The following is a 72,089-nucleotide window of genomic DNA, read 5'->3' as shown; positions in this document are numbered from 1 at the left end:
CTTAAGAGGTGCAAGAAAGCAATAGGATGGCAAATATCTAACTTGAAAGGAATCAGTCCTTTGGTTTGTTCACATCACATATATATGGAGGAAGAAGCTAAACCAATTCGTCAACCTCAAAGAAGATTGAATCCTCATTTACAAGAAGTGGTGCGAACTGAGGTACTGAAGCTACTCTAAGCGGGTATTATTTATCCCATATCTGACAGCCCTTGGGTGAGTCCTACTCAAGTGGTGCCAAAGAAGTCAGGGATTACTGTGGTTCAGAATGAAAAAGGAGAAGAAATTGCAACACGCCTCACTTTAGGTTGGAGGGTGTGTATTGACTACAGGAAACTGAATGTTGTGACAAGGAAAGAACATTTTCCACTCCCATTTATTGATCAGGTGTTGGAGAGAGTCTCTGGCCATCCTTTTATTGTTTCTTGGACAGGTACTCAGGGTATTTCCAAATTGAAATTGATGTTGAAGATTAGGAGAAGACCACTTTCACATGTCCATTTGGAACATACGCCTACAGAAGAATGCCTTTTGGTTTATGCAATGCACCTGCAACATTCCAAAGATGTATGCTTAGTATCTTCAGTGATATGGTGGAGCAAATTATGGAGGTTTTCATGGATGATATCACCATATATGGAGGTACATTTGAAGAATGCTTAGTAAAATTGGAAGCGGTTCTTAAAAGATGCATTGAAAAAGACTTGGTACTCAACTGGGAGAAATGTCATTTTATGGTACGTCAAGGAATTGTCCTTGGCCATATTATCTCCAAGAAAGGCATTGAAGTTGATAAATCAAAGGTGAACCTTATTTCCAAATTGCCATCCCCAACCACTATAAAAGGAGTAAGGCAATTCCTTGGCCATGCAAGGTCCTACAGGAGGTTTATACAAGATTTCTCTAAGCTGTCAAGGCCTCTTTGTGAACTTCTAGCTAAGGATGCTAAGTTTGTCTGGGATGAGAGATGTCAAAAGAGTGTTGATCAATTGAAGCAATTTTTGACAACCGCTCCAATAGTAAGGGCTCCTAATTGGCAATTACCCTTTGAAGTAATGTGTGATGCCAGTGACTTTGCTATAGGAGCTGTACTTGACCAAAGAGAAGATGGGAAGCCCCACGTGATCTACTATGCAAGTAAAACATTGAACGAGACTCAAAGAAACTACACAACTACAGAGAAAGAATTGTTAGCTGTGGTGTTTGCTTTAGACAAGTTTCGTGCTTATTTGGTAGGGTCTTTCATCATTGTTTTCACTGACCATTCGGCCTTGAAGTATTTATTGACGAAGCAAGATGCAAAAGCAAGGTTGATTAGATGGATTCTTTTGTTGCAAGAGTTTGTTCTTCAAATCAGAGACAAGAAAGGGGTGGAGAATGTGGTAGCTGACCACCTTTCAAGGTTGGCTATAGCACATAATTCCCATGTATTACCTATTAATGATGACTTTCCTGAGGAATCACTTATGTTGCTAGAGAAAGCTCCTTGGTATGCTCATATTGCTAACTATTTTGTTACTATTGAAGTTCCAAGTTAGTGGAAAGCGCAAGACAGGAAGCACTTCTTTGCAAAGATTCATGCTTATTATTGGGAAGAGCCCTTCCTTTTCAAGTATTGTGCAGATCAGATCATAAATAAGTGTGTTCCTGAAGAAGAGCAACAAGGGATCCTCAGCCACTGCCATGAGAATGCCTGTGGAGGCCACTTTGCCTCTCAGAAAACAGCCATGAAGGTCTTGCAATCAGGGTTTACTTGGTCATCGCTTTTCAAAGATTCCCACATCATGTGTAGGAGTTGTGATAGATGCCAAAGACTCGGGAAGCTTACAAAAAGAAACAAAATGCCCATGAACCCCATCCTTATAGTTGATCTTTTTGATGTTTGAGGTATTGACTTCATGGGACCTTTCCCAATGTCTTTTGGTAACTCCTATGTATTGGTGGGGGTGGACTATGTTTCCAAATGGGTGGAGGCAATCCCCTGTAAACATAATGATCACAGGGTGGTTCTCAAATTTCTTAAGGAGAACATCTTCTCAAGATTTGGGGTGCCCAAAGCCATAATTAGTGATGGAGGTACTCATTTTTGCAACAAACCTTTTGAAGCCTTATTAGCCAAGTATGGAGTGAAGCATAAGGTAAGCTACACCTTATCATCCTCAAACTTTCGGGCAGGTGGAGCTAGCAAATAGGGAAATCAAAAACATACTGATGAAAGTGGTGATTACAAGCAAAAAAGATTGGTCTATTAAGCTGCATGATTCATTATGGGCATATAGAACAGCTTATAAGACTATTCTTGGCATGTCTTCCTATCATCTCGTTTATGGCAAAGCATGCCACCTCCCTGTGGAAGTAGAATATAAGGCTTGGTGGGCAATCAAGAGGTTGAACATGGACTTGATCAGAGCTGGGGCAAAGAGATGCTTAGACCTAAATGAGATAGAGGAATTAAGAAATGATGCTTACATCAATTCCAAAGTTGCAAAGCAGAGGATGAAGAAGTGACATGATCAACTAATCTCCAACAAAGAATTGAGGAGAGGACAAAGAGTCTTACTCTACGACTCAAGGCTCCATATTTTCCAGGGAAACTCAAGTCAAGGTGGATAGGTCCTTTCATTATTCACCAAGTACATCTCAATGGAGTGGTGGAATTACTTAATTCCAATGGCATAGACACCTTCAGAGTCAATGGTCATCACCTCAAGCCATTCATTGAACCATTCAAGCCAGAAAATGAGGAAATCAACCTCCTTGAGCCACAAAAATCCTGATCAGAGAAGGGTTAGATGGACTTGGTTTCACCAAAGTCCATAATTTTGTTAAATATGTTAATTTTTAAGTTTTGTAAATTATTTTATTGTATTTTTGGTCTTGAAATTATGTAAATTGTAACTAACTTAATCTTTTTGAATGATTAAAATCAGCAGGAGCAGATTCTTGCCACCCAGGCCCAGCACACTACCATTCTGAGGCAGATTCAGCATCATCTTGGTAGTACATCAGCTCTGAGCATGCCACTCCCACCTCATCCGGAGCCTCCTACAGGAAAGACAGCTGAACCATTATTTCCACAACATCACTTCATGTCTCTAAGGAGGTACCACTTCCTCCCTATTTTTCAATCGCTTTTGTCACATTGAGGACAATGTTCAGCTTGGTTGGGGGAAGAGTTGAGAAAGGAAGTTTTTTGTTATTAATGCTAAGTTATTTTGGTAATTTAGTTGCTTTTTGCTTAATTTTTTAATAAATTTTTTTAAGTTTTTATTCTACTCTCCATGGTTATTAAGGAACAAAATTTTAAATGAAATGAGAGAAATTGAATTTTTGTCTTTTTACTTGACTTAGATTTTGTATTATGCTTACTAGAGTTGATGAATTGTTGAAACTTCTATTGAATTCAACCTTAATTCTTCCACTTTAAGCTATTCACACACTATGCACAATAGGTTTCGATTAAAAGATGAAGAACTATTTCCCTCTTGACTTAGGAAAATTTTAGACTTGGTACTTTTGACCTCATTTTAATAGTGTTGGGACACCTTATAAAAGGCCAATGAGTCTTTGAAAAAAAAAATGTTTGCTTTCCTTAAAACCCGAGCAAGGTCTGAGGGGTATATGGTGAAAATCTTTAAAACCTGGTGCCCTAAGCCTTCATTGGTTGGGAGTCACCAACCTCAATGCTCGTTACAAGGGTGGATAGGTGGAGTTTAACATATTGTAGGTGCTTGGGTATTAAAATTCATTCTCAAAAGTCCGGGGTAAAATCCGAGGAGTTAGTGGTTGAAAAATCCTTAAAACTTGATGCCCTAAACCTTAATTGGTTAGGAGTCATCGATGGAACCCCGTTACATGGACAATTTAGAAAAGAATACCTTTAAGCTTTGTACTCCTACAAGAAAAAAAATTGTGAAAAAAGAGGTGCGTTCTTAGCCTATTGGAGGTTGATCAGTTTGCTAAGCAGTGAAAAAGAACTAGGTTGGGGGGAGAGATTAGTTCAACATACTATATTCGGAAGCTAATAAATAACACTTAGATTTTTGTGGAAGAGTAAGGTTTGACCATTTGGGAGTGGAAACTCTTTTCAAGCTTAAATTTGCATAATGTCTTCTCTTTAAGAATTATGATTAGACAAGTTATTTGATAACTCTTGTTAAAGTTTGAGTTTTATTTCTTTAATGTTCCATGTGAGAGTTAGATCATCATGCCACTTGAAAATTGTTTTTTGATCAGCATGATGTTGTAAATTATAGTATTGTTTATTTTTATTTTTCTCTCCTTCATTGCTAAGGGACTAGCAATATGTCGATTGGGGAGAGTGATTACTACTCAAAAAGTGCTATTTCATAGCTTGTAATAAACTCTTTTAAAACACTTTTGAGTAGTAGTTATCACATTTTAACCCAATTAACATATTAAGGACCCTTGCAATCAATTCTAATCAAATTGTGTTAAGTTTTGGTGTTTTGATAGCTTTTTGATCACCAAAGCAATCCGTAGATTGAGGAGAGTTCTTTGGAATCCATGGCAAAGATGTCCGGATAGGGCATCCGGAAACACCATCGGAGGGCGGCGGAACGTGGGCTGTAGCAAGGCTCGCTCACTCACTTTAGTCAATGTTTTTCATCCGAATAGTATATGCTATCGTCCGGATGGAGCTGCGCCGGATAGCATTGTGCCGTATTTTCCTCTTAGGGAGTCCGGATAGCATTGCGGCACATGTCCTCTTGGGGAATCCGGATGGAGTTGATCCGGATAGCCTTGCGCGCTCCATGTCATCCTGGAGAGGGTTCCCTACACCTTGCATACGCAGACGGTCCCCCTTGCACAGCATAGCTCATTCCACCCGGGGAAGAATTCTATCCGGCCGACTTTCCACCTTCGCCGACATTTCACATCCAGAATTCCGTGCGCCAACATTTTTACACTGAGTCGTGCACCAACATTTCACAGCCGGATGGGAGAGGAGGACGTTTCAACTTCTCCGATTAGACATATTCGGATCCTCTGATAGCACTTACCCGCAGAGTTTTTCTCTCAGTATACAGTGCAGCGGTGTTCTCCTAAAGCTTCCTGATATTTCCAACCGACATTTTGAGATATTTTGGGATATTTTTCTTTAGATATTTGATGTCTAAATCCCAAAAGTCTCCTTGCAATCCACCTATCATAGGATTCCTTAGTCTTCAAGTAAGTACAAAGGCTGAATAACCTCATATATATAGTTTGTAATTTTCTTTACAAAGATATCTATCATGTACTCAGTAGAAGAAAGAAATATATTTCACAGAGCACTTGCTCTGTTTCTCCTTCATATAATTGTTTTCTCGTTAGTTTTCTTACTAGCCAAACAAGCTCTGAGGAAGTTTCCTCAAAGAATGAGTGGCTAGACTTTTAGTTCCTTGGAGTTAAGGTCACTGGGAAAGGTTCCAAGTGCATGAATTAGTAGCTTTGTGGTTTCAATCATTAATGAAGAGAAAGTGTGATCCTTTAATGATTTCTATGTTTTTAGTTAACTTAAAACACCTTCAAGTCACTTGAGCCAACACTTGGTAAGGCACGCGATCTCCGTCCATGGAGATGCACTTGTTTATCTCTTGCGAGCTTTTGGAAAGTGACTTGAAGGTAGGATTTTCTAGAATTGCCAACACTTGGTAAGCTTTTGGACTCCAAGGAGACATCCATTACTTATCTCTTGCGAGCTAGAGAAGGGAAGTCCAAAGTTAAAGATCACCTTGAATGGAAAATGCTAGGTGAGAGGCACGAGCCATTGCAAGTTGCATCAGTGAGAGGGAATTAGAGCCGAAATCCATTTAAAGGATACATCTGTACAGCACCAGTTAGAGAATTGACTATATGTTAATTCTCTAAAGCGAGGAAATGAACCAAATGACCAGAGCTCTGTTTTTGCATAAGGATCCTCCCCTGTGAACCTAAACCTCCAAGGGATGTTTTTCTTCATAAGTAATTTCCATTACTTTCTTTTTAGTTAGCTCTAAACAAAACTTCATTTAAACAAAGTTTGTATTTTATTTCTTAAGCTAACCTTGAAATGAAAAGGCACCAATTTACTTTGAATTGGTATCAGTTGTGAGTTGAAAACCCTTCCCAATGAACGATCCTAGAGCCACTATGCTATATTAGTTAAGCTATCCTAATGCATGGTGATATAGGTTATAAATTTTTTTGATTACTCTCTCAATCAAAGAGCACCAGCTGGACATGAATCAGCTGAGACACCAATTGGGAATGAATCACCATCCTTTCTATTGTTTCTTGGACGGGTACTTAGGGTATTTCCAAATTGAAATTGATGTTGAAGATCAGGAGAAGACCACTTTCAGATGTCCGTTTGGAACATACGCCTACAGAAGAATGTCGTTTGGTTTATGCAATGCACCCGCAACATTCCAAAGATGTATGCTTAGTATCTTCAGTGATATGGTGGATCGAATTATGGAGGTCTTCATGGATGATATCACTGTATATGGAGGTACATTTGAAGAATGCTTAGTAAATTTGGAAGCGGTTCTTAAAAGATGCATTGAAAAAGACTTGGTGCTCAACTGGGAGAAATGTCATTTTATGGTACGTCAAGGAATTGTCTTTGGCCATATTATCTCCGAGAAAAGCATTGAAGTTGATAAAGCAAAGGTGGAACTTATTGCCAAATTGCCATCCCCAACCACTATAAAAGGAGTAAGGCAATTTCTTGGCCATACAGGGTTCTACAGGAGGTTTATACAAGATTTCTCTAAGCTGTCAAGGCCTCTTTGTGAACTTCTAGCTAAGGATGCTAAGTTTGTTTGGGATGAGAGATGTCAAAAGAGTTTTGATCAATTGAAGCAATTTTTGACAACCGCTCCAATAGTAAGGGCTATTAACTGGCAATTACCCTTTGAAGTAATGTGTGATGCCAGTGACTTTGCTATAGGAGTTGTACTTGGCCAAAGAGAAGATGGGAAGCCCTATGTGATCTACTATGCAAGCAAAACATTGAACGAGACTCAAAGAAACTACACAACTACAGAGAAAGAATTGTTAGTTGTGGTGTTTGCTTTAGACAAGTTTCGTGCTTATTTGGTAGGGTCTTTCATCATTGTTTTCACTGACCATTCGGCCTTGAAGTATTTATTGACGAAACAAGATGCAAAAGCAAGGTTTATTAGATGGATTCTTTTGTTGTAAGAGTTTGATCTCCAAATTAGAGACAAGAAAGGGGTGGAGAATGTGGTAGCTGACCACCTTTCAAGGTTGGCTATAGCACATAATTCCCATGTATTACCTATTAATGATGACTTTCCCGAGGAATCACTTATGTTGCTAGAGAAAGCTCCTTGGTATGCTCATATTGCTAACTATTTGGTTCTGGTGAAGTTCCAAGTGAGTGGAAAACGCAAGACAGGAAGCACTTCTTTGCAAAGATTCATGCTTATTATTGGGAAGAGCCCTTCCTTTTCAAGTATTGTGCATATCAGATCATAAGGAAGTGTGTCCCTGAAGAAGAGCAACAAGGGATCCTCAGCCACTGCCATGAGAATGCCTGTGGAGGCCACTTTGCCTCTCAGAAAACAGCCATGAAGGTTTTGCAATCAGGGTTTACTTGGCCATCGCTTTTCAAAGATTCCCACATCATGTGTAGGAGCTGTGATAGATGCCAAAGACTCGGGAAGCTTACAAAAAGAAACGAAATGCCCATGAACCCCATCCTTATAGTTGATCTTTTTTATGTTTGGGGTATTGACTTCATGGGACCTTTCCCAATGTCTTTTGGTAACTCTTATATATTGGTGGGGGTGGACTATGTTTCCAAATGGCTGGAGGCAATCCCCTGTAAACATAATGATCACAGAGTGGTTCTCAAATTTCTTAAGGAGAACATCTTCTCAAGATTTGGGGTGCCCAAGGCCATAAACAGTGATGGAGGTACTCATTTTTGCAACAAACCTTTTGAAGCCTTATTAGCCAAGTATGGAGTGAAGCATAAGGTAGCTACACCTTATCATCCTCAAACTTCCGGGCAAGTAGAGCTAGCAAACAGAGAAATAAAAAACATACTAATGAAAGTGGTGATTACAAGCAGAAAAGATTGGTCTATTAAGCTACATGATTCATTATGGGCATATAGAACAGCTTATAAGACTATTCTTGGCATGTCTCCCTATCGTCTCGTCTATGGCAAAGCATGCCACCTCCCTGTGGAAGTTGAATATAAGGCTTGGTGGGCAATCAAGAGGTTGAACATGGACTTGATCAGAGCTGGGGCAAAGAGATGCTTAGACCTTAATGAGATGGAGGAATTAAGAAATGATGCTTACATCAATTCCAAAGTTGCAAAACAGAGGATGAAGAAGTGGCATGATCAACTAATCTCCAACAAAGAATTGAGGAGAGGACAAAGAGTCCTACTCTATGACTCAAGGCTCCACATCTTTCCAAGGAAGCTCAAGTCAAGGTGGATAGGTCCTTTCATTATTCACCAAGTACATCTCAATGGAGTGGTGGAATTACTAAATTCCAATGGCATAGACACCTTCAGAGTCAATGGTCATCGCCTCAAGCCATTCATTGAACCGTTCAAGCCAGAAAATGAGGAAATCAACCTCCTTGAGCCACAAAAATCCTGATCAGAGAAGGGTTAGATGGACTTGGTTTCACCAAAGTCCATAATTTTGTTAAATATGTTAATTTTTAAGTTTTGTAAATTATTTGATTGTAATTTTGGTCTTAAATTTTGTAAATTGTAACTAACTTAATCTTTTTGAATGATTAAAATCAGCAGGAGCAGATTCTTGCCACCCAGGCCCAACACACTGCCATCCTGAGGCAGATTCAGCATCATCTTGGCAGTACATCAGCTCCTGAGCATGCCATTCCCACCTCATCAGGAGCCTCCTATAGGAGAGACAGTTGAGCCATTATTTCCACAGCATCACTTCATGTCTCTAAGGAGGTACCACTTCCTCCCTATTTTTCAATCACTTTTGTCACATTGAGGACAATGTTCAGCTTGGTTGGGGAGAGAGTTGAGGAAGGAAGTTTTTGTTATTAATGCTAAGTTATTTTGGTAATTTAGTTGCTTTTTGCTTCATTTTAAATTTTTTTTAAGTTTTTATTCTACTCTCCATGGTTATTAAGGAAAAATTTTCAAAATGAAAAGGGAGAAATTGAATTTTTGTCTTTTTACTTGACTTAGATTTTGGATTATGCTTACTAAAGTTGATGAATTGTTGAAACTTCTATTGAATTCAAGCTTAGTTCTTCCACTTAAAGCTATTCACACACTGTGCACACTAGGTTCCGATTATAAGATGAAAAACTATTTCCCTCTTGACTTAGGAAAATTTTAGACTTGGTACCTTTGACCTCATTTAATAGTGTTGGGACACCTTATAAAAGGTCAATGAGCCTTTGAGAAAAAAGAAAGAAAGAAAAAAATGTTTGCTTGCCTTGAAACCCGAGCAAGGTCTAAGGGGTATATGGTGAAAATCTTTAAAACCTGGTGCCCTAAGCCTTAATTGGTTGGGGGTCATCGACCTCAATGCTCGTTACAAGGGTGTATAGGTGGAGTTTAACATACTGTAGGTGCTTGGGTTATAAAATTCATTCTCAAAAGTCCGGGGCAAAATCCGAGGAGTTAGTGGTTGAAAGATCCTTAAAGCTTGATGCCCTAAACCTTAATTGGTTGGGAGTCATCGATGGACCCCCGTTACATGGACAATTTAGAAAAGAATACCTTTAAGTCTTGTATTCCTACAAAGAAAAAAAATTGTGAAAAAAAAAAGGGTGCGTTCTTAGCCTATTGGAGGTTGATCAGTTTGCTAAGCTTTGAAAAATAACTAGGTTGGGGAGGGGGAGATTAGTTCAACATACTATATTTGGAAACTAATAAATAACACTTAGATTTTTGTGGAAGAGTAAGGTTTGACCCTTTGGGAGTGGAAACTCTTTTAAAGCTTAAATTTGCATAATGCCTTCACTTTAAGAATTGTGATTAGACAAGTTATTTGATAACTCTTGTTGAAGTTTGAGTTTTATTTCTTTAATGTTCCATGTGAGAGAGTTAGATCATCATGCCACTTGAAAATTGTTTTTTGATCAGCATGATGTTGTAAATTATAATACTTTTTATTTTTATTTTTCTCTCCTTCATTGCTAAAGGACTAGCAATATGTCGGTTGGGGGGAGTTATTACTACTCAAAAAGTGTTATTTCATAGCTTGTAATTAACTCTTATAAACACTTTTGAGTAGTAGTTATCACTTTTTAACCCAATTAACATATTAAGGACCCTTGCAATCTATTCTAATCAAATTGTGTTAAGTTTTGGTGTTTTGATAGCTTTTTGATCACCAAAGCAATCCGAGATTGAGGAGAGTTCTTTGGAATCCATGGCAAAGATGTCCGGACAGGGCGTCCGGACACACCATCGGAGGGCGGCGGAACGTGGGTTGTAGTAAGGCTCACTCACTCACTTTAGTCAATGTTTTCCATCCGGACAACATATCCGGATAGTATATGCTATCGTCCGGATGGAGCTGTGTCAGATAGCATTGCGCCGTCTTTCTTCTTAGGGATTCGGGATAGCATTGCGGCGCATGTCCTCTTGGGAAATCCGGATGGAGTTGATCCGGATAGCCTTGCGCACTCCGTGTCATCCGGGAGAGGGATCCCTACACCTTGCACACACAGACGGTCCCCCTTGCGCAACATAGCTCAGTCCACCCGGGGAAGAATTCTATCCGGCCGACTTTCCACCTTCGCCGACATTTCATATTCGGAATTCCGTGCACCGACATTTTACATCCGGATGTGAGTCGTGCGCCGACATTTTACATCCGGATATTTCACAGCCGGATGGGAGAGGAGGACGTTTCAACTTCTCCGGATAGACATATCCGGACCTTCTAATAACGCATACCCGCAGAGTTTTTCTCTCGGTATACAGTGCAACGGTGTTCTCCTGAAGCTTCCTGATATTTCCGACCGACATTTCGAGATATTTTGGGATATTTTGCTTTAGATATTTGTTGTCTAAATCCCCAAAGTCTCCTTGTAATCCACCTATCATAGGATTCCTTAGTATTTAATCAAGGAAAGGGGTGAATAACCTCATATATATAGTTTGTAATTTTCTTTACAAAGATATCTATTATGTAATCGGTGGAAGGAAGAAATATATTACACAGAGCACTTGCTCTGTTTTTCCTTCATATATTTGTTTTCTCGTTAGTTTTCTTACTAGCCAAACAAGCTCTAAGGAAGTTTCCTTAGAGAATGAGTGGCTAGACTTTTAGTTCCTTGGAGTTAAGGTTGCCGGGAAAGGTTCCAAGTGCATGAATTAGTAGCTTTGTGGTTTCAATCATTAATGAAGAGAAAGTGTGATCCTTTAATGATTTCTATGTTTTTAGTTAACTTAAAACACTTTCAAGTCACTTGAGCCAACACTTGGTAAGGCACGTGATCTCCGTCCATGGAGATGCACTTGTTTATCTCTTGCGAGCTTTTGGGAAGTGACTTGGAGGTAGGATTTTCTAGAATTGCCAACACTTGGTAAACTTTTAGACTCTAAGGAGACATCCATTAGTTATCTCTTGCGAGCTTGAGAAGGGAAATCCAAGGTTAAAGATCACCTTGAATGGTAAATGCTAGGTGAGAGGTACGAGCCATTGCAAGTTGCATTAGTGAGAGGGATTTAGTGTTTGAACCCATTAAAGGGAAGCATCTGTACAACACCGGTTAAAGAATTGACTATATGTTAATTCTCTAATGCGAGGAAATGAACCAAATGACCGGAGCTCTATTTTTGCATAAGGAACCTCCCCTATGAACCTAAACCTCCAAGGAATGTTTTTCTTCATAAGTAATTTCCATTACTTTCTTTTTAGTTAGCTTTAAACAAAACCTCATTTAAACAAAGTTTGTGTTTATTTCTTAAGCTAACCTTGAAATGAAAAAGCACCAATTTACTTTGAATTGGTATCAGTTGTGAGTTGAAAACCCTTCCCAGTGAACGATCCTAGGGTCACTATGCTATATTAGCTAAGCTATCCTAATGCATAGTGATATAGGTTATAAATTTTGTTGATTACTCTCTTAATCAAAGAGCACCAGCTAGACATGAATCAATTGAGACACAAATTGGGAACGAATCATTATGTGTTAAAAATATTGGAAATTATATGAGAAAATTATTTTTCCTAATAAATCATTATTATGATGCAATTTTCCTTTTATATGGATCTTGTTTATAAAATTATGGACATAAGTATTATATTTATATGGAGAGACTTTAAAATCTTGTCATCTTTTAAATACATATTACTATATTTATTTTTCCTTATTTGAATTTAGAAGATATTTATTTAAAATTAAAAGATTTCATTTTGAATATTATAATATTAAGAATATGCATTACTCTAGTATATCTTAGAAAATATATGTAACATTTCATAAGATTTTGTACATAAATATCTATGTTAACATATTTTATAATTCTTGAAAATTTGATGTTAATACAATAATATTATTTTGATTTTATGACATGAATGTAAAGAAATATTTTAAATCTGGTATGCATATTTTAATATCATGCTTGATGAAGAATAAAAATTTTGTTTTGATATATTTGTAATATATGGAAACTTGTACAAATATGTATGAATTATATATTTGATTTATGATTTAATTTTTAAAGACATTTTTGAAAATTTTGATTACATAATTTGTTTTGGATACATGTGAAATATATGACTCATTCATATGATTAATAATTCGATTTTATGTGTCAATTTTCTTTAAAACATTTTTTTTTATGATTGGAAACTTTTGATGTTATATAAAATAATATATTATTACATATTGCCATATATGGTATTTTTACTAATGCAATAATTTCGTTATCCAAAAATAATTTTGAAATTACAATATTTTCAACTATTGTTTTTAAAATATTTTGTTATACCTTTGGTTAAATATTTAGATAGATTTGTTATGTTTTAATTAAAGTTTTAAGACATGGAAAAATTGCAAGATGCTTTAAATCATGATATGTTCTCTTCAAAATTTGATCTATGAATTAATTTTTTGAAATTGATTTAGATCATAATAACATTTAAATAAAAATCATCTATCTATCATTACAATTAGTTCAATTATTGAAATACTTCTTAATTATTTCATGCATAAATTGCTCCACACTTATGAAATCAAATATGTGAGATATTTAAGAAATATATAACTCTAAATTATATTTTTCATATTTGTTTGGTTGTGTTATATATGTTTTCATTGCTTTTATACAACTTATTAAGCCGACTTCTCATTGTTAAGACATTGAATCTTGTTTGTATGTTGGCAATTTTGTTCATTTTATTGTTTGACCCTAGAAGTCCTTTAGATAATAACTTGCTCTCCATTGAAGACCAAGGGTTGTTGTTTGTCCAACCGGGAAATCACAGGTACATCTAAAAAGATGTCTCTTGTGGCAAGTTAAGTACCTATGAAGTATAAAAAAGAATGATATTTTTTATATAAACAAAAATTGATTTTTTGTAAAAGTTTAATGAAACAGGGGATGCTCGAGCAAGCAATAACACTCAGGCATTGGGATTACTCAAGCAGTGGTTAAGTGCGCTCGAGTGCTCATATATTTCTTACCAAAAATTAGAGAACATTTTTTAGAATTTGACACAAATTGGATTTGGAAACCTATTCATATCAAACCTCTTCGAGTTATTTGCTTATAAATACCTCATTATAACCCTTTTAGGGTAAAAGATTAGAGAGATTTCAAAAAATTCTCCTAAAAAGAAAGTCTAACGAGCCACACAATTCTCAATCTCTCATCAAAGGATTCAAACTTTGAATCTTAGGTTGAAAACTGTCATCCCTTCAATGAGGCTGAAGTGTATTCACTAGAGCAATCAAAGGTTATCACGTCATCGATATGGATCAAGTTGTAGGTATTGAAGAGTAAGTCTTTAAGGTAAAGTAGTCAAGTTAATCTATGTAACTTGATCTCATATAGTGGGTTTAGATTACCGATCTTAGACATCATGGTATTTATTCATTAATTATTATTTTATCATTTTTTGGTTTATTTATTTAATTTAATAATTTGAAGTTTTTAGAAAAAAATCTACCAATTAAAAAGTTTTTGGAAAAGTAAGAGGACTCTTTAGACGCATGATTCATTTTTTGAATTTAAAAAGAATTTTTTGGTGGATGAGACATAAAATTCGGAGAAAGGAGGAGTCGTCCATTGGACGGCTGCCAATTGCTATAAAAAAGCACAGGCCGGTGGATTTGAAGTTTTTTTCTCAGATTGTCTTCATAGGGAGAGGAAGGAAGCACGACAAAGCAGAGTAAGAGATCTGAGACGATATACCAGCGGGGATTTTCTTACCAAGGGGGAGTGTTTCCAGGTACGTTTTCTATAGACCGTTCCTTCATTCCCATCATCTTCTCGTTATGTATTGATCTTCGTAGGATTTTGGGTCTTGTCTGGATGCTAGGGGGTAGAATGACAGAGGTTATATGTTTGTTTGCATTGCTACTTGATTGCTTCTATAGATGTTGTTGATTTCTCCCTTTGAAGTTCTCTAATTTTGATTTAGGGCTGAAAGGTTCTATTTTTTTTTTCCTGTGCATTACATGAGAACGATGGCTGTACTTGTTTGCTGGAATCTGCTCGTACTTCTCTCACCATTCCAAGCCCATTGAATAAGCATGAAATGTGGCATTATTGTGTTCCTGTTTTACTTATTCTTTTTTTTCTCCTCTCTGTTTCATTCCTTTCCTGTTTCTGCACCTTCCCCTGTTTTTTCTTTCTGGCGGTCCACCGCGGTTATTCCTTATGGACAAGTTTGATATTGCGGGTGCTGGGGCATGTTTGAATAGCTACACTGATCCATCATTCTTTAAAGCAGAATCAACATCCTCTGGGGTTGTGAAGTTACAGGTTCAGAGGGAAAAGAAAATCCGCGAAGGAAAGAAGAAAAGATATCGCTGGAGGAATGGATCGAGAAACCCCAGAGGTTTTACTAGCGACACATGCCAAATTGCATCAGTTGTTTTATGGAAGATCGTGTTGAGAATGGTACTGATGGTCCTGCAAGGCTTGTGAAATTGAAGAAAAGGCAACTGAATGAATCCCTCTTTGATTCAAAAAACTGGGAGAAGTTACATGGAGAAGTTTTTGGAAACTCATTTGCCAGGGTATGAAGTGGTTCATGAAATTTGTGCTAGTCCACCCTCATTGAAATTGGCATCCAACAGTGGTCATGAGCTAGGGCTTGAAATACTTGAAATCAGTACAGTCAATCCTTCCAAGGAGTCATTGCAGAGGAAGAGTTCATCTCCTCGTGGACAGGAAAAGGTCCAAAGACCTTTCATGGATGAGGTGGTTGAAGAAGCCAGTGATGGAGCAATTTTGAAAGTGCCTGAGTCAAACCCTGAAGGTGAAACTGACAAAATTTCCTCTATTTATAAGGTGTCGGACGAAAGGGAGGTACAAGTTGATGGGGAAAGCAAAATAGAAGGCAATGTAAATGGGCACCATTCTGATGATGTCACAAGTGACAATTACATGGATGTCCTTAATACTATGGAATCGGAAATGGAAACAGACATTGAGAATAAGCCTAAGAACAAGATGGGTTTCCTCAATGTTTTTTTTTTTATAAAATGGGACTCATTCTGATGCAAATGAAGAAAACCAGGAACTTGGAGCTCAGTTTTCAGATTCTCAATCAAATGGAGCACCATCAAGGGATGGGAGCAGTTTGTGCAAGAAAGGAAGATCTAGTATTTTCAACTCTGATATAAGTAATTTAGCTAAGAACTCACCATCCAATGGTGATGGAGTAGTTGAAGTGTTCCCTTGTACTGATATCTGTGTGGATGAGATTGTTGATGTGCCACCTAACCATCTTTCCATAAATGAGGAGTCCAAACCCAAATCTCATGAGCATGTAATGCCCAATGATACATGCATTGATATAACTGGTGTCCATGGTTACAGGTCTGAATTTGTGGAGGCATCTTGTACTTCGTCTCCTAAAGATTTGAATGTTATGCTTCCGCCTGTGAATTGTGGAAAAAGTTTGAAAGAAGTTTCGGGGGTGGAACCAGAATCGGATGGAATATCCTGTGACCATATTAAACCTAGTACTGAATTTTCAAATGCTGTTGACAATGAGACTGATCTGGGTGACAAATTATCTGATGCAAGCCATCTCGAGAGCAAGTTAGATGGTGCAGATCCAAATGTCTTTTTTGATGCTTTGTTGCATCTTTCAAATGTTTCAGATTTGGATCCCAAAAAGGGAAGCAGTGATATGTCCAATGTATCTTCTTGGACAGATGACGACTTCTTCAGAGTGTTTTGCACAAGCACAAAGCCATCCTGTGGATGAGTCATATGGTGGCGATCCAAATTTCCTTTCTGATGTTCTGCAGCTCATGTCAAATGCTCCTGACCTGGCTCCTGAAAAGGAAATTAGTGACAATTTTGTGAATGAGGTTCTACAAACAGAATGTGGAAATGATTATTCCACTGAAATGTTGGTAAGACTGATTCACCAAAACCTATTACGTCACCTGCAGAAGATCAGCTTCTTGGCTCAACCTTGTCAAGACCACTGCCTGACTGTTCACCTGCTTCTATTGCTTGTGATGCTGATGTCAAACCTGTTTGCATTGCCTCCGAAATTGATGCCAATGTCCCAGAAAATGGATTCAACTTAAAGAACTCAACTCGTGTGGCAGATATGCCACATACCCTTACTCTTACAGAGCAGTGGTCTTCGGAAATAACAGTTGGTGGTCCTCAACTTGAACTTGATATTTCGGAGATGCATGTTTCATCCTCTGGAGAGAAAATGAAGCTTGAAGGGGGTTTCTGGTGCCTCAGATGGTGATAAAACACATGGGTCCACCTGCAATGAGGATACAGTAAGGAGAACTATAATTCCTCTTTAGTTTTCATCCAATCATCCAAATTATCCTGGTCTTGGAAATCATATACTCTCAAGTGATATGGTAATTGAAACAGTTAAAGCAAAAACCGTGGTTGTAGGTGCTGCTAGTAGTGCTAATAGTGAAGATGAAATTCTATCCAATAATCAAAATTGTCTAGTTCCAAAAGATCTTTTAATCTCAGATGATTCAATACCTGAGACAGTTCAAGCAGAACCTGTAGCTGTGGCTGCTGCTGCTGCTTTTGGTGCCAACAGTGAAGATGATTTTCCATCTGGTTATACAAATTATCCAGATCCTAAGGATCACCTAAGCTTGGATGATTTAGTAACTGAATCAGTTCCTGTGACATGCTCTGCTCATTTTGCTACCAATGGACTAGATGGCTGTTCACTTTGCAAAGATTTGCTGGCCAAGTTTCCTCCCAATGCTGTTAAGATGAAGCAACCATTCTGTATGCAACCTTGAGATTCTTCTCCAAAGCTTGTCAAGAAAATGTTCAAGTCCTTCATTTTCTATATACTTACTCTGTAGTAGTTGATAGCTTAGCAGTGGATTTCTCCCTCATGTGATTAAAAACTGCAAGTTTCTTGGGTTACTTCAATCGGTTGAACAAAATGAGTTTGTGCTGAAGTTTTGGAAGAGATCTCTGGATTCTTTAACACGGACAGAAATACAGCGTCAAGTTTTGGTTGCAACTGGTTTTGGTTCAAGAAAAGGTACCTTGCGGAAGGAAGCCCTTGATAAGGAACTGAATCCTATGGTAAAGTATGGCTTATACGTCCTGGTACTTTGAAGGGTGAACTGTTTAGTGTTTTATTGAATCAAGGAAATAATGGTATGAAAGTTCCAGACTTAGCAAGGTGTGTGCAGATTTCTGAATTGAATCTTGCTGGCACGACTGAGGAGCTGGAACTTCTAATATATTCTACTCTTTCAAGTGACATTACTTTATATGAAAAGATTTCTAGCTCTTCATATCGTCTACGCATTACTTCTCACATAAATGAAGCTGAAAATTTTCAATCAGATACTGATGACACTGGAAGCATTGACGATGACTCTAAGGACAACAGAAAATATAGCAGTAACAATGATTCTGACTCTGATTCAGGAACTCCTAATTTAGGGAAACTGAATTATATGAACCATCATAAACAGAGAAATGGCATGTTGACTTTATATACTGAAATTGATGAGACCTATCTAGAGAAGTATGGTTATTAGGATTGATGGAGGGTGAATATTCAGATTTAAGCATTGAAGAGAAGCTCAATGCCTTAATGGCTTTGGTTGATCTTGTTAGTGGTGGAAGCAGTATCAGAATGGCATGATCACCACCGTTGATCACATTTCCATTGTTGACCATCTTCATAGTCGTCCAACTGTCTGCAACTGCAGATGGGTTGTATGGGCCATCGTTGCCTGTGGTTCAGCCACAGCCTTCCAGTTTCGATAAACCTGGATTAATTGCTTCCCCACTACCACTGGCACCGACCCATGAGTATGAAAAAGCAAAAGCATAGCTTCATCTCAATGGGTGACAGCTATCAGGTTGGTGGTAATTCACAGTCAAGTCAAAAAGGACAGTAGCAAGCAAGGCTCCAAAACAACGAGAACCAGAAGTAAGATGACCAATATCTTGTGCAATAGGTGAAGAACACTTCAAATGGCATATCCTTTCTGATTAGATACGAAATGAGGACTCTCTCCAGGTAGGAATTATAATAGTATGGAGAGGATGGAAAGTCACAATGCAAAGCTGTTCTATTGATTTAGTTTGGCAGTTGACAGCTTCATTTTCAAATGGCGGAATTCCATAGATAAGGAGCTTTAAGACATGCCAATAAATTGCCAAGGTGCCTAGTGAGGGTTGTGATCTATGCCTAGATGATTTTGGGATGCCCAGTTACAGCTGCTGAACGCGGGTATCAATTGAAGGACCTGATTCACTACTTTTTTTTGCTTTTGAGATAAGTCTTGAATAGGCTCTGTAGCCAAAACAGTGGCATATGACCTGGTACTTGAAGTTGCCATGAAAATTCAGCATTTTCAACAGAGAAATTTATTAATCTATGGGCCTTGGAAGTGGTTACTGACCAAGTTTACATCATATTATGGTGTTTCTGATGTATACACCAAAGCAAGGTATTTATCTTATGTCATGAATGTGGCTACACCTACAGCTGACTGTCTGACCTTAGTATATAATTTGTTGCTGCCTGTCGTCATGAAGGGCCACAGTAAGAGTACATTGAGTCATCAAGAGAATAGAATCTTAGGAGAAATCATGAATCAAATTGAACAGATCCTTGCACTAGTTTTTGAGAATTATAAACCACTTGATGAGTCATCTGTTTCTGGGATTATAGATGCTTTCAGGCCAGCAACTGGGCTTGTTGCTCCTGCGTTGGAACCTGCTGTAAAGTTGTACACACTTCTTCATGACATCTTATCTCCTGAAGTACAAAATCATCTATGCCACTATTTCCAGGCTGCTGCAAAGAAAATATCAATAAAGACACGAGCACTCAGTTGAAGAAAATCGTTTGTGAGAGGGTTGACGATAGAAGCAGAACTCAGATGTTAATACAAGAGAAATTGCTTATGCACATTTCCAGATCAGATGATAAGTTGAAATTGCTCTTCCACCAGCTTTTTCTCTCTTTTGCCATTGTGGGGCACCGTTAGAATGATGACCGTGGTTCTACTTCCTCCAATGTAGTAAACCCAAACGACCTCTCATCACTCTCTGAACCTGAATCAGAAGAAATATTGGAAGACATCAGTTGGAGTGCACCAAGTTCTGGCTTGGGTTGTGATGGCAGTAGCATGAAAACAGAAACTTTAGGAAGAGATGGCAGTGGAATTCATTTCTCCACAGTTCTTTTAAGTGAAAATGAGTTTGCTGACAGTGACAACTGATGTCAGTATGCAGAATTCCATTTTAGTAATCCATAGAAGCATCCTCAGGCAACCCTAGTAATTCAGTCTCAAAAGCAGCCCAGACACTAATTCAGCTTGCCCATTTTGGTACACCTCCTCTGTTTGCTTCTTTGATTTGGACATCTACTGTTTTGAATAGAATTTTCAAATCATTTTTCAATTAAACATTTCTATCTTTTTAAAATCCCACCTTAGACTTGTTATAGGCACTAAAATCTTCATTTTTAACAAACTTTTTGTTTCCATCTTCCTTCCGGCATGCATTTTCACTATTTTCTTTGACTTCCAACCATTTTCTTGATTTTCTCGATTTTCCATAAGCATGAGCAAACTTCATGATTCCAAACAATGAAATTCATATAATCAACTCATGCAAAATCAATTAAGGCTTTGGTGGGGGCCCAACATCCATGATATTTTCTTCACTATTGTTAGTTCGATATTTGATTGATTGCGCTTCCTCTGTGTGAATGCATGAGATGATTTTACACCCGTTATTGAGCTAACCTTGTTCCCCATTTTAGCACTTAGATTGTTGTCCAGGTACACTCTCCATCACCCCATTTTCAAAATTCCACGAATATCCATGTCTTTGTGTATTATGCCCTTGTTTGATGTCTAGCTTGATTGTCTTGATACATATTTGATTATTTGGTCATCTTTGATAAAAATGCATATTGTGTACTGTATTTCTATACTAACCTTGATGTTTTATGATAGCACTTGGGAAACAGTCCAGGTACACACTTTGACTCTCTTTTATGATCACGATTTGACTTTCTGGCCTACCTAGGTATCTATAATCAACCAATTAATTGCGTCATTTCCCTCAACTTAGTCAATAGAAACTTTTGTAGGGTTTAGAGGGGTGTTACCTTTTAGAGGTACCTTCCCAATTGGTAACCTGATCCCCAAACCTTGACTCGGGTTTTTCAAAGACACATTTTTCCAAAAAAAAAAAAAAAACTATGGAGTCACTTCTTTAGGATTTTCTTTATTATTTCATTTTCCCTTTTAAAATAGAATAAAATAAGTGACGGTTCCAACTTTTCCAAAACTAATTTTTCACCAATAAAAAATGAGTCTCGCCATTGAGTGGGGACGCATATGAAAAATGCGGGTCCACAAGGTTACAAGAGTTTTCCTTTGTTGGGGCTCTTTATGCTGATAATATGTTACAGATAAAAGGAATAATGAAGAAGAAGAAATAGAGTTATAAAAAAACTATGAGGTATCATTTTCATTAATCTAAGTCTCTTATTTACAGGAGTTAGGAAAAGCTAAAATTAAATACACTATTTAATTCTTTACGACAAAACACAGAAGTCTTCATAGGTAACTTTGTGATCATTCACAATTATCTTTATACATTTATAAACAAAAAGTATTATCTGTTTAAAAATTATAACTTTGGTAAACCCAAAAATAGAAAACTATTTTAAATGTATCATAATCCATTGAGTTCTTAGGTTAACTTAAATTAAGGTCTCTCCAACTCTAAATTTAAACCTAATTCATTTATTTTTGTTCACATTACTTAATAGTTTCTATTAAATCATAATTATATTTTATAATAAACATTAGAAATTATTTTAAAGGTATAATCAAGTATTTAAAAAAAAAAAAATATCCCATGAATTATATGCATTTTAAAATTAATAGATAATAATATTAAATAAGTCGTTTTAAAATCTTTGATATACATACATACATATAAAAATACATATATATATATATATATATTAAAAAGTCATATATTTAAATTAATTTAAAAGAATATTATTATAAATTATTGTTTTATTTTTAATTGTATATAGTAGAAACTTAAATAAAAATAAATTTCTTTGTTTTTTCAATCCCATCACATTTACTTTTTGTATGCATTTCCAAGGGACATAATTTTTATTCTGCAAACCAAAGGATGACTAATTGTTAACCTATCAATATTTCAACTTAAAAAAAAAAAAAAAGACAAGAAAAAATCTATCAAAATTTCAGGTTCAATCATGAATTAAATTTTTTTAAAAGAAAAGAGAACAAAAAAAAAAAAAAAAAAAAGACAAAACAAAACAAAAAACAAAAAATGGTTAAAGGAAAAATTGTTAACAGTAGTATCTTAAAAATACGATTTATATTTATTTTTCCCCTTCTGATTTTTTGTCCGCTTATAATAACTGTGCTTTGGGTGGAAGAAAAGCAAAACAAAACATTGAACATCGAAATATTGATCCACTGGAGGAATAAATACAATTTTTTGTAAAAAAATATTTCATATTTCTTCTAATATAGCAGTTGAGAGTTTATTTTTAAATTTACAGGAGTTTGTAGGGTGAAAAATAAAAATTGATTTTCCAAGAGACGATTTGTATTGAAGTTTAAAGTTGTCTTTGAAGAAAATAACTTCAAATTTTAAAATTTATACTAAATCTGTCCCTTCAAAAGTCATTTCTAGAATATAGTTATGTTGAAGTCATTTCTTCTAGAAATTGACTTTTCTATTTAACATCTTCGGAACTACAAAAAATTATGAATAGCTTTTCAATTACTTATGTATCTTAAGTTACTTTTACAACTATTACCTTTTATAAATACTAGTAAAGAAACTAGTAAAAAATAAATAAGTAATATATATTTATTTATTTTTGTTAAAAAGTTAACTTAAAAATAAGGAAGTTATAAAAATAGAAAAATATATTTGAAGTATAAAATTTTAAAATATAACATTACTTATAAATCAAAACAATTATTATTTTTTTATAGAAAATTTTGATTAAACACAATAGGTAATAAAAATTACTCTAAAAATTTGCTATGGATTTTCAACATAAAAATCAATGAGTAAAATAATAAATAATAAAAGATATTTAGAAAAAAAAAAAATAAAGTATGTGATTATTAACTATTGTTGTAACAATTCGCTTCCAATCATGTAAATATTATCTGCTTTGGGGTTTAAAACCCTCATAACTTTAAAATACATCTATAAGGTTAAGAGGAATCTATACATATATAACATCGAAATTTTTTTCCCATATCCAATATGGAATATCACAATCACCTCTTATGTAGGTATAATATTCTCATTATGTCTTGTGAGACCAAATAGACAGACATCCTTATAGGGACAAAATAAACCTTCACACTAGGGTTGGATATTAGCTTTGATATTATTTATAACGACCTGCTTCCAATTATCTAGTTATTGTTCGTTTTGGGCCTAAAAGGCCCTCATGGATTTAAAAAACATTTACAAGCTTAAGATGAGTCCATACATATAGCATCAATAACTTTTTTTCCTATTCGATGTGGGATATCATGATTGCATCCACTATTTTTCTTTTGTTAGGTTTGGCAAGCACAAACATGCATATATAAAACCCACTTTAGAAGGTTTCTTTATCCTTTCGATCTTAAGATAAAATAAAATTTCCTATACTACCTCCACATATAAAAATAAAAAATAAAAAATTACAATTTGTTTCAGGCAATGAAAATGTTCAACACAAGTTCCTTAAGAAAAGAAAGAATTTACAAAATTACTATAATCATGACCAAAAGCATACAAGTTAATTGTTCTAAATACAATGATCTCCTTTTTTTTAGGGTCAATTTTAGAAGAAAAAGCCAACGAAGATTACAAGAAAACTCCCAAAATTTGGCAATATATGCCAACTATTTAACAAAATCAATGGTCAATATTTTCAAACAAAAATATTGCAATAAATGGGTATTTTTTTTCATTGATTTCAGTCAATTAATTAGCAACTTCAAATTTTAATTTCTAAACTCTTTTTATTATATAGTCTCTAATCCTTAAAATGAGTCCTTACATTGTGATAGTCAACTCATAAGGTTAAATTATTACTTGCAATAAACAACCTTACACTTGGGATGAACACCACATAATATCCAAGTTCAAGCATGAAGGTTTGTGTAGGTTCCAATCGATATAAGACTCTAGGAAGTAGGTCCATCAAGATAAAGTAATTCCATGTACATTCCTTTCATATTTAGTGAATTTATTTGTGGTCATTTGACCCTTTTTTTTTTTTTTTTTTTTACATCTATGAAATTTTTAGGAAAGTTTGTATGTAATTTTTCCATGTTACATTTAGTGTTCTGGTATGAAATTGATAAACTTTTAATTATTATTGATAGAACTTGTAGAAACCTACCCTAAAAAGGGTAGCTACAAGATAATGAGCCCACTTGAGAGTGAAATCTATAGTGGATTCACAATCTCAATAGATAAATACAAAGCCGGAAAAGAATAGACCTTAACTAAGCGATGCTGATAAAACAATAATAACTTGATAAAATGATAGTGGAAATAAAAGATTACAAGATAAGCTACATCTCCTGGAGAAACTAAATTGAAACTAGAATATATAAAGAAATGGGCTATATGTCCCATATATCTAATAAGGAAAAACATTTGAGCTAAGTGCCAAGTAACTTTCTCTAGAGCTAATTTTATCTTTTCAAGAGGCACACAAAAATCCTTACCTAAAATATATTAAAATCTACAAGATGAACTTAAAGTCTACAGTTACAATATACAAGTATTAAGATGATCAGTCTAAGATAAAAACAATTCTAAAACATATCATATGATACTTTGCAGTATAGAAACTAGCATAACATAATCATAACAGTATTTAAAGAAAGTATGCAATGTAAAACATGTAATAATAGGTTTGGACATATCCATAGTCAATCCATTAGCTATGAATAAGCTTACTACCCATGGCCGCCACACATTAGCATAGTCTTTAGGGTCATACTATCTTAAATCACAATACCAAGGGGCTTTGTAGACCCTCCATTTTGTCCTCTTAGCACATGTAACACTAGATGTTCATCCTACTCCCCTCTTGCCCCATAGTCATCCCTTGGTGGTCCATTGACACTCATTTGGCTTATTATTTCTGAGCTACCTTCAAGGACCTTTTAGGTTTCATCACTTAGATACTTTTCTAGGCTTAGTTTCACTTAGATTTTTTTATTTATTTATTTATTTATTTATTTTTTTGATTGCTTGATTTTACGATTAGGTCATTTTTTATTTGATTTTGATTTTTGATGGCATGAGATAATTTTTCGATCTTTGGTTGCATGAGTTTGATATTTCGATTTTTGTTATTGTATATTGCATTAGTTTAATATCTTGATTCTTTTGATTGCTTTTGTGATATTTATATTTTGGTTTGTTTAATTTATTTGTTTTTTTTTTTTTTAGAAAATTGTACGAGATTGATGATTCTAATTCTTTTTAAACTATATGAATTAATATTTAGATTTTTCTTACATATGCATGAGATTGATCCTTTTTATTCTTATTTTAATTTGCATGATTTTTACCTTCTGATTTATATTTTATTTTTTCATGAGATTACAACGACTATGTAATGGAGATTTTGATTGCCGAAAATTCAAAAGATCAATGTGGATTTCAGTAGCTTAGCAATTGAAATTTGGATGTTGAATTTCAAAACAGAACCATGGTGGTTGAACTTTAAAGATTTTCAATGGAGAAATGTGGTAGTTATTAGTTGGAACTTTCAATGGAAGAATGCATGGTTTGGTAGTTGTTTAATGCCTAAATTTGGACAATAAAATTCAAGGGTACACAACTGCCACTTGAAAAGGAAAGGAAAGGAAAGGAAAGATTGGGAGAATCTACGGATGTTTGAAAAAGAAGACGATTCTTTAATGCATCTCCTTTGAATAAGGAAATATGAGATATGAGACAACAGGTTGGTACGCACTGGGATTCTCCAAAGGAAACATGCACAACCATAAGGATGGGGTGAGAATGCCAAAGGAAGCACTTGGGGTTATAAGACAATAAGAAAGGAGTTGTGATGCCCCAAACTTAATTTAGGGGTAAAATTATAATTTAAAAAAAGTAAATTAAATTAAATTAAATTACTAAGGGTAAAAAAGGTTTTTTCATATTTAAAATCCCTAGGTATAAATTAGATTTTTCCTATCTTCTCTATCTAGAAAATCCTTTTAGGATAGCACACTTAGGCATGTTTAGGTCGCTCAGACAATATCCTGATCACTTTAGGTCACTTAGACACTATCCTAAACACTTAGGCCCATTTAGAGCACAACTAGGCCCACTTAGGTTCACCTTGGCCCACTTAGATTAACTTAGGTACACTTGGCCCACTTAGTTTGCCCTAGCACACTTTGACACACCTTAAATCACCTTTAGGCATTTCTGCATGGTTTGCATGGTTGCATGGCTCATATTTTTGTATGGTTGCATGACTCGTATTTTTTCATGGTTACATGGTTCGTATGGCTCGCATGTGGTTGATTTTTATTTTTTATTTTTAGTTTAGTTGCATGATTTAAATTTCTTTTGATTTTCAATTTCATGATATTTATTGATTTTAATTTTAATTTAATTTTATTTTTATTTTTATTTTTATTTTTATTTTTTCTATCTTTATTTTATTTCATGAGGAAACAGTTACCAGCTATTTGGAAAGAGGATCACCAAAATTTTTGACAAAGGAAAGTCTAAGGCTACAGATGGAGTGCAAATATTAAGGATATTCATGCACCTAAGGGATTCCAATTCTAGAAGAAAAAATGTTTAAATAAGAAGGTGGAATTCTTCAGATTCGTGGCTGCCATGTGAATAATTCTCTCCAAGAAAGGAAGGCACGACTGAAGCATAAGAAGAAGAGACTCTTTGAAGATACGACAAGCATATCATATGGGATTGATGCACCATTAAAGGAAGAATAGCAGGCTGGAAAGGGTTCTTTCTTTAACAGAGAGGGTCCACGACAAGAGAAAAAGGAAAGGATCGACAAGAGAAAAAGGAAAGGATTCTCTTCATCCAAATAAAAAGGGTGATTCACGGATTGGAGAGGGATAATTTTCTCCACGGATCAAAAGGACGGGCAGCTTTGGTAGTGTGAATTTTTCCGAGGGCTGTAGGAGAGGATCAGAGATAGAGGCATTATTACTTTAAGAAGAAAGGATCATCACAAACCAAAAAACAGAACGAGAGAGAGAGAGAGGAGAAAAAAAAGAGGAATGAGGGTTTTGACGGATTTTGGAGGTGCACGAATAGTGGGGAAGGAGTGATTGCAGCCAAGACTATCCAGGTATGCTTCTTGTTACTCTGTTCTCACTCATATTCGGTTCCTCCTTTTGGTCATTTATGAATGTTCAGTTTTTGCTGTTTGGTGTGGACGTTAAGGGCCACAAGTTGTTCTGTTGAGATTGATTGTTTACTTGTTTGCCCTATTTCGATTTTGATTCTTTTATATGCCATTGATGTTTTCTAAAATATATGACTCTGTGCATGAATTTGATCATACTCTGTTTATGTTTAAATCCTTTTCTTTATTGTTACCCCTATTCTTAGCCCATGGATTAATATTTGAAGTGGGGCTACTCATGTTTATTGATCTTCTGCTCTTTCCTTCCTCGAGTTTTACTTCTTTTTTATTTGTTCTCTATTCCTTTTCACACACGGTGTTCGAATCCTTGTCTTTGTATTTGGGTGTACATTGGGGGAATGACGGAAGTGTTGATATGAGGGATGAAGCGTGCAGCAATCCCAGTATGCTCAGTGTGTTTCCGGTGGTTCTACTTCTGTGTCTCCGTGAATCCCACTACAACCTGCCTAATTTTCTAAGGATTTTTATGCTGATGGAGGATGGAGTATCCAAGTTGTTACTGAAAGAAAAATGAATTTTGGCTCTGTTGAATTGGCTCTGTCGAAGACACAACAGAATGAAGTCAACCTATTTAAGAGAATTCGCTGATTTGGGACAGCTTAACATGGGAGCGGTTTTAATTATTCATGATAAAAACTCAGTTAATCTGAGATTGACTATTGAAAGTATGTATCATAAATATGCCTTCATTATAACAAAAATTAGTGTTTTTGAAAAATTAATGCTTTTATATAAATGACAAACATTCAAACTTGGTGTGCAATTCCTTATGATAGTTGAGGGGTTACTCTATCACATAAAAACTCATAGATTTTATGAGATATTCAAATTTGATTGAATCCAAAGGCTTTTAAAAATGTATGCCATTTAATTTTCAATATAAACATATTCTGTTTTCACTAAGGCATTTTTCAACAAGCTCCTTAATATGGTGAAATTGAATGTTCATATGCTTACTCCTACTATGCATCACTAGGTTATTTGGAGCATTTATTGCACAAGTATTATCACACAAGATGGACATAGTATTGCACCTTGTATATTTTTTGAGCTTCATGTGAGCTGTCATCCAAATCAAGGTTCACGAGAAAGGGAATTTATGTTAGTCTACTACAATCTGAACAATGTGTAAGTCTAGGTGACCCGTCAAGTATATTTCTACATAATGAGAATGAGAATATATAGGAATCTATACATCTAAGTCTGTGTGACAAGATAAGTATATTTCTATCGAATGATAATAGGAATGAGAATCTAAATTTACAAAGTAAATAACTCTGAGCCTGGATGATACAAGAAGTATATTTCTATGGAATGAGAATCTAAGTCTACAATGTGAACAACATCTAAGCCTCAATGACGTGACAAGTATATATCTATTGAATGAGAATGACAATGGGAATCTAAGTCTACAATGTGGACCAGTCTAAGTCTCAGTGACACGACATGTATAAATCTATGGAATGAGAATGAGAATGACAACGGGAATCTAAGTCTACAATTTGAACCGCATCTAAGTTTGAGTGACATGATAAGCATATTTGGATAAAATGAGAATACGAATGGGAATATAAGTTTATGATATTATGAACAATGTCTGAGTCCAGGTGAGATGACTTGTATGAGAGAGAGGCAGATATATGACTAGAACTGTTTTGGAAACTTTTGCAAAGTTTCAAGAGGACCATCATGGAGGGGCAAGCAAGAAAACCAAGTTCATGCTCCCACGGCTACAGGCCGACTTTTTATTAATCCTAAAGAACCAACCAGTAGCAAAGGAGAGGATGTAGTTGAATGCCATTTGTACACAAGATGACTGAGTCATGAATTACAAGATCATGTGGACAGACAGACCTAACAAACAAGGTGACCGGGTCATGAATTAATTCTAATATCATACGTTATGGATAGATTCCTAAGTTAGAAATATTTGCCAAACAAAGAAATTATTTGCTTTGGTTTAGTTGGTTGTTTATTAGCCCAGATTGTTTTACCCCATCAACCTTGGTTGCAGCTAAAGATTTCAAAATATTCCTTGCACTAAATGGTTACGGTTCCTTCAGAGATAAGGGTAGACTTTCATGTAATGGTAACAGTGAATGAGCAAGTAGTCATCAAATCCCCATGCATGGAGGCATCCAAAGATCACCAGCATAACCTGATGTGGCAAATCATGGGTCTATAGTTCAGCCTCATAACTAGCAATTCTATATTGACTGAGTGTTCAATGCAACATTTCTACATTAAGGTGCATGTTTGGAGGTCAAAATTTGGAAGTCTATGAAATGGGTACTTCACAAATAAGTCATTGAACTCAAAGTCCTATAAAATATGTAAAGGAATGTTTCTCCTCCATTCAAGGTATTTCTAAGATCTGGAAGAATAGTCTGGATGAGATGTAAGTAACTATATTAAGTACAAGATATTGAGACCAAAAAAAAAAAAACAAAAAGGAAAAAGAGCCATACAATACTCATGTAATATTTATTTCATCAATACTTAGAAAATACAAACTTAAGTAGATAGGTTAAATAAAAGAAACATCTCTTCTTTAAAGTGCTTTCCAATCATGGGCAATACTCTCCGGAAGTCCCAAAGGTAAAGGCAAGCACAATTTTATTAGGCGAGGAACATGATCGATCACTTAGCATTTCACGTCACAGCTTTTCTTCTTTGGTGTGCTACTTTGACGTTGAAGCAGTTGACGCCATTGTAAACACCATCATCCATATTGTAAATAACATTTTTCCCGTCGTTCAAAGTGTCGCGCTGAATGTGCGGCTCTTAGTCTCTGTATATGAGAGCTTCACCTGTTGAATGTGCCGTTCTTGGGTCATGTTAATGGCGTCTTCGGTGGTCATCTTGATGACCCTGGTCGTAGATCCTAGCGTCCATGAGGCGAAAATTGACATTATAGATGTTTCTTGATAAAACAAGCTCTCCCACCTCCAGGGGTCCCTCTCTGGAAATTGTGGAGACGGCGGCATTGAGACAGCTGGTCTTGCCCTCGGTGGTGAGTCTCTTTCAGAAATTATTCGTTACCAAAGTAGCGGAGAGCGACCACATTTTTGTCAACTCTAACGGGCCAAAACAAAGTATCTGAGTTGTTGGTGGTGGAATCATCGGAGTCAGCCCATATCCAGTTTGGGCTGCGCCTCCAGAATCTGCCGAAGTAATCTGACTTTATGCGGACGCTTCCATCGTGAGTGTTGAAGACCTCGTTCCCACAGTCGGGTCTCCAATGTCACTTGATGTAAACTCCAGATATGGGTGTCCCTCAATCGTCCGGGCTCTGGAAGCCTCCATAAGCATGCATAGTCCCGAGCTGGACGTGACGAAATCGGAGTGTTTGAGCATCGCCATCTACGTGCACAGGCTCGAACAAGGTACATGACCATGACAACAATCGACCAGTGGTTCTTGGACCACGTTACGCAGTATTTGTTGCTGTAACAGCATCTTATGTGCAGTAGTCCCTTGCCATTCTTTGCCCTCTCCACTTGGTACTTTGAGTAGAGTGTCACAACCTCCTTTCCCGAGGGAATTGGAGAAATCCATGAATCTGCACATCTTCGTGTATGTACCGCAAGTACTTGTTATATTTTTATTTCAGCACCACATATCTTGGTAATGTCATTTCCTCTCTAATCACTTCTATTGCTTCTCACTTCTCACTTCTCACTGCACTTTTCTTCTCCTAACTCTAACCTTATTTATAAGGGGGAAAAACTCTATTTAAATGTAAGTGCAAGGAATTTAAATTATGTTTAATGGAGCGCTCAAAAAGCAAGAGGCCCATCATTGATTTGGTAGGGAGCTTGTATTAAAATACTGATCAAGTGGTCTGCACTTTTCTTCAGTAAGTATAAATCAATGAATATCGGTTTATTGCCTTGGAAGTGTGCCTAAGATCACATCACCATTACCATTACTGACTTACTCTAATGGAGTAACTTTCTGGACACCCAAACATCCTCATATCTAGTTCTTTTTAAGATCTCCACTTGCATATTGATGTAAATGCAAGTGGACAGGGCAGTTGTATGTCAACATTGATAGGGGGCCTTAGCGTACCTCAGCAGTTTTGGTCAAGGCTAGTCCTCTTTCAAATCCGGGTTATTCTCTTAGACTGACTGAGTTCAGAAAAAATTAGTGAGGAAGAGATCTATTTTGTGATTTTATGACAAATTTGAAGATAAAATATGTGATCCAATTTTATCCCAAATTGAATTAATTAAAAATTAAATTCAAATGCAAAACCATAATTCACATCATAGAGTAGCATTCACATTTCTATCTTCATTTCCATTCCCATCTATAAATACCCAATCCAAAAATAAGTAGACGTGGAACTTGGTGTGAAATACTAATCCTCATGAAAAATAAGACTAATTTAATTTCATAAGAAGAGTCTCTTGGCATTTTTCATGGGGTTGGGAAAATATGAATTGATTTGGACCAAACCAAATAAAATTGATTTTTTAAAATTTAAAATTTTATTTGTTCTATTTAAGAAAACATAAAAAATTTCAATCTAATATAAGAATGAATATATACATATTTGTGTCAATCCACTATGACACACTCATCGGTAATTAAACAATTACCTCTATATTTGCAATTTGTTTCAAGCAATAAAAAGTTCAACATAAGTTCCCTAAGAAAGGAAAGAATTTACAAAATTACTATATTCATGACGAAAAGCATTGGCTAATTTTGTTACATACAATGTTGTTCCTTTTTGAGGGTCTATTTTAGAAGAAAAGGCCAGCAAAAATTAAGATAAAATTACCAAAATTTTGGCAATATATGTCAACTATTTTGAAAAAATCAATGGCTAATATGTAAAACAAAAACATTGCAATAAATGGGTTTTTTTTTAATCGATTTTAGCCAATTAATTAAGGACTTGAAATTTCATTTTTTTAAACTCTTTTTATTATACCATCTCTTTGATCCTTAAAGTAAGTCCCTAGCTAGACACTTAATTCATAGGTTAAATTATTACTTGCAATCAACAACCCTTTGCCTGAGGTGAACACCACAAAATATTGGAGTTCAAGCATGAAGGTTTATGTAGGTTCTAGTCAATAAAAGACTCTAAGTAGGTTCTTCCATATCAAGTAATTCTACATACATTCCTTTCATATTTAGTGAATTTATTTGTGTTCATTTGATCCATGGTTATTTTTACACCGATGAAGTTTTTAGAAAACTCCATAGGTGATTTTTTCCTTGTTACATCTAGTATTCTTGTATGAAATTGACCAACTTTTAATTATTATTGATATAACCTTTAGCAACCCACCCTAAAAGGGGTTGCTAGGAGATAATGAGCCACTCTAGGTTGAAATCTAAGGGAATCACCATCTTAATAGATAAATATAGGGCATGAAAAGAATAGAAAATAACTAAGTGATGTTGATAAAACAATAAACTTGATGAAATATTGATAGTGGAAATGAAGGTTTACAAGAAAAGTCACATCGCATAGAGCAACTAAATTGAAGATGAAATATATATAACAAGTTAGGTGCCTTGCGACTTTCTTTCCAAAGTTGACACTACATTTTGAAGAGCCATATAAAAATCCTTACCTAAAAAAATATAAAAATCTACAGGGTGAACATAAAGGTCATTGCCACAACATATAAGTGTTAGGATGATCAATCTAAGATAAAATAATTTTAAAACATATTATGCAAAAATTTTGGTGTATATATAGAAACTAGCATGATATAATCATAATAGTATTTAAAGAAATATGTAATGTAAAACATGAAATCACAAGTTTGGATATAACTATGGTTAATCCATTGGCTATAAATAAACTTACTACCCATGACTACCACACATCACCACATTCTTTAGGGTCTAACCATCTTAGATCACAATACCAAGTAACTTGTCTTCTTATCATCCTATTAGGGGCACAACAAAGTATACTCTTACCACTTTGGGCTCTTACCCCTAACATGACATCAAAATCCATGGTTTCGCCTTATAATCCCCATCTTGCTATATAAGTGGTATGGAATTCTAAAACAAAAATGTATAAAACACTTCTTAGGTATATGTGTTATCATGCCCATCATATATTAATGCCCAAAAGTCTAATGGTTTATTTAGATTATGATAGGGTATGTAATTTCATAAATTATAAATATAAGTTATTAAATAATAACTTGAAGACGAAATATTATTTAGTTTTCTAAACTCAATAGAAATCATGTACATTTGACCAAAAAACAATACAACATATATCTCATGTCATTAGTAACACTAAGCAACATATATAAGACATATCTATTTTAAGAAAAATTAGTAAAATCATCCATATCATAATTACTCATAAAAATCCTAAAGAAATTAATACTATAGCAAAGCTCATAGTATGATGACTCCACAAACTCTAAGTTCTCACTTGATATAAGAAATTTTAAGTGGATTAAAGAGATTTGGAAATTTCATAAAAATGGGAACTAAGATTCTAAAGTCCTATAGGCCTACTCTCACCCAGACAACACCTTATATAGAAAGATACAAAGTCTTTAAAAATAAGAATCTAGACAAACAAAGTTCAATTCATGTAAGAATCAAGACAATAATTATATTGATGAGTCTAGGTATCTTGAAGATTAATAAATAAGTTAAATGATTAGCAAAAACCCACCAATTAAGCCTCAACAGCCTGATCCATGTGTTATAGCATCTCATTTGTGCTTGTGCAATTCTTTGAATATTCTTAATTTTGCTATGAGATTTTGCAATCAAATGAATTCAATAACAATCTCACACCTTAGCAATTTTGTAACAAAAATTTAAGCATCTGCAACCTCTACTAGCATGTATGCATTGGTCTAAAAAATTCAAAGCATAAATTTTCAATGATTTCTCCCCCTATATATGTCTCTCTACCAAGCACACATTTTCTCATTCTAACATCAACTTCCCTAGTCTTGTATTTCTCTTGCTTTTTAAGGCAACATGTCAAAGGCGAAGATGCAAAACTTTATGAAAGAGGATTTGATTAAACCAAAAATGTTTTTGTGAGTATGGTTGAGAATTCACTCAAGGCTTTTATTGTTTTTAGTTTGCCAATGATATTTTTCATCTTTTTTGGATAGTGTTTGATGTACAAAAGGTTTTATAGTTAAGAATTAACTCAAAGCCTCATCATCATCTTTTCAAGGAGTTATATAACCTCGTATATTCAAGGATATACTCTTGGTACTCATCAAAACAACCATGATAAAAACTCGATTAATCCAGGATTGACTATTCAAAGTATGTGCCATAAATATGCCTTTATTATAACAAAAATTAGAGCTTTTGAAAAATTAATATTGTTATATGAAGGACAAACATTCAAACTTGGTGTGCAATTCCTCATGATAGTTGAGGGGTTACTCAATCACACATAAACTCAAATTTTCTAAGATATTCAAATTTGATTGAAACCAAAGGCTTTTAAAAATGTATGCCATTTAATCTTCAATATTAACATATTCTATTTTCATTATGTCATTTTCAACAAGCTCCATAATATACTGAAATTGAATGTTAATATGCTTAGTCCTACTATGCTTAGTGAAATTGAAGCATTTATTGCACTAGTATTATTACACAAGATGAACATAGTATTGCATTCGATTCCAAAATCTTTTATCATCTATTTAATCCAATTCATTGAGTGCAAGATCTACCTATACTATTCAACTTTCATAGTGGATAAGAGGATATAATTTAACTAAGTTGCTCCCAATGTAAAATCAACCTCTTGTAGTGTTGTATAATAGAAGAAACCTAGAGTAGTATTGTTAGCACACCATAACCCTAAATTTTAAGATCTAGGAATATATTTGATGATCATTTTTATTGTTGCTAGATGAGATTCTTTTTGGGCTTGATTGGTAGCATAAAAACCTAGACTACGTGCTATGTCTAGCCTACTAGATGTAAGATGCAAAAGATGTCTAATCATGCTTCTGCATGACCTAGATTGATCAGTATCTAATTTTTTTTTCATCATTTGAAAGCTTAATTAATACTTGTTCCCACAAGTTCCTCTCATGTTTAGTTGATTCCAAGCCAAGCTCTTTACAACCCTATAGCATACTTGACTTTGATATAAAGATTTCGTTTTTAATCTATCTTAATTATTTGCAGTTCAATTATCTCAAATCTTGTTCTCATTTTCTCAATAAATTCATGTGCTTCATTAGTTCATGTGAAACTAAATATGATGTCATCCACGTATACTTGGGCTACTATAAAGACACCATCCTTTCTTCTTAGGAATGAAGTCCTATGAAATGTGTGTCAAATAACATTTTTCTTTATAAAAAGGTTAAGAAAAATGTTTTTAAACTTATTTTTTATGGTGAAGAATAAATTTTAATGAAAATAGTAGATGCGTACATGAGAAAGAATTTCAATTGTAGCAAAATTTTATTAAAATGAAAAGGAGATTCTTTTATTGTGTGAATTTTATTTTTATTTTTATTTTTGAAAAAATTAAGAATAAAATATAAAAAAATTTAACTAAGAAAAATAGTAATATTAAAACTAAAATTTCATATAATATTAAAAATAAGAGACCACGCTTTGCTACAAGTACAATATATCTAATTTTTCAGAATTCCATGATTAATGAATAATGAGAGCCAAAGAAAAAAAAATCCTAAATTTTAAAACTATAAAGATGTGTATATTTATTAAATTGAATTAAAATTAAAATATAAAATTGAATATTACAATTATAAAAAAAGATATGAAAACAAATAAAATTGTTTTAATATGATATTTGATTGTATGTCAAACAACATATTTTTATGAAATGGCAAAAGAACAAAACCTTTTTTTATAAAGATATGAAGTCCCCTATTTTTCCCAAAACAGACATTGATTGAAGGTGGCATCTGGTGTGCCCATTCAAAGGCTTGTTAATGCTACTTTGTCTCTTGCATAGGCTCTTTATCATACGGTTAGTGATAAAAGACTGCTGGGCATTCACAACCCATCTCTGATGGCCCTGTTCTGTTGGCCTCTTCTCAGCATTGACCAGATCCTAGCTTTCACATGCCCTGTTCTGTTTCTCCTCCATTCGAGGCATTTCTAAGATGATCAGGAAATGAAGTAGAATAGTATAGATGAGATGTAAGCAAGTATATTAAGTACAAGACATTAAAACTAAAAAGAAAAAAGGAAAAAGCTACACAATATCCACATAATATTTATTTCATTAATACTTAGAAAACACAAACTCAAGTAGCACAGTACGTGATAATAAGTTAAATAAAAGAATCATCTTTCTTTAAAGCGCTCTCCAATCATGGACAACGTCTCAAGATAAGTTCCCAACGTAAACGCAAGCACAATTTTATTAGTCTTGATAATATTATTAGGCAAGGAAGGGGGATTGGACAAAGTCAACAAGTCCTAGAAGCATGACTTAGCATTTCACGTCACACAGCTTTTCTTCTTTGGTCTGGTACTCGACGTTGAAGCAATTCACACCAACATAAACACCATCATCCATATTGTAAACAACATTTTTCCCGTCAGTCAAAGTGTCTCGCTGAGTGTACGAGAAAGGGACGTCGCACGAACCCTGTGTTGCTATCATGCTTATGGTCACCCTAGTCCTCGCCGGCACAGTAACACTGTACACAGTCTCCATTGCTGTTGTCAGTGATTCAGTTTCTCCCCACTCATATGTACCGGTACCGCAAAACTCGGATGAAACTTCTAACTTTCCGTCAGCGATGAATGGAACGCCGCTTTCTATGGTGATTTTGACACCCGACTTCAATGAGACGCTGCCTTTCCAAGTACGGCTTTTTGTCTCTGTATACGAGAGCTTCACCTGTTGAGTGTGCCATTCTTGGGTCATGTTAATGGCTCCTCCGGTGGTCATCACGATCACTCTCTGGTCGTAGATCCTAGCGTCCGTGAGACGAAAATTGACATTATAGATGTTTCTTGATAAAACAAGCTCTGCCACCTCCAGGCGTGCCTCTCTGGAAATTGTGGAGACCCCGGCATTGAGACAGCTGGTCTTGCCCTCGGCGGTGAGTCTCTTACAGAAATTGTTGTTACCTAAGTTGCGGAGAGCGACCACATTTTTGTCAACTCTAACGGGCCAAAACAAGGTATTGGAGTTGTTGGTGGTGGAATCATCGGAGTCAGCCAATATCCAGTTAGGGCTGCCCCTCCAGAATCTGCCGAAATAATCTGACTTTATGCGGGCGCTTCCATCCTGAGTGGTGAAGACCTCGTTCCCCACAGTCGGATCTCCAATGTCAGTTGATGCGAACTCCAGATATGGGCGTCCCTCGATCGTCCGGGCACTGAGGTAGTTGTCATTATCGCCCTTGAAGGCGATATGTTTTGGCAATATCAATAGTGATTCCCAATCAATGATTGTAAAGACATCGTAGAGGTCCTTGTCAGGCGAAGCTGATCCTGCAAACAAACAAGAACCATAAGGAGGTGGAAGCCTCCATAAGCATGCATAGTGTCCAAGCTGGACGTGGCGAAATCGGAGTGTTTGAGCATCGCCATCCACGTAGACAGGCTCGAACAAGGTACATGTCCATAACGATTGGTCTTCATCTGTTTCGTCGGCCCCGGCAACAATCCACCAGTGGTTCTCGGACCACCTTACCCAGTATTTGTTGTTGTAGCAGCATCTTATGTGCACTAGTCCCTTGCCATTCTTTGCCATCTCCACGTGGTACTTTGAGTAGGGGGTCATCACCTCCTCTCCCGAGAATTGGAGAAATCCATGAATCTCCCCATCTTCATGGATGTACCGCAAGTACTTGTTGTTATATTTTGATTTGAACACCACATACCTTGGTAATTCCATTTCCACTTTAATCACTTCTATTGCTTCTCACTTGTCACTGCACTATTCTGCCCCTCACTATGCCTTATTGACATGAGGAAAAACTATTTTTAGATGTGAAACCATGTTTCATTGGAGCAAGGAATGGAGCGCTCAAAAAGCAAGAGGCCCATCATTTGTTGTGGAGATTGTATTAAAATACTGATTAAGTGATCTGTAGTTTTCATCAGTAATCATGAATCAATGAGTACAGGTTCATTGCGTTGGAAACGTGCTTCAGATCATCATTACAGACAATGACTTAATCTAATGGAGTAACTTTTTGGATATCCAAACATTCTCATATCGTAAGCATGAATCAATGAATACTGGTTCATTGCGTTGGAAGCGTGCTTAAGATCACCATCACAGACAGTGACCTAATCTAATGGAGTAACTTTTTGGACATCCAAACAGTCTCATATCTAGTTCTTGGTATGATTAGTTCTTGAAAGGATCGTTAGGCTGAATATTGATGTAAATGCAAGTGGACGGGGCAGTTGGATGTCAATTTTGATAGGGGCCTTAGCATCCTCGAACAGTTTTGGTCAAGGCTAATCCCGCTCCTCTCAAATCCAGGTTATTCTTTTAGACTGACTGAACTAAGAAAAATACATAAATAAGGAAGAGATCTATTTTTGTGATTTTATGACAAATTTGAAGATAAAATATGGGATCCAACTTTATCCCAAATTGAATTGATGAAAAATTAAATTTAAATGTAAAACCATAATTCACAATTCAATTTCCATTTCCATTCTCATATATAAATACCCAATCCAAAAATAAGTAGATGTGGAAACTAATGTGAACAACTAATCCTCATGAAAAAATAAGGTTAAAGGTCAATTTAATTCCATAAAAAGAGTCTCTCTTGCCATTTTTCGTGGGGTTGGTAAAAGATGAATTGATTTGAACCAAGCCAAATAAAATTGATTTTTTAATATTTTAAATTTTATTTGATCTATTTAATAAAAAAATAAATATTTCAATCTAATATAAGAATGAATATATATACTGGTAATTAAACAATTAAACAATTTTATTTGATTTTTCCTTTATTTTAGTTTTTATTTTTATTTTTATTTTCTCTTGAACATAATGCATTTAGTGGTGAAAATGGTAAAGAAAGACTGCAAGCACTGAGATTCAATTAATAATTATTTAAGTACAAAGAAATGATAATGGTAGAAGTTGGGTTTGTCTCTATAAATAATTATTATTTTACTTGACATGTATTACCACCCATTCCAAAAATAAGTTGCTGTAAAATCTCATATGAAATATAAATCCTTGGTGAGAAATAAGGTAAATTTCCATCAAAAGAGTCTCTCATACAATTTATTTCAAGGTTGGAAAAGATGAATTGATTTGGACCAAGACAAATCAAATTGATATTTTCAAAATTTTGAATTTTATTGGATTATAAACTAAAAGTTTCAATCTAATATATGAATTACCAACATTTAAATTGTTGGACTATATATATATATGTGTGTGTGTGAATCAACTATGACACCTTGTGAGTCATTCAACAATAATCAATTTTCAATAATTTATAACTCATACATCAACTTACATATTTTTTTTTTCCTTTGTTTTGTTTTTCTCTTGAGCACAATATTTATAATATGATTGGTTATTTAGATTTTATGGCAAATAAGAAGATAAAAAATACATGATATAGTTTTATTCCTAATTGAATAAATCAAAAACTAAATTTAAATATGTTAAAGCTCCAAGACCTAATTTCGTTTTTTGGTCCAACCCGAAATCTTTGTAGTGCGATATATATGGTGAAGAAAAAATTATGGATTTCTTTTCTACTTTATTTTTTTTCTCTCCCATATATATATGGGATGGTGTATAGGTTTTAGGGATTTGTATTGTAGCGGCTTAATACTTTTCCCTTTTGTACCAATTTTTGACATAGTGGGTTATTCTTCTCCTCTACCCGTGGTTTTTCCCGTCTAGGGTTTTCCACATAAATTTGTGTGTGTTCTTATTTTTCCTTGTTGCCTATTCTCATTTTTCCGTAACAAACTGGTATCAGAGCGAGGTTTGATCTTCTCAACAATGGCAATGATGAAATACAATATTCCTCTTTTGGACTGCAACACCAAATTTTCGCTACGGCAAGTTAAGATGCAAGTTGTGCTCGCACAAATTGATTTGGATGATGCACTATTAGGCTTTGATAAGATGCCCTCGTCATGGACACAGGAGAAAAAGCAATGTAAGGATCAAAAGGCTCTATCTCAAATTCATCTTCATCTATCAAATCAAATCTACAAGACATTCTAAAGGGGAAAACTATCATTGCATTATGGTTAAAGTTGGAGCAATTGTGCATGACAAAAAGTCTAACTAGCAAGTTTCATCTGAAGTAGCAATTCTATTCTCATCGTATGACAGAAGGTATGTCTTTAGAAGATCACTTAACCGTCTTTAAGGAAAATGTTTATGATTTAGAGACCATGGAGGTTAAGTACGATGAAGAAGATTTAGGTTTGATTTTATTATGTTCATTGACCTATTCATATTCAACTTTTAGAGATACTATTTTGTATAGTCTTAACACCCTTATCCTGTAAGAAGTTTTTGATGCTTTATTTTCTTAGGAGAAGATGAAGCAACTTGTGGTTGGATCTGAGGCTCAAGTAGAGGGCCTTGTTATTCGAGGGAGGACACAAGAAAGAAATTTTGTTGGTGATGCGAGGAGTAGATCGAAATCTAGTAATAAAGACAAAACCTGCAAGTAATGTAAGAAAGAAGGACACATCAAGTCTCAATGTTATAAGTTGTAGAATAAGAATAAGATAGTTATTGCAAATCAAAAGGGAAAACAACCAGAAAAATTTGATGAAGCCAGTGCTACAGAAGGTGAGTATAGTGATGGAGAACTCCTTATTGTTTCTGATGGCGACTCCAAACCTTGTGAGGATTGGATTCTTGATTCAAGTTGTATGTTTCATATGTGTTCTAATCGGGACTGGTTTTCAACATATGAAGCAGTGTTCAAAGGTGTTGTGTTGATGGGAAATAATGCATCTTGTAAGATAGCTGGTAATGGAATAGTTAGAATCAAAATGTTTGATGGGGTTGTCAAGACACTTGGTGATATGAGACATGTTCCAAATCTAAATAGAAACCTTATCTTGTTGAGTATTCTTGATTCAAAAGGGTACAAGTACACTAGTGAAAGTGGAGTCCTAAAGGTTAGCAAAGGTGTTCTTATTTGATGAAAGACAAAAAAGGTCTGCTTGTAGGGATCCATAATTACAGGTGATGTAGCTGTTGCTACTTCTTCCTTATCAGATGGTGGTGTTACTAAACTTTGGCATATGCATCTTGGGCATATGAGTGAGAATGGGATGATTGAATTGAGTAGAAGAGGACTTCTTAATGGTCGAAATATTAGTAAACTAAATGTAGACCCTCCATTTTGTCCCTTTAGCACATGTCTTTAAGTTCACTTCTAATGCTCCATAATAGTTCCCTGGTGGCCCATTACTACCCATGTAGCTTATCTTTTTTTAAGCCACCTCAGAGATTCTGGTTGAGGGATTTATCTGACTCCTTATTGTAACCCTTAGAAGTCTTGAGTTAGGCCTAGAATTTTTCTTTCTTTTTTGGACAACTCATTTAGATACACTTTTAGGATAGCATATCTAGGCACACTAGGCCCATTTAGATGCACTTGGCCCACTTAGGCCCACCTAGGCTCACTTGGGCCCATTTTGGCACACCTTGGCCCACTTAGGTTTACCCAGTCTTGCTTAGGTCACCTTTTTGGTACATCTTAGATGTCTCACGTGGCTTGCATGACTTGCATGGCTCGTTTTTGTAAAATCGCATGACTTGACTTTTCATTATTATATTTTTGTTTATTTTATTTATTATTTTGTCTATTTCCTCCTTTATTTTATTTTCCTATTATTTTGTCACTTTTTCATTATACTTGTCCTTGTTTATTTTAATTTAATAATTTTGTTTGGATGTTTTTTATATTTTATTATTATTATTATTATTATTATTATTATTATTATTATTTTATTTAATCTATTAACTTTGAAATTTTGTAGGGAAGGTATGGAAGGTGTGCACGGTAACATTGAGATTGATATTTTGGAAGATAGGATTTCCTTGGATGCATGGTCATTGGAGATGGGATGGATACCATATTGAGATCCAAAAGTAGGTGTGGACATTTTGGGAGAGTTTAAGGGATAGACACAATTTAAAAAAAAAAAATGGAAAAAGAAAGATGAATATTGAGGGATTCTTAGGAGATGAAGACACAACTTGAGAGGAGATGAAGAATCACAGCTTTGAGAGGGCTCTTTATAGGAATCTTGTTTTGGGAAGAGTCCTCATTAAGAGAGGTAAGATCATGGCTTTAAGGAGTCCGGCCTGCATATAGAAAGTGGGGCAGATCACGGCTGAAGGTAAGAGAAAAAGGAGGTTTTTATTTTAATTTTTTTTAAAAAAAGGGTAGATCATGGCTGAAGGTAAGAGAAAAAAGATTCTCTTTATCCAAATAAAAAGGGAGACTCACGGATGGGAGAAAGGGGGCGGGAGAGCAGCACACAACCAGCAGGCATTCTGGACACACTCCATGGAGATTGGGGAGCAGATTCTTTCACAAGAAAATCATAGAGGCACCATCAATTTTTTTAAGGCTCCACACGCATATTGGGAACAATCAGTTCTTTTGGAGATGAATACAGATCAGATTTCTTGCAAATGAGGGCAATAGATTTTCTAGAAGCGCTGATGGTGTACACGGTTTGGTTATGAAAAACCTCGGATTTTAGGAGTTGGATGAGTGAATGGTTTGTTGATGAAGACCATTAAGTTTTTTGGAGGTAGTAGTGCACAGTTGTATGTGAATGACGAGCATCTAAACGCTCTAGATGAAAGTTGATGCTTAATTGACGACTACACGGTTTGGGAATAGAGTGATGAAGATTTTTTTTTTTTTTCTTTTTGGTGGAGCACGATGTGGACAATAGGATATAGAGAAACAGTATCTTGATTTTTTTTTTTTTTTTTTGGGATTCTTGCACAAAAGAGGGCTACCACTTTGAGAATATAGAGAGCAAAAATCATAATTTTTTCTTTTTTTGAGGGAAAGACGACCACCAACAGGATCATGCACAAGCAGCCTACACATTCCATAGGGAAGCACATGCGGCTGCCATCCATTGAAAAGAAGCACACACATCTATTCATCAATAAAGATTCAACCTGCATGCATGGAAAGGCCATGCCACTTGATAGGAATTCTCCACCAAAGAGATACCCAGCCCACAGCATCTTCGAGGTAGGCTACACGCACTTTTGGAGGACACATAACCCACTTTGAGGGAAACAAACATCTGAACTCGCTTTGAGAGAAACAAACATCTCATGTTGCCACTTTGGATGGACAGTTGAAATTCAAGCGCCACATATGAGGGGCCATGGCCACACATGAAAAATCAGGAGGTGGCATCCACTTTGATGCATCCAATTCGTCCCTAGAAACGGCGCCATTTGATTCTTGCACTAGATGGGTGTTATCAACAAAATTTATAAAACCTAAATCACCTTACACTTGGGTAGCATGGCTACTGTAGTATAGTGGCTCTAGGATCGTCCACGGGGATGGGTTTTCTTCGTACAAGTGACTTTAGTGAAGGTAATGAAATGGTGCTTTTCCTTATGAAAATTAGCTTTTAAAGAAAATGAAATTGTGGTTGAAAAAGTTGATTTTAAGTTAAGCAAAAATAACAATTGAAGTTAACTACAAAAAGAATGTCTCTTGGAGCATTAGGTCACTAGGATCGGGTTCCTTAGGCAAAGGGGGAGATTTGAGATCTTCTCCTCGCATTGGGGACAATAACATAAAGGATGGTTATCTCCCAAACCGGTTTTGTATTTAGCAATTAAGATTTGATCCAAAGGGTTCATGAAAAATGGTAGTTGCTTCCCATTAATGGCTTCAAACACTAAAGACCCTCACCTTGAACCACCTTCCAATGGCTCGTACTTGATAACTAATGAACATCCATGGATCTAGCAATAAGTATCCATAGAATCCGGAAAGCTTACCAAGTATTGGCCATTCAAGGTGATTCTCACTTTGAACCACCTTCCAATGGCTCGTACTTGATAACTAATGGAAATCCATGGATCTAGCATAAGCATCCATAGAATCCGAAAAGCTTACCAAGTATTGGCCATTCAAGGTGATTCTAAGGGATTTAAAGCTAAACCTTGAAATAAAAACCATTAATGGTTAACAACTACCTTCATTTAAAGCAAGGAAAACTCCCACCTTTACATTCGGGTCCTTCACCTAGTTTCCATCATTCCAAGAAATGTAAAACTTAGCCACTCATCCCCTGAGAAATCATCCTCAGAGGTTGTTTGGCTAGAAAGAAAAATGAAAACAAAATGAGAAGGAAAGGCAGAGCAAGAGCTCTGTATATTTCTTCCTACGGGAATTACAAGTGTCGTCTATCTCTAAAAGATTATACAAAAAAAGATATTATATAAAGAGGTCTTTCCAACCCCCCTTTATAGTTTCTAACCAAGAAATCCCATCATTGGTTGATTACAAGGAGAAAATAGTAATTTACACAAAAATCTAGAGACAAAAATCTAAAGGAGTCGGTGCATAGGAAGATTTCGCAGACCATGCGAAATTTCGCATGGTGTACGATTTTTTTTTTTTTTGCATCTTGTGGTTTTGCAGGCTCAGTCCTGTAGCTGCTCCACCTCTTGATTTCGCATGCTATGCGAAATTGCTACATGTTGGATTTCTTCCTATGGTTTTCTTCCTTGCATCTTTGATTGGCTTGGTAACCTATTGCCAAGCTTGGAAAAGGGCTATGAAATGCTCCAAAACTCGGATTCTTCATATATTTGAGCTTCAACTTGCATTGCCATGGATTGCACAAAATTCTTCCTCATTCTTTGCTTGTTTCAATGATAAAAAAAGCTACCAAAAACACCAACTCTAGCCAAAAACTTATTAGTAACCCTTGCTAGGTTCCTTAATGTGCCAATTGAGTTAAAAAGTATTAACTACTACTCAAAAGTGTTTAAAACGGTTAATTTCAAGCTAAAAAAGAGCACTTTTTGAGTAGTAATCAGCATCTTTGGCACGCACCATATTTGAAAAGCAAGACGAGGCATTATTCGAAGAGAATTCTCCACATGCACAAGCATGCACATACATGGGCTGGAATCCGTGAAAGACTTCACGCCACTCTCCAAAGATGCCAACACACTGCAAAGAGGACACCACACGCCATTTAGAGTACTCTCCAACAGAAACAAGGAGTAGTAGCCTGCGTTATGAAGGGGGACCACATGCCGCCATGAGGATGCTTCTCCTCATGCTGAGACTGCATGAGTGGACACTCACGGTCCTCTTTTAGGAAAAATCCTCCAAAGCACTCACCATTCACTCATTCTCAAGGGCAATCACACCATCCTCCTATTTCTTTGTTTTGTTAAACGATTCTAGTTTCCTTCAAATTTCATCCTTGAGAGTTTCTAGATTCATCAAAATTCGGATTTCAAGAAACTTTTTGCTGTCATTTTCAACATAGCATGCATTCTCACTATTTTATTTGATTTTCAACTATTTTCTTGTTTTTATTGATTTTCAACAAGCATGAACAAACTTCATGATGCCAAATAATGGAATTCATTGAACCAACTCATGCAAAAGCAATTGGAGAATTGGTGGAACCCCTACATAAAATCATTTTTTTTAACTCTTCCTTACTGCCAGTTTTCACTCAATCATTGACCCTTTAGATTTAAAATTAGTTTCAGCAACTTTAGAATATTTTTTTTTTAAAATTCCAAAATAGTATGATTTTTCTCACTTCTTGAATTTTAATTTAGAATTTCCTTTGAGTTAGAAAGCAATTCTATAATAAAAGATATTAATGAGTTTTTAGGAGGGCTTTGTTTTTACCTAGTTCTAGTTACCCGAAATCTTTTTGTAAACATAAAATAACAGATGGCTTTTTAAATTTAATTAGATATTTTTTTTTTTTAATTTTAGACTTTTTGAAATTGATCTTAGACATATAAAATATTAAAGAATATATTTTTTTGAGGAAGATATGAGTTTTCAAATTTGTATCTACTGTAAATGATGGAATCTCAACATCTGATAAGTTGGAGTGTTTTAAAAATATTTTTGAGTACTACCCGACCCAGGATTTTTTTTTTTTTAAATTTTTATGTTTGATATATATCTTGTTTTGTGAACTTGATAGAAAAAAAAAAAAAAGAAAGAAAGAAAGTCTTGCCATTACTAATATCTAACAAATGTAGTGAGTCAAATAGAGAGAAATCACGTCTTGTAAGTATTTGTATCCACCAAATGAGAGCAAAAATGGGAATGTGAATATGAATTTAAGTTTAAAATGTGCAACATAGTTTTTAAATTTTGTAAGACATGGAAAGAAATAATGTCTTTTATTTATTGGAATCCTCTAAATGAGAATGGGAATGCAAGTGAGGATGCAAATCTTAGTTTATTATGTGAGTTACCGTTTTAAGTTAAATATAATTTTTGGTTAATTCAAGTTTTCAAAAAGTTGGATCATATACTTCTTGTTCAAATTTGTCATAAAATCCAAATAATCAATAGTACTATGTTGTGACAATTATGCTTAAGAGAAAAAATAAAATCAACTAAAAATATAAAATATAGGAATCAATATAAGGGTTATGAATTATTAGGAATGGATGATTGTGATCTAATTCTATTCATTTTTTCAACACCATAAAAATTAATATTAAAAACTCTTCTCATAGGAGTTAACCTCATTCATAACTTAGGATTAGTTTTTACTTCAGATTCTACATCTACTTCTTTTTTTGTGTATTTATAGATGTCACATCTAATAATTATTTAAAGAGTGAGACTGACAAATCTAACTTCTACCATGAACATGTCTCTATAAGTTATTTAACTATTAATGAAAATCCCACCACTTGTAGTCCACTCTACCATTTTCTTCATTGAATACTTTACCTTTCATGATTTCACATTTATTTTTATGCTAAATATGTGACTTACTATGTCAAGGTCTTTCCCATCCTTATCCAAACATGTGATGTAGAAAGAAAGGATGTCTTGTAGTTTGATAAATGTTGTGAGACATATACATATAAAGGAAATATAATATCTTATATTATTGGTACCTACCAAACGAGAATGAAAATGAGAATGAGAATGCAAATGGGAATGTAAATCTAAGTCTACCATGTGAAACATGGTTTTACATCTAAATTTAATTTTTGATTAATTCAATTAAGAATGGACCTAGATCATGTATTTTATCTTCATATTTTTCATAAAATCTTAATAATCGATATTATCATATTATGCTCATTGATGCCTATTTGATAACTGGTTACATGTCATAGTGAATTGACACACAAATTTAAAAATTCTAGATATATCCTAGTGAATTCAGTTTTCAACCATTTAACATGTTGATTATTCATATATTAGATTGAAAATTTTAGTTTCTTTTTAAATAAATCCAACAAAATTTAAAATTTTTAAAAGTCAAATTGATTTTTCTGGTCCAAATTAATCTATCTTTTCCCATCCCACTCAAAATCGTCAGAGAGACTCTTCTTTTGGAAATTAACTTCATTCATCACCCATCATTATTATTTCATATGATGTTCTACGTCCGCTTATTTTTGGAGTGAGTATTAATATATATGTCATGTAAAATAATAATTCTTTACAAAAGGAGATCCAACAAATCTAACTTCTACCATCAACATGTCTTTGTAGGTTATATAAGTATTAATCAAATCTTACTACTTACAAATCACTTTACCATTTTCACCCCCTCAATGTTATATGTTTTGTGAGTCCTTATCTTTACCAAGCATGTGATAAAAAGAAATATGACGTCACACATTTACTAATATCTAATAAATTTAGTGAGATATATAAAGAGAAATTATGTTTCAGATTTATTGGTATCCCCCAAATGAGAATGGAGCTGCAAATGGAAAAGAGAATCGAAGTATAGAATGTGAAGCCTTGTTTTAGTCTTGCTGTTAGTGATATCCAATAAATGCTGTGAGGTATGCATATAGAAAGAAATAGTGTTTTTAATTTATTAGTATCCACAAAATGAGAATGAGAATTCAAATGGGAATACAAATCTTAGTCTATAAAGTGAATTTTGGTTTTACATTTAAATTTAATTTTTGGTTAGTTCAATTTGGAACAAGTTGGATTGTATATTTTATCTTCAAATTTGTCATAAAATCTAAATAATCAATATTATCATGTTTTGACAATTATACTTAAGATAAAATTAAAGTCAATTGAAAAAATAAAATTTAGAAGTCCATGTATGAGTTATAGAATATTTGAAATTGATGACCTTTTAATGACCGGTGATTGGGTATTGAAACACAAGTTTAAAAATTATATATATTAAGTCAATTTTGTTTTCATCAATTTAAAATGTTGATAAATTATATATTAGATTAAAATATTTATTGATGCAATAAAATATAAAATTTTGAAAAATCAATTTCATTTGTTTGATCCAATCGAAGTCATGTTTCCAATCCCACAAAAATTAGAATTAAAGACAGACTCTTCTCATAAGAGTTAACACCATTTATCACTCAAGATTAACTTCTTACATGAGATTCCATATCCACTTATTTTTTTTGTGTATTTATAAATTCTAGTAAAATAATAATTATTTACAAAGGAAGACTTGACAAACCTAACTTCTATCATTATTAATTATTAATGATTAATGAAATCCCACCACTTACCACTTATGTTCACTCTATCATTTTCTTCATTAAATGTTTTACATTTCATGCATTCATATTACTTATTATGTCAAAGTCTTTCTTGTCCTTAGCCAAGCATGTGACATAAAAAGAAATGATGTCTTGTAGTTTAATTCATATTGCGAGACATATATAAGGGAAGAAATAATATATTATATCATTGCTATCCACCTAATAAGAATGAGAATGCAAATGGGAATGCGAATCTAAATCCACAATGTGAAACATGGTTTTATATATATTTAAATTTAGTTAATTTTTGGTTTATTCAATTAGGAATAAAACTAGATCATGTATTTATCTTCTTATTTCTCACAAAATCTAAATAATCAATATTATCATATTATAAATTTAAATTTAAATATTAGGTGGAATAGTCTAGATGAGATGTAAGTATATTAAGTACCAAGATATTAAAACTAAAAAAAAAAGTGAAAAAGCTACGCAATACCCACATAATATTTATTTCATCAATACTTAGAAAACACAAACTCAAGTATGATGATAAGTTACATAAAAGAAACATCTTTCTTTAAGTCGCTCACCGATCATGCACAACACTCTCAAGAAGTCCCAAAAGTAAAGGCAAGCACTTTATTATCCTTCATAATATTATTAGGCAAGGAAGGGGGATTGGACCAATGCAACAAGTCCTAGAAGCATGACTTAGCATTTCACATCACAGCTTTTCTTCTTTGGTCTCGTACTTGACGTTGAAGCAGTTCACGCCAACGTAAACACCATCATCCATATCGTAAACAACAATTTTCCCGTTGGTCAAAGTGTCGCGCTGAGTGTAGGAGAAAGGGACGTCGCACGAACCCTGTGTTGCTATCATGCTCACGGTCACCCTAGTCATCGCCGGCACTGTAACATTGTACACAGTCTCCCTTGCAGTAGTGACTGATTCAGTTTCTCCCCACTCATATGCACCGCTAAACTCGGACGAAATTTCTAACTTTCCGTTGGCGATGAATGGAACGCCGCTTTCCATGGTGATTTTGACACCCAACTTCAATGAGACACTGCCCTTCCAAGTACGGCTCTTAGTCTCCGTATACGAGAGCTTCACCTGTTGAGTGTGCGGTTCATGGGTCCTGTTAATGGCTTCTGCGGTGGTCATCACGATGACGCTCTGGTCGTAGATCCTAGCGTCCATGAGGCGAAAATTGACATTATAGATGTTTCTTGATAAAACAAGCTCTGCCACCTCCAGGCGTGCCTCTCTGGAAATTGTGGAGACCGCGGCATTGAGACAGCTGGTCTTGCCCTCGGTGGTGAGTCTCTTACAGAAATTGTTGTTACCTATGTTGCGGAGAGCGACCACATTGTTGTCAACTCTAACAGGCCAAAACAAGGTATCGGAGTTGTTGGTGGTGGAATCATCTGAGTCAGCCCATATCCAGTTAGGGCTGCGCCTCCAGAATCTGTCGAAGTAATCTGACTTTATGCGGACGCTTCCATCGTGAGTGGTGAAGACCTCGTTCCCCACTGTCGGGTCTCCAATGTCACTTGATGCGAACTCCAGATATGGGTGTCCCTCGATCGTCCGGGCACTGAGGTAGTGGCCATTATCGCCCTTGAAGGCGATATGTTTTGGCAATATCAATAGTGATTCCCAATCAATGATTGTACAGACATCGCAGAGGTCGTTGTCAGCCGAAGTTGATCCTGCAAACAAACAGGAACCATAAGGAGGTGGAAGCCTCCATAAGCATGCATAGTGTCCGAGCTGGACGTGGCGAAATCGGAGTGTTTGAGCATCGCCATCTACGTGCACAGGCTCGAACAAGGTACATGACCATGACGATTGGTCTTCATCTGGTTCGTCGGCCCCGGCAACAATCCACCAATGGTTCTTGGACCACCTTACCCAGTATTTGTTGTTGTAGCAGCATCTTATGTGCACTAGTCCCCTGCCATTCTTTGCCCTCTCCACTTGGAACTTTGAGTAGGGGGTCACGACCTCCTCTCCCGAGAATTGGAGAAATCCATGAATTTGCACATCTTCATGGATGTACCGCAAGTACTCGTTGTTATATTTTGATTTGAGCACCACATACCTTGGTAATGCCATTTCCTCTTTAATCACTTCTATTGCTTCTCACTTCTCACTGCACTTTTCTTCCCTTCACTCGGTCTTATTTATAATAGAAAAAACTATATTTAGATGTGAAACCATATTTCACATCGTAGACTTTCATTTGCATTCCTGTTATGATTTGGTAGATAAATTTAAGATGCTATTTATTCCTCTGTGTCCCGCAACTAACTTTCATTGAATATCATTAATAGCAAGACTAAAACCACATGTCAAAGCCTTATTTATGAGGGAAAAAACTATATTTAGATGTGAAACCATATTTCACATCGTAGACTTTCATTTGCATTCCCGTTCGGATTTGGTAGATAAATTTAAGATGCTATTTATTCCTCTATGTCCCCCAACTAACTTTCATTGAATATCATTAATAGCAAGACTAAAACCAACCATGTGAAAGTCTATACACATATACACATAGTACTATTGATTCCTAATAATTCATAACCCTTATATTGATTCCTATATTTTATATTTTTAGTTGATTTTATTTTTTTCTCTTAAGCATAATTGTCACAACATAGTACTATTGATTATTTGGATTTTATGACAAATTTGAACAAGAAGTATATGATAAAGAGGATTGCACTAGAAACTCCATCTTGAAAGGGCAGTAAAGCAGACACTGAAATCCATAAAAGCTTTGAAGAAGCCACATTTTCTATTGATGATTAGGTAGACCAGATTGTTGTGGTCCTCAACTCTTTTAGGACTTGGTGCAATGATGTACATGGGAGTTTCAACTGAGCAGCTTTCATTCCATACAGACGCTACAGTTGGGGATTTTCTTAACTCTACTTTCGGCAATGCAACTTGTGAAAAAAGGAAAAAAAAAAATGGATAAGACTAACAACCTTGTACCTAAAAAAAAAAATATATAGATCATCTCAAAAACCACGGATGCCCTATAGATTAATGACAGCTGTGATATCAATTCTGGAGGTCCTGTTACAACATCTTTACAAAATTCTTCATTTGGTAAGATGAATTCAGAAGTTTTCTAAGAGGAATCAGTTAGAATCCAGCTGCAAACAAAGAAGAATGAGTTATCCGGCCTTTTCTTTAAAGTAAATCAAATACTGGGTCGGAGCTCAAGGTGAAACTGCAGAAAGAGTGTCTCAGGCAAGAGATTATCATGAATGGCTATCCTAAAGGAAGAACTAAGACCGATCTCGGTGAAGCTAGTGGTAGTTCCCCAGATCATGTAGGTGATGATGATTTTAATGGGCAGCAAGCTTTGGAACATGGGAAAATAGAATGAGTCCAATCAACTCAAAGCAGAGCTTGTTTCTCTGAAGTTCGACAAGGGCTGGTTCCAGTAATTCTTCACTAAAGTCGGGTCAAAGACTTGCATCCTGTGGTGAATCCGTTTCATTTGTTTCTTAAAACAGAAACCACAATTCGAAGACTGCAATCTGATTAAAAAATTAAATCCCTTCAGAGCCAGTTTGCCATCCGTATCTTAAAGGTTCAGAATTTCTAGTTATTTGAGGTGACATTAAGAAGCAGTCTTGTTCATTCTCCAACAAAGACATAGTTAAGAATAACCCAACAAATGCTTCAATCCGAGCTTTCGAGGGGGGCAAATTGTGATGAAAGATTGAGTGACGCATCTAATGATGATTTTTTTTTTTTTTTTTTTTTTTTTGTGAACAGAAATTAGTGGCCTCTAAAATACCAGAAAACACAGAAGAGTCTAAACCAACCGCTGGAATAGCACTTCTGCGCATTTCAGTAAGGTTATTTGCCTGCTACTTCGTCTCTGAAAACTGCTATGTGTGGAATTAAAAAATCTGATATTCCAGATTGAAAATGCTAGAAGTACGGAAAATACCTGAATTTGCAAACTATGTTGTTTCCCACCTACGGCACTTACTCGAGACACTACCTTAGGCCTGCACATGATTCTAGGTCTGCATATTAATGACATTGTGGTGGGTTTCTCACTTATACTTCAGAGTTTAGCTCAAAGATCTGAAGAGGCCTGACGAAGACGAACTTCCCCTGAATTACCAAAAAATATAAGCGGTTGCTAAAGAGGCAGTCCAGATCAGTAATGGACCTGAAAGTGGGATGCTCCTGATGAGGTTTACCTTGGAGGTGCCAAACGAAGTTCTGCAGCATTTCATTCTGTCACAGCCAATAAGGGACAGTCTGGAATTCATGAAAATGCCCTCAATAGCTCAAACATCCTCTCATTGGATTTCTAACTCTTCTAATAAATCTCAGTGGTGGGGATGATGTGTTAACTACCGAAGCCACAGAGAAAGCATCAGTTATTGAATTTGAGTAGTGTAACGCATCAGGCAATTCCAGTAATGGTCCTGATAATTTTGTCTCTATGAATCCGTCTTTTTTAGAAGATCAAATTTCTAATGGAGCTGTACCGAGTTTTTCAAAATTAGGAACTCAGTTAGAAGTTCATGACACTTGTCAGGGTGAAGTGGAGTTTGGTGTGTCCAATAGAGAGAACTGTAAGGCCGAGTTGACAGATAGTGAAACAACGTCAGCTGGACTTCTATTTGGGAGATAGCCTTGCAGAAAGAGAACTCGAGAAGACAATATGGAACCGCTTCCTCTCATGAAAGGTGAAGGTAGATCATTAATAATATCAGCATCCGATCAGAATCAAAGAGCTACATTAGTCCAATTTTTGTTGAGGTTTGGGAATGGCAGAAATCGGGAATTTTCATCCTGAAGACTCATTGAAGAAGTCAGAGAATGAGTTGAATACTATCAGGTCTTTCACATATCATAATTATGAAAATGATATTAAAAATGTAAGCTTAGTGTCCGACTTGCTAAGAATCTGATCAAGGAGATTGCAGTTCTGAAGCTGGAGGTGTTTGTTCAGGACAATATCTCCTCTCATTGCAACTGATGACCTTGGTCACCGTTCAAGCTCACGTTACGTTCACTAAGACACTTTTCTAGGCTTAGATCATTTAGATACCTTTTAGGATAGGTTTCACTAGACACTTCACTATGCTTATTTCACTTAGATTTGTTTTCTTGAGTTTGATTGCTTGATTTCGAATTTGAATAAGCATTTGAATTGATTTTATTTTATTTTTTACTACATGGGTTGAATTTTGGATATTTAACTGTATGAGTTTCATATTTCTTTCTTCGATTCTATCAATTTATTAAATATGCATGTGATTGATATTTTAGTTTTAATTGCATAATTTTAATTTTTGATTTTTAATTATAGGATTTTTTATTTAACTTCTTTTTAAAGTTTTTCAGATTTTATTATTTTATTATTAATGCATGGTTTCTAACTTCTATTTTACGATTTTTTTTTAGCATGAGTTTTTTTTTTTTTTGAGAATTGTGTTTTGGGCCCAACGGAGCCCAAAAATTAACATTTAGTCCATATATCATGCATATTTAAGCCCAAGACCCAAACAAAATATGAAAATTAAGATGAAGGATTTTGTCTTTCATTAATCCCTTAAATACCCTTAATCCTTACATAGGTACAAGTGAGTGTGAATTTCAATTTTTTGTATTTTTTGTATTTTTTCCCTTTTCTATTCCCTATTAAGTATTACTCATTTATAACTTTTTTTTTTCTTCCAATCTATATTTCTATTTTATGTCAAATAAAAATCAATAATGTTTTTTTGTTTTTCATTTTTAAAGATATTGAATCTTTTTGCTCTTATTATAAGCAATGATAAAAATTTTGGAATTTTTCATCTTTTTGTATTTATCTTTTAATTTAATTTTCATTTTTTTTTATTTTAAATTTACATTACCCTTTCATTTATATTTTTCTCTTATTTTTAATTATTTTTTATATTTTCTACATTAACCATATTTTAAAAAATTTAAAAATTGACTATCACTTCATTTTATTATATATATATATATATATATATATATATATATATATATATATATATATATATATCATTTTAGCTTTTTAATTTTTAATGTTTTTATTTTAAAATTTTTAAAAAGATAAATTTATTGAAAAAAATAACTAAGATATGAAGTTCTAATATTATATTAATAATTTTTCTTATCTAGATAGACTAATACAAAGTATTTTAACTCACAATAAGAAAATTGTCAATACAATTTTTTAGTTAAACTTTAGAAATTAAATTTCAAATAAAATATATTATATAAAAATTTATCTAAAAATTATTGAAAGTGGTATTTAATTTTTTTTATTGACTTTCAAACTTATCTAATTTTTTACTTGAAAGGTAATAGAACATGTTTACAAAAAAAAAAAATAGTTTTTCATTTTTAAAATAAATGAGTATAAATATATTAAAAAAATTAAAGATAATCCTAGTAAAAAATTTGATAAACATGATTATAATTTTAAATATGATTCTTTATTTCAAAATTATATTATTTCTCATATATATTAAATAATTTTTAAACAACTCATAAAATATTAGTATTATTTGTTTGTTCTAACTTGTAAATTAGGTATCATCAAATATTATATTTTTTCAAATTTATAGAACATATAATAAATACTTTTTAAATACGTCATAAAATATTATTATTTTTTTTAACTTGCAAATTAGACACATGGTGTTTATTATTTCGAAAATAATGTAAACACTCACATGCATATATATATATATATATATATATATATATATATATATATATATATAGAATATTAATCAAAAAGACAATATTTTTAATACTAATTTACCAACCTTCCAATAATTTTGAAAGTGTAAATAGGGTAATTGGTCGAATTAAAGTCTTCAAAATATTCAAAATTTCTCCATTCCAAAATTACCTAATTGCTCTCCACACTAATCATAAATATTTTTTAATAAAGATTTAAATATTTAAAATCATTAAAATAAATATTTTCTTATTAAAGCAATTTTTTCAAAGTAATCAGATAAAAATCATGAAATCTTCAAAACTATAATTACAACAAATATTTTTAATTTTAAAACTAATTTCATAATTTAAATTAATGATTTAAAAAATGAAAATGTTATAAAAATAATTTTTGTTTATTTTTAATTCAATTTAAATATGATTTTTTTTAATCTCTATTGATAACAATGAAATTATGTTTATAAAGGCAAAATAGATATTTCATTTAGTTTACTTATAATGAACAATTCAAACATGATTGATTTTAATTTTATTTCCTATGTGTTAATTTTTGTAGGGAATGCCTTAATGATATAGTTTGGTAAAAATAAAAATAAAAATAAAAATAAAAACTATTAATAATCGTCTTAATATCAAATTCAAATTGTTTAAAAATTGTATAAAACCTATTAGGAGTTTTGTACACCCTTGTACACTTAGCACATTTCCCTTGTACGGTTAGTGTAATACCCTTGTACAATGACACAAATTTCATATTTCTCATAAGTTATATGTTCATGTAGGTGTATTAATTATATTTTCAATGGTTTGGTTAAGAAAATGGTGGATGACTTAGGATCATTTTTTTCCCCCAAATATCATTATTGGGGAAAATATTAAAATTTCCATGTGAGAATTAAATAAAATGCATGATATAGACATACAATCCTTGGGTGACAAGGAAAATAAAAAAGTGGTTTAGAACTTATTAAAATAATTCACAAAGGGTAATCTTGTACACCTTTGTACAATTAGTACATTTCCCTTGTACAGTTAGTATAATACCTTTGTACAATGGCACAAATTTCATATCCCTCCTAAGTTATGTGTCCATGTACACGTAGGAGTGTTTAACCATATTTCCAATGGTTTAGTTGAGAAGATGGTGGATGACTTAATGTCAAAAAAAATTTCCCAAAATATAATTATTGGAGAAAGTATTGGAATTTTCATGCAGGAATTAAATAAAGTGCATGACATATATGCACAATTCGTGAGTGATAAGAAAAATAAATGAATGATTCATAATCTATTATAATCTTTCACAAATTGTGGTCTTGTACGCCTTTGTACACTTAGTACATTTTTCTTGTACAGTTAGTGTAATACAATTGTACAATGGCGCAATAAATGAATAAATAATTTTTTTTTTCATATAAAAAAAAATAGTACTAAACAAGGTTTTCAATTTCCATTTTTAAAAATAGTTTTCATTTTTTAATAAAACGTATTTTCAAAAAGAGACAATATAGAAAATAAAAATTATTTTTAAAAATAAAAAATAAAAACTAGAAAAATATTTTAAAACCAAACTCAAATATAATCTATATAATTTTTAGTTACTTGTTTTCATCTAAAATAAGTATATATACCTTTCAACCCTTTTATATAAGAAAAATTCAATTTCTACTATGTATTGATATAATCCACTTCTAAAATTAGGTCATATAAAAACATTTTAATTGAGTACTTAAAATAAAAACTCTCCATCCATCCTCTTTATTTCTTTTTCTTTTTCTTATTTTAATAAATTTTCAATTAATTCAAATCATTAAAAAAATCCTTAATAAACAAATTTGTAACATTTCATACAACTTATTACTAAAAGTCATGTTCAAAAAGTTATTAAAATAAGAAAGGAAGAAGATTAAAAAAAAAATTAAACTTTTTATTTCATAATAGTAAAAAAAAAACTTTAAAATACTTTTTAGTGTAAAAAAATTAAAATAGTGAATATATTTATTTTAAATGGTATTTTAATCATTAAATTATTTACTTCTAAAATGTAAAAGATAAAAATAAATGTAAAAGATAATTTTTATTTATTTAAATTAATATTTTTTTAGAAAGTATTTTCCAAAATAGTATTTGAATCATTAATATAATTTTTGTTTATTTATAATTTAAAAATAAAAAATAATGTTAATTTTTAAATTAATTATAAAAGAATTTAAAAAAATAATGAAAAATCCAAAAATGGTTAAATAAGAAAGAATAGTGGCAAGTAGTAGAATAAAGATAAAAATGAGTCAAGTGGGTATTTTTGTCGATTACTATCTCATATCCTTATCATCAATTATGGGTGGTTGGAGGACCTTATCTTAATTATGAACTTTATATGGGTTGAAAATACAATTATCCCATTTTTGTTTAGGAAAAAGCCATCCACATAAGGAAAACCATCGTGTGGCCAAGGAAATGATTGACTTTACATGCACCACATTCCATTGAGAGGACACGAACTGCCAAAAAAGGTATTTGATGCCATAAGAAAATGGATTTTATTAATCTCTATGGATCATCACACAGAGAAGAAATGGGGGATTCTAAATAGCCAAGGCATTGGGAAAAAAAGAGAATTCCATTCACAAGCCGCACCACAAACCTTCTAGAGTAGCTGCCATCTAAAAAGGTCTTCAATGATCTTCAAGTTTTTAGTACAGTGAAGAATTGGGCATGTTTTGGAAGTGGGTGATCAATTTGTTGTTGTGTGGTTGTCTTGTAGGTGAAGATTTTCATATTTATGTGGCCCGTTATGGTTTCAGTTTTCAATCCTAAAGGGCTTGATTTTACCAAGCAAGGAAAAAGGAAGTGGGTGGTTTGCATATTCTACACAGGCTGCCATCCTTTGAACATAACACCACGCACGAGATTAGTACACACATGGAGGCCACGAGATCAGCACGCATATGGAAGTGTAAGATCAACATGCATATGTAGGTGTGAGATCAAGATGCATATGGGAAGGCTCCATAACACGACTTGTAACTCTTTAAATGAGCAACAACCAGTCCCCTTGCTTCTTATGTCTTTAAAGAGACACACACAGCTGGCTCCATGTAGGTACAACATGCACTATCAAAGGCAGCATGCAAGGGGATTTTGAGGGTATCATTCTACAATATAGGACACATCATGGAGTAGTTTTTGAGAGAACAAGTTGCAGATATTTATAAGTACAACACACACCATTCAGTTTTTTTTTTTTTTTTTTCAGAAAAGATACGTTAGAGTTTTCTATTTTAGCTTTCATTATATTTGATTAAAAAGCATAGATTTTGGTTTAATCTTGTTTTTATTTCTTTTAGCCTAGTTCGAAAAGTTAGAATCTGTAATAATCAAGTATTTTAGGCCATGTCAAAATTTTAAGTTTGAAAACTCTTCTATTTAGTGATGGTTGAAAAGTGTAAAAAAAAAAAGGCAAATTAAGAACACGTGTCGAATTGACGAAATTCGAAGAATTTTAGTGGTCAATCGAGGGAGTTGAATTTTGTGTCATGTCAGGTATACCCTAAGAAGTTTCTTAGGATTGTAGAAATCAAAGTTTACCAAAAAAGCGAAAACAAAAAACGAAAAGGAAATAAAAATTGAATAATATAAAATTAATAATAATAAATTTTGGGAAATTAAAATATTTTTGGCTTGTGTTTGAGAATTTATGTAATGAAGCGAAATTGAAAAAAAATAAATGAATTAATGAAATGAAATAAATTGAGAAAGAAAAAAAAAACAAAATGAAATAAAAATAGGGTTAGGTGGGTTGGGTGGTAGGCCATTTTAGTGTAGTTAAAAAAAAAATAATAATAAGGGGAGTGTTGGAGGCATCAACGATTGTGTGTGAGGAGAATGTCACTTGCCTTTGGCTGGTCGTTTAACCCGCCAAATGACCTTCGGTTCACATAAAATTTTAGGAGGACATTCTATTCAATGTGAGGAACATTCGTACAAAGTCATATTTTGATTTCAACAATTGAATTTTTTGATTTGTGGTAAGGTGGTTTAACTCTAAAACTTTTATTTAATATTTTTTTCTTGGAAAAAAATTATAGATTTTGTTGTTTGGAGATAAATAGGTGGTATTTGAAGTGTGTTATTGTTATGGGTAATTTTGTTTTATGATTTTGTAATGCTTGAGATTATTTAATTTTGGAATAATTGTTGTGTTAAGTGTTAAAAATTATTGAGCATGTTGGGAATAAACAAAATTTATATGATTAAGGTATAAATCATGTTTATGTTGATATATGGATTATTGGGAATTTTCCTTGATGTTTGTGGTGATTTAATTGTAGAAAAATTGTTGTATTGGGTATTGGAATTATTGAGCATGTTTGGATTTAACAAAAATTATGTCTTGGACAAATTGTGGATAATGATATGTGAATTTGTTGCATTCATATGCATCATGGTTGTGTGAAGGAAATTAAAAATTGTTGAAAGGTTATATGAAATGAAAAAAGAAAAAAAAAATGATGAGGAAAAGTAAAGGCCTATGAGAAGTGAATTAAGAAGGGAATGAGATCCCTAGTGTAAAAGACACAAAAGTTTACCCCGAAAAGACTCCAAAGGAGAGTGTATTTAAGTATGGACGCATATCCTTTTATGAAAGCCCGATAACAATAATGCATTGTATGATTGTGTATTACATTCTCACATGCATTTTATTTAATTGTTAAGAAATATTTAAGATGTGTGATTGGATTAAATTAAATATGGGGGATGTTTGTTTTATGGTTGGAATATTTCTTTTGTTTATCATTGAACCATAGTGATACCAATTAACCCCTTAAGTGTAAGGCACCTTACTAAGTAATGTGGAAATGTTCACCTTTTCTTTGTTAAAACTTTTTAGTTGCAAATATTGCTCATGAGGACTAGCAAATAGAGCAAAGAGGGCTCCAAAATGCCCCAGAAGGTTTTGGAGAAACTTAGAAGACTTTTAGCATTGTTTTTTTGTTTGTTTATTTTAGGACTTGTTCTAGTGGATTATTAAATTATATATTTGTACTTGGACTTTATTTTGATTAAACTTGCTCAAACTGTGAACTTCTATTTAAGACTTGGATTAAAGACCTTGATGATATTTACTTTCTCATGTTGCTCTTGAGTATTGGTTTTTATATTGGTGAATTGGAACCTTAGTTGGAAGAAGTTTTGTTTTGATTTAAATTGTGATTTATTTCTAGTAAAAAAAAAAAAAAAAATAGGGTGTTTTGGTTGGCTGCTAGTTTGGACTAGAAGAACCTTAGGGTCAAACCTTTGACCTAGGGTCATGGGTCAAGTTTTGGGTTGCCCGGAATTTGGGCAGTGATAGCATGGTATCGGAGCTAAGGTTGCAATAATACCTTGGGGTCAGTGTTTGTGTGCATTTGTGTATTGTTGTGTTTATGATTTTCTGCATCCAATTAATTGGTTAATGAGTTGATTAGTAGTTCATTTATTTATTTGCTTATTATTAGAGTTTGAAAATCTTGTTATGGTGCTTGTTGCTGATAGTAAGGATTGTTATGGTATTAATTATGTTATATTATGTCTTATGATTATATAAAATGAAAGTTTTTAATAGATATTAAAGTTGCTAAATTATTATATGTGAATTTATTTTGCTCAACTTGGAAATGTGATTGGATTAGGGCTTGTATGGAATTTGAAATGACGGGAAGGTCAAGAAGATGAAGAATTGAGAAGGATGAGGAACCAGAGTTAGTAAGGGAGAAGTTAAGGAAAGTACAAAGGGAGACTACACAGTTAATGAGAGGTCAGGGTCCTAGGAGGTCAGGGGGTACTCAATCCTAAGAAGATTTTGACCATTCCCATAGGACTTGCTCAACTAAGGCGACAATGAGCTAAATGGAAGTAATGAAAAGGTTCATGGTAATGCAACCCCCATTTTTTAATGGGGAACCAAATATAGAAGTAGAAAAGAACTAGTTAAGGCATATAAAGAGAATTTTAGAGGGGTTCAACATACCAAAAGAGAGGATGGTGAGCTTGGAGGCATACTTGCTAGTGGAAAAAGTAGATTTCTAGTGGGAAACAATGAAAAGGGTGTATGATACCGATGTGATGACCTGGGAGGAATTTGAGAGGATATTTCTAGATAAATATTTTAGAGAGGTGGCTAAGCATGCCAAAAGAATGGAATTTGAGCATCTCATTTAACAGATCATAACAGTGCTAGAATATGAATCTTGTTTTTCTGAATTGTCTAGATTTGCTGTGGGGATCATCAATGAAGAAGGAAAGCAAGAAAAAAAGGTTCCGGTAGGGTTGAGGATTGCTATCAAGAATAGAGTGGTTTCACTGACTATAAGGGACTACATTGAGTTAGTTAAAAGAGCTTTGTTGGTTGAGCAAGATATAGATGATACTAATCAAATTTGAGAACAAATAAGAGATAGAAAAGAGAATCAAAAAGTAGGAGAAAGTTCCCAGAAGATATCTTAGAATCAGCAATAAAGGCAACAAGGCTAGCAATATGAGGAGTATTCATCGTTTTATGTTGGAAGTGAACAAGGTGCTCAGAGGGCAACCACTAGTAGAGCATGTTATGTTTGTGGAGCAAGAGACCATTTGTGGAGGGCTTGCCCATTAAGGGATGCATAGTAAGCTTAATTTCAACCTCAAGGAGGCCCCTAGCAATAGTCAACTTTATCATTTCAATCTTCTTAGTTTCACTTGCCTTACTACCAGACACCCTAGTTACCCCTAATAGTGTAAGGAGCTAAGACAGCTACCATAAGTAGTCAAACTAGATCTTCTTAAGGGTCGAGTGCTAAAGGCAAAGGAAGGTAAGCGACAACTAGAGTTTATGTCTTGACCCCAACAAAACTAGAAGAGGGCGTCCTTTTGGTGGAAGGTATGTTTTTGGTCTATAGTACTTGGGTGCGTGTTTTGTTTGATACCAATGCAACTCGTTCTTTTATTTTTGCATCTTATACTAATGCGTTGGGGTTGAAAATGGAAAGGGTAGAAAACTTGTTATTTACCGAGTCCTCTATGGGTATGAATTCTAGAGTTGATAGAATATGCAAATGGTGTGTTATTACCTTGGTGGATGGAGCATTTCAGGTGGACTTGAGGATTTTGGACATGACTGGATATGATGTTATCTTGGGAATGGATTGGTTGACATGTATAGAGCACTTATTAATTGTCATCACCATAGGATAATATTCTATTTGTTAGATAGATTTGAGATTTGCTTTGTTGGGGGGAACTGTGTTAGTTTACCATTTGCGCAGTCCAATCTGTGCTATCAATATGTGTTGTGGAAATGATCAATAAATTTCCTAGCTTGTCTTCGCAATAAAATAAATAAAATAAAATAAAATAAAAACTCATAAGGACATTATAGAAATTTCAGTGGTAAGGAAGTTTCAAGATGAATTTCTAAATGAGCTACTAGGTTTACCACCACATAAAGAGTTTGATTTCTCAATTGAAGTATATCCATGAATGGATCCTATTTTAGTGGCCCTCTATAGCCCCTCTTAAGTTGAAGGAATGGAAAACTCAGTTGGAGGAATTGTTGAGTAAGGGTTTAATTTGTCCAAGTACATCTCCAAGGGGTGCCCCAATGTTGTTTGTGAAGAAAATAGATGGCACATTGAGGTTGTGTATTGACTATAGGAAGTTGAATAGGGTTACTGTGAAGAATAAGTGTCATCTTCCAAGGATAGATGATTTATTTGATTAGTTGAAGTGTGCAAAGTATTTCAATAAGATTGACTTGAGAATTGGGTATCATCAACTGAGATTAGAGAAGAAGATGTCCCCAAGACCTCTTTTAGAATGAGATATGGGAACTACGAATTTTTAGTCATGTCTTTTGGATTAACTAATACCCCCGTTACTTTTATGGATTTAATGAATAGAATATTTTGTGCTTACTTGGATCAGTTTGTGATTTCTTTATGGATGACATCTTGATTTACTCAAGGAGTTTGGAGGAGCATAAGCAAAATTTGATGACCACCCTTAGAACTTTGAGAAGACACCATTTGTATGGGAAGTTAGACAAAAGTGAGTTTTGGCTTATTGAAGTGAATTTCTTAGGTCATGTGGTTTCTAAGACAGGAATAGCAGTAAACCATTCCAAGATGGAAACTGTGCAGGATTGGCAGAGGCCTACTAATATATTTGAGGTTATGAGTTTCTTGGGTTTGGCTATATACTATAGGAGGTTTGTGGAGGACTTCTCAAAAATTGCAGCATTGATGACTCAGTTGACTAGAAAATGAGTGAAATTCGAATGGAGAGTTGTTTACAATTTATTATGATGCTTCTACAGTTGGGCTAGAGTGAGTGCTAATGCAGCAAGACAAAGTGATAACTTATGCCTCAAGGCAATTAAAGTCGCATGAATGGAACTATCCAGCACTTGACTTTGAGTTTGCAATAGTAGTGTTTGCCCTTAAGAGTTGGAGACACTATTTGTATGGAAAGAAGTTTGAAATGTACTATAATCATAAGAGTTTGAAATACATTTTCACTGAAAAACAATTTAAATTCTAGGCAGATGAGATAAATTGAGACATTAGAAGATTATGATTTTGCTTTTCAGTACCATCTTAGAAAGGCGAATATTGTAGTAGATGCCTTGAGTAAAAAGAACTATGGTCAATTGTCTAGCTTATGGTTGAGAGAGTTCGAGATGTATGCGGTTATTGAAGATTTTGAGTTATGTCTTGGTTGAGAAAGGCAAGGCCCATGCTTGTAGAGTATGTCAGCTAGACCAATAATTATCCAAAGAATAATTGAGCCCTAATTTCATGATGAGTTTTTAAAAAATGTTAAAGCCTAGTTGGTAGAAGGTGAAGTAGATGAAAATTGATCTATGCATGTAGATGGGAGTGTGAGATTTAAAGGAAGATTGTGTGTTCCAAGGGATGTGGAGTTGAGGAATGAACTTGTAGCAGATGCTCATAGAGCAAAGTATACCATCCACCCTGGGAGTACCAAAATGTACCAAGACTTAAAGAGACAATTCAGGTGGAGTGGGATGAAGAGAGGCATTGTTCAGTATGTAGTCAATTGTCAGATTTTTCAGCAAGTGAAAGTTAAGCACCAGAAGCCTAGAGGGTTGTTGCAACCATTACCTATACCTGAGTGAAAGTGGGATCATGTCACTATGGACTTCATGGTAGGGTTGCCAAGAACTAAAAACAAGAAAAATGGAGTTTGGGTGATTTTGGACCACCTTACTAAGTCAACTCATTTTCTAGCTATGAAGACTACGACTCCATGAACTCTCTAGCAAAGTTGTATATACAGGAGATCGTGAAGCTACATGGGATACCACTGTCTATAGTGTCTAACAGTGACCCTAGGTTTTCTTTTTTAGTTTTAGCAGAGTTTACAAAAGGCCATTAGCACCTAGCTGAATTTTAACATTGCATTTCACCCCCAAACAAATGGTCAGTCAAATAAAGTGATCTAAATTTTAGAAGACATGTTGAGGGCTTGTGTCTTGGACTTTGGAGGGAATTGGGTAGACTATTTATCTTTGGCAGAGTTTGCTTATAACAACAATTACCAATCTAGCATTGGCATGGCACCTTTTAAAACACTCTATGAGAGACCTTGTAGATCACCCTTGTGTTGAACAGAGTTGGATGAAAGTCATTTATTGGGACCTGAGATTGTCCAAGAGACTATAGAAAAAATACAACTCATCAAGGAAAACTTAAGACTGCTCAAGATAGACAAAAAAGTTATACAGACCAAAGTAAAAGGCCCTTGGAGTTTGAAGATTAGGTCTTTGTAAAGGTGTCACCTGGAAAGGGCATATTTCGGTTTGGGAAAAAAAAAAAAGTTAGCCCCTAGATTTGTGGGACCATTTTAGATTGAGAAAAAAGTTGATTTGCCCTAACAACTAACTGACGTGAATGATGTCTTCCATGTATCAATGCTAAGAAAGTGTACTCCAAACCCAACTAGGGTAGTTGACTGGCAAGATGTTCAGATTAACAAAGATACGTCTTATTCGAAGGAACCTTTGCAAATTCTGGAAGTTGAGGAGCATAGGTTTAGGAACAAGGTGATCCCCGTAGTCAAAGTGTGGTGGCAACATCATGGGATAGAAGAAGCCACTTGGGAACCCGAGAAAGAAATGAGGTGACACTATCTGCAACTCTTCTATAATTTTTTAGGTAAGTTCATTTAAATTTAGGGACGAAATATCATTTACGGGCGTAGGATATAATAACTAGGTATTTTAAGCCATGTCAAAATTTTAAGTTTGAAAACTCTTCTATTTGATGATGGTTGAAAAGTTTAAAAAAAAAAAAAAAATTGAGAACACATGTTGAATTTGGATTGGCTAAATTCAAAGAATTTTAGCAGTCAACCGAGGGAGTTGAATTTTGTGCCACATCAACTATACCGTAGGAAATTTCTTAGGATTGTAGAAATCCAAGTTTACCAAAAAAAAAAAAAAAAGCAAAAACGAAAAATGAAAAATGAAAAGGAAATTAAAAATTAAATAATAAAAAATTAATAATAATAAATTTTGGGAAATTAAAATATTTTTGGATTATGTTTGAGAATTTATTTAATGAAGTGAAATTGAAAAAAAAATAATTAATTTATGAAATGAAATAAATTGAGAAAGGAAAAAGAAAAGAAAAGAAAAGAAAAAATAAAATAAAAGTGGAGTTAAGTGGGTTGGGCAGCAAACCAGTTTTAGTCGCAAGCAATTTAAAAAAAAAAATGAAAGAAAAGGAGTGCAAGAGGCGTTGGTGATGGTGTGTGAGGAGAATGTTGTTCACCTTCGATCAACCGTTTAATTCGTGAAACGACCTCCGTTTCACGTGAAATTTTAGCACATTCTATTCAACGCAAGGAATATCCATACAGAATTGGATTTTGATTTCAACGATTGGATTCTCCGATCTGTGATAGGGTAGTTTAACCCTAAAACTTTTATTTAATATTTTTTCATGGAAAAAAATTATAGATTTTGTTGTTGGGAGATAAATAGGTGGTATTCGTGTTATTTGAAGTATGATTATTGTTGTGGGTAATTTTATTTTGTGATTTATGATTTTTTGTTTTTTGGAATTTTTGTGATGTTTGTGATGATTTAATTGTGGAATAATTGTTGTATTGAGTGTTAGAAATTATTGAGCAAGTTGGAAATAAATAAAATTTATATGATTAGGCTATAAATCATGTTTATGTTGAGATATGGATTATTAGGAATTTTCCTTGATGTTTGTAGTGATTTAATTGTAGAAAAAGTGTTGTATTGGGTGTTGAAATTGAGCATGTTTGGATTTAATAAAAATTATGTCTGGGAAAAATTGTGGATAATGATATGTGAATTTATTTCATTCATATGCATCATAGTTGTGTGAAGCAAATTAAAAATTGTTGAAAGGTTGAATGAAATGGAAAAAAAAAAGTAATGATGAAAAGTAAAGGCCCGTGAGAGGCAAATTAAGAAGAGAGTGAGATCCATAGTATGGAAGACACAAAAGTTTACCCTGGGAAGATTCCTAATCGAGAGTGTATTTGGGTACGGAAGAGTATCCTTTGGTGAAAGCCCAAAAACGACAATGAATTGTATGATTGTGTTACATTCTCACATGCATTTTATTTAATTGTTAAGAAATATTTAAGTTGTGTAATAGGATTAAATTAAATCTGTGGGATGTTTGTTTTATGGTTGGAATATTTTTTTTGTTTATCATTGAACCATAGTGATACCAATTAACCCCTTAAATGTAAGACACCCTATTAAGCAATGTGAAAATTTTCACCCTTTCTTTCTTAAAACTTTTTAGATATAGATATTACTCATGAGGACCAGCAAACAGAGCAGGGAGGGCTCTAAAATGCCCCATGAGGTTTTGGAGTAGCTTAGAAGACTTTTAGCATTATTGTTTTGTTTGTTTATTTTGGGACTTGTACTAGTGGATTGTTAAATTATATATTTGTACTTGGACTTTATTTTTATTAAACTTGCTCAAATTGCAGACTTTTATTTCAGATCAGAGATCTTGATGGTATTTAATTTCTCATGTTTCTCTTGAGTATTGATTTTTATATTGGTGAATTGAAACCTTAGTTGGAAGAAGTTTTGTTTTGATTTAAATTATGATTTATTTCTAGAAAAAAAAAACCCAAGGTGTTTTGGCTAACTACCAGCTTGGACTAAGAGAAACCCTTAGGGTCAAACCTTTGACTTGGGGTCATCGGTCAAGTTCTGGGTTACTTGGATTTTGGGTCATAACAAAATCCTTGCTTTGATTTCGTTTTGATACATTACATTAATTCGAAAAATTAGAGTTTTGATTAGGTTTCTTTTTTATTTTTAATATTAGTTTGAAAAATTACAATTTTGGTTTAGTTTTATTTTTTTATTCATTATGTTAAATAAAAAGAAAAAGAAATTTGAATTATTGGTTTAATTTTAATTTTGATTTTTAATATTAGTTTGAAAAATTAAAATTTTCATTTTGTTTTTTTTATTCATTACGTTAAATTAACAAAGGTTTGAATTTTGGTTTAGTTTTAGTTTTGATTCACGTTAAATAGAGAAAGTTTGAATTTCAATATAGTTTTAATTTTGATTCATATTAGATTGAAGAGGTTTGAATTATTGATTTAGTTATAGTTTAGATTCATTGTTTTAGATCGAAAAATTTGAAATTTGTTTAATGTAGTTTTGATTCATCATATAGATTTGAAAAGTTGAAATTTGGTTTAATTGATTTTTAATTGATTGGTTAGTTCAAAAAGTTAGAATTTTTACTTTTATAAGTTCATATTTTAATTTGTTTTGATTCATCCTTTAGTCTAAGTGTCTTTATAATTTTAGTTCATTAATAGTATTGATTTCATGTGATAAAGATCATGTTGTTAATTTATTTTTATTCTAGTTTTGATCCATCTTGTTTAGTTTAAGTATTTTTCTATAATTTTAGTTCATGATTCCATGTGATAAAGTATTTATTTTTAAATGTGTTTGATTTAGTTTAATTTATCCTTTTAGTTTAGAAATTTTTATACTTTTAGTTCATTAGATTAAATTTCCATGTGATAAAGTTTTTATTTTTAAATGTGTTTTGATTTAGTTTAATTTATTAGTTAGTTTTGAAGCATTGATAATTTTAGTTCGTTAAATTAAGTGATTCCATATGATAAAGTTTTTATTTAAATGTGTTTTGATTTAGTTTAATTCATTTTATTTAGTTCGGAAGTCTTGATAATTTTAGTTCGCTAGATTACAAGATTCCATGCAATAAAGTTTTTATTTTTAAATATGTTTTGATTTAACTTAATTTGTTTTAGTTAGTTTGGAGGCCTTGATAATTTTAGTTTGTTAGATTAAATAATTCCATGTGATAAAGTTTTTATTTTTAAATGTGTTTTGATTTAGTTTAGTTCGTTTTAGTTAGTTTAGAAGCCTTAATAATTTTAGTATGTTAGATTAAATGATTCCATGTGATAAAGTTTTTATTTTTAAATGTGTTTTGATCTAGTTTAATTCATTTTAGTTAATTGAGAAGCATTTATAATTTTAGTTCGTTAAAATAAATTATTCCATTGATAAAAATTTTATTTTTAAATGTGTTTTGATCTAGTTTAGTTCGTTTTAGTTAGTTTAGAAGCCTTTATAAGTTTAGTTCGTTAGATTAAATAATTTCATGTTTTAAATGTGTTTTGATTTAGTTTAATCTGTTTACTAGTTTGGAAGCCTTTATAATTTTAGTTCGTTAGATTAATTGATTTCATGTGATAAAGTTTTTATTTTTTAAATGGGTTTTGATTAAGTTTAATTCATTTTAGTTAGTTACTAGCCTTTATAGTTTTAATTCGTTAGATTAATTGATTTCATGTGATAAAGTTTTTATCTTTTAAATTTGTTTTTACTTAGTTTAATTCATTTTAGTTAGTTTAGAAGTTTTTATAACTTTAGTTCATTAGTAAAATTTATTATAGGTGAAAAAAGTTTCTTTCTTTAAAATTTGTTTTGAATTAGTTTGATTCAAGATTTAAGATTATTAGTTTAATTGGTTCAATATGGTTATTTTCATGTTCTAAGCTTGTTAATTTTCACTCTTGGTTGACTTAGTTTGTTTCGTATGATTTTCTAAATTTTAGCTAACTAGTTTAACTAATCTTTTTGCTATTTTGCTTATGGTCTAAAATTGATAATCCTACTTTTAATTGACCCTCATTTAGTTTGTGTGTTTTAGAATTCTATATGCTTGTGTTACTAAATTTATAGTATTATGATCCTATGTTAGTGTGTTTGATTGATCTTTGATAATTTCTTATTAATATCTTGTTAGTTTCATTTGATCTAAAAATCTTTAGTTTGTTACTATGTTGATTGTATGTTAAATTTAATTTTTTGAGGTCATTGGAAAATAATGAAAATTGGCCTTTACCCTCATTATCTTAGCTTGATTAATCGCTAAAATTTTCACTTTGTACTTTATCCCTTCTTTTGGTTTACTTGGTGTTCGACTCTTTTTTGTTTTATTATTTTTAAATATAATTTTTCTTTTAAAAAGAAAACTTTTTCTCAAAAGATCTTTTTGAAAACCTATTTCAAAAATTTCACTTAGAGCCTCAAGATCAAAAACCCTTTTCTTGAGAAATATGCAACCATGTTTTGATCGATATACACCTTTCTTTATTTTCAATAAAAATTCTAATTTTGAGTACAACACAAATTCATGCTTGTGCCTCAAATGAATAGGATAATTTTTTACTTTGATGAATTTATCAATAATCATACGAGGTTGGAAATGCATAGGTTAGATTTGTGTATATTAAATGGGGATTTGGCAAAACCCTTACATAAAATTAGTTTTTCATAAACCTTTTATTGTTAATTTGTTCGGTTTACTAGGTTTCTGAAAAGAAATTTCGATTTGACTTACTTATGATGCTCCAAAAAAATTTTCAATAGTTTTACGATGTTGTAGACTTCTTAAACTTGATTTTAGAACTTTTTTTTAGTTGAAAAAACATTTTGGAAATGAAATATATGAATTAATCTTTAATAGATTCATTTTTCACCCAGTTTTAGACAGCCTAAGTATTCTTGTGTGTTTAAATTATTGGATGAATTTTTATTTATTTTTTGATTTTTTTCTTGATTCTAGATTTTTGAAGTTGACTTTAGACTTATAAAATATTAAAAGATATTTTTCCAATTGAGAGATATATTTTTATTTTTCTATACCCATTGCACTATCTTGATTTTGAACAGAGGAGTTGTTTGTTTGTTTTTAAATTTGAACCATGTGTCTTTTTACCTTTCCATTATTTTTATTGTAAATTAAACATTCTAAAATTTTTCAAGATTATTTATATGATTTTATAGCACTTTTATCTTGGCTAAAAAAATCGGTTTATGCATGCTATTGAATTTAGTTCTGTTATGGACCTTTGGGGATATTTTGGTATACTGATAATAATTGGAGGTAAAATAAATTGTTTGGCTAATTGGGTAATAATCTAGACATGTACGAGATGTTTCCTGAAAGTTTTTGTAATTAAATTCATAGTCTAGATATTTTTTTAGGATTTTTTTTATGAAGGTTTCTAATCTGATTGCTTGTTGAAATTTTTATATAGTGTCTAACTTATCTTTTAATTTGATGTTGTTTGAGATATCATGACTTGGCATTGGCTTGTGTTCTATAATATAAACATAATTAGGATATTTCAATTTTTTCCATGATGAAATAATGTTTCTAGATATTTATTTAAGATTTTTCTTGTGAATGTTGTTGTTATGTCTCTTTGTTGTACGTTTTGTCTTAGTTTTTAATTTTGCTATCTTTAACATTTTTGTACATTACTTTAGCTTCAACAATAAATTGTATGCATGTCTTAGGTGATAGTTGACATTTTATTGAATTCATTTGTTTTGTATATATATATATCCTCTTTATTAGAGTTTGGTATCATTTTATTTGTCATTTTATTTGTCATTATATTTGCCCTAACCTCTTTAGCCTTATGGAAGCATCTTATGAATAATTTATGCTATCTAGGTATGTTTCTCACCTATTTTATCTCCTTAATTTTGTAAATATGCAAACTTGTTTATGAACTCTCTAATGTATGAATTTGCCTTAATATTGTCTTGTATACTTTGATCATTGATTGGTGTTTGATTCCTTGAATGAGATAGAACACATGAAATGTATGTTATATTTATTAAACTAACATTGATGCCTTCATGAAAGCACTTTAGATGCAACTCAAGTATGTTCATTTTCTTTTCTACTATGATTGATTTCTTGGGAATGTTTGTTTACCCTCAGACTTGATCACCTTAGCTTTCTTTGGTATTCCTAATTTATTGATTAATTGTCATGCTTCCCTCAACCTAGTCAGTAAAGACCTAGTTTTTTTAAGGCTTAGAGGGCTATTACCTTTATGATGTCTTCCCAATAGATAACATGACCTCCAGACTTAGACTCGG

The 72,089-nt window shown here is 33.5% G+C and overlaps 3 protein-coding genes across 3 annotated transcripts; 1 reads left to right on the top strand and 2 right to left on the bottom strand.

Moving 5' to 3' along the window:
* Window positions 1-14,860: 14,860 nt before the first annotated feature.
* On the top strand, window positions 14,861-16,925 carry LOC117918134 (protein SCAR2-like). Its single transcript, XM_034834658.1, has 5 exons — window positions 14,861-15,122; window positions 15,222-15,673; window positions 15,726-16,352; window positions 16,465-16,518; window positions 16,578-16,925. The coding sequence occupies exons 1-5, from the start codon at window positions 14,861-14,863 to the stop codon at window positions 16,923-16,925; spliced, it is 1,743 nt and encodes a 580-aa protein (XP_034690549.1).
* Window positions 16,926-36,591: 19,666 nt separating this feature from the next.
* LOC117918133 lies at window positions 36,592-38,010 on the bottom strand. Its single transcript, XM_034834657.1, has one exon. The coding sequence runs from the start codon at window positions 38,008-38,010 to the stop codon at window positions 36,592-36,594; it is 1,419 nt and encodes a 472-aa protein (XP_034690548.1).
* An 11,554-nt stretch (window positions 38,011-49,564) lies between these two features.
* On the bottom strand, window positions 49,565-50,962 carry LOC117918132. The gene has a single exon (XM_034834656.1). The coding sequence runs from the start codon at window positions 50,960-50,962 to the stop codon at window positions 49,565-49,567; it is 1,398 nt and encodes a 465-aa protein (XP_034690547.1).
* Between the last annotated feature and the right edge of the window lie 21,127 nt (window positions 50,963-72,089).

This window comes from Vitis riparia, chromosome 7 (genome assembly GCF_004353265.1).
Source record: "Vitis riparia cultivar Riparia Gloire de Montpellier isolate 1030 chromosome 7, EGFV_Vit.rip_1.0, whole genome shotgun sequence".
NCBI classification, from domain to species: Eukaryota; Viridiplantae; Streptophyta; class Magnoliopsida; order Vitales; family Vitaceae; genus Vitis; species Vitis riparia.
Note: the sequence above shows the minus strand (reverse complement) of the source record. Positions and strands in the feature narration are given on the sequence as shown.

Excerpts from the sequence above, each read along its gene's own strand:
- LOC117918133 (XM_034834657.1), bottom strand. The coding sequence starts at position 38,010 with ATGGAATTACCAAGGTATGTGGTGTTCAAATCAAAATATAACAACAAG.
- LOC117918134 (XM_034834658.1), top strand. The coding sequence starts at position 14,861 with ATGGACAAGTTTGATATTGCGGGTGCTGGGGCATGTTTGAATAGCTAC. Across the intron at positions 15,123-15,221 it reads GGTACTGATGGTCCTGCAAG|GGTATGAAGTGGTTCATGAA; the intron begins GCTTGTGAAATT and ends CTCATTTGCCAG. Across the intron at positions 15,674-15,725 it reads ACAAGATGGGTTTCCTCAAT|GAACTTGGAGCTCAGTTTTC; the intron begins GTTTTTTTTTTT and ends GAAGAAAACCAG.
- LOC117918132 (XM_034834656.1), bottom strand. The coding sequence starts at position 50,962 with ATGGCATTACCAAGGTATGTGGTGCTCAAATCAAAATATAACAACGAG.